At 36.7% G+C, this 67,071-nt stretch overlaps 1 protein-coding gene across 1 annotated transcript; it reads left to right on the plus strand.

The window, feature by feature from the left end:
• Positions 1-11,820: 11,820 nt before the first annotated feature.
• Positions 11,821-46,452, plus strand: GOLGA5 (golgin A5). The gene is made up of 13 exons (XM_001365417.4): positions 11,821-12,051; positions 13,605-14,166; positions 18,964-19,191; positions 23,759-23,978; positions 24,514-24,637; positions 27,577-27,780; positions 28,927-29,097; positions 32,841-32,969; positions 38,950-39,048; positions 41,031-41,253; positions 42,091-42,196; positions 44,513-44,576; positions 45,949-46,452. The coding sequence occupies exons 2-13, from the start codon at positions 13,623-13,625 to the stop codon at positions 46,027-46,029; spliced, it is 2,193 nt and encodes a 730-aa protein (XP_001365454.1). The 5' UTR covers positions 11,821-12,051; positions 13,605-13,622; the 3' UTR covers positions 46,030-46,452.
• Positions 46,453-67,071: the final 20,619 nt, after the last annotated feature.

Genomic DNA, 67,071 nt, shown 5'->3' on the forward strand with positions numbered 1-67,071 from the left:
TTCCCACTCAACTTTAAGTAGGGTGTTCTAAAAATAGGCAGGGGTTACAATTTTAATCTTCACAATCAGGGGAGAATTAATTTGAATCTTCACAAAAGTCATTGTTAAAATATAACATGTAACATAACAATAATGCAATATATTTGACTTGTTACAAATATGTAATAAATCATAATAAATATACTTACCCAGCAACAATTAAAAAAATATCCTTAGGACTGACTCCTTTAAAATACTATATAATGATCATAAAATCAATTCAAACAAGCTTGGATTCTTTGGCAGATTCCTATTTAGCACAGGTAGGATTTGAGAGCAAAATAGCCATTATCCAATGGTATTGGATGCCACCTGCTGTCATATAGGGAGAATTGCATATAGAAATAGGAACCTGGCAACCATAAAACATCTTAGAAAATCATACAATAATACTATACTGAAGTTGGAAAGTAAGCTATCTCTATATTTTTTATATATTCCTTTTAAAATTTAGAACTGAAGCACCAAAAAAGAACTTTTTTTATGCACATACACAAAATGCAAAAAGATGATTCTATGAAACCATTAATCTTTATGTGGGAAGAGAATTCCCCTCCCCATTATGTCACTTTGTGTGATATTAATCAGTGACTTGTCAATCCTTTACCATCGAGATGTGCAACTAAAGACAAACCTTCAGAGAAAGGAAGTTGAAATCAATGAGAGGGGAAACTGGTCTCACAAGCATTGTCTCTCCCTGGGTGGTGCCAGGCAAATTAAGGAACTATGATTGATTCCTGAGATGTGATGTGAGAGAGCTAGTAAGTGGAGAAAACTGCTTATAAGCAGAGACCAAGGTTTGTATATGCTTCTTTCCATATTTCCTTCTGTTCACCATTTAAAAATATTACAAAAGACTTCTTTTTATTTGTATCACTACTGCTACACCAATTTTAAAAATGAGATAAAAGAAGGAAGGAAGGAAGGAGGGAGGGAGGAAGTGAAGGAAGGAAGGGGAAAAAAAACCAAACAAACATTGTAAAGAGAAATGAATCCACATAGTGGCCGTGTCCAAAAATCTATGTCTCATTCTGAACCTTGTGGAAATAAGTAACATGTTTTACCATGGGTTCTCTAGAAGCATCATTAGTGATTGCATTAATTAGATTTTTCTACATCCTAGAAGTAGTTTTTCTTTATAATGTTGCTGTTCTTCTATAAATTATTCTCTTGGTTCTATTCTGTCTCAGTTCATACTACCTAGAATTCTCTGAAATGGTCTTTCATTTTTTTGTGGCAAAATAATATTCCTTACATTCATATAACACAATTTATTGTCATTTTCAAATTGTCTATGGGGCCATTTAAACTACACTCTTCCTCCACCTTAGGTCAAAAGATATCATCAGTGATGTCATCCTGGTCCTCTTCAAGTATGGAGGACAATAACCAGCCATGAATATTGCATTCCATGATCTCCTTTTATTTATTGTAGAAGTTGCCAGGTCTTATATGATCTTAACAATGGTCTCTTGATATTTAAACTGCTTCTTTCTGGATATTTTTAGTAGGATGTTTATAGTATTCCCAAACCCTGGGAGCTCTTGATTTAGGATATGACATTCCTGGCATTTTTCTTTTTGTAGGGCTCTTTCAGGAAGTGATCAGTGAATTCTTTATATCTGCACTTTTCCCTCTGGTTCTAAATAGAAGAAGTTTTGATTTGTGATTCCTTGAAATAAATTATTCAGGCAAAAGTCATAGTTTTCACAATCTAATAACTTTTTGGTCTTTTTTTCTTTACCTATTTTTCAATTCAATTCTTTTTGATATCAGATATCTTGTTTTCTTTTTTTACAATCTTTTCAATTTTATTCTAATATTTCTAGCTGTCTTACGAAGCCATTGATTTTTTACAATGATTTTAGGTTTCAGTGATTATGTTGCTTAGGTAAGGTTTACCACTTTCTGTTCTAAGCTTTTATTTTCTTTCTAATTCTTTCCTCAATTTTAATTTAATTTGATTTTCTATCTTATTTCATTTCTTCAAGTATTCATGTAGTGTTTGTATAGAGTTTTTTTAAAAATTGAGTTTCTTTTTGCAGCTTTAAGGAGTTGCATTCTCATTTTGAATTTGAAAGTATTTGGCTTAACAATAATTTGTGACAGGTGCTTTATTTACTAATCCTTCCCAACTTTAGTTCCTGAATTGGAGTTTTGTGCCATACATAGCTATGGATCAACTCCTACTATTTTTTGGGGGGAATAGTTAGCTCTGAATAGTCCTGACCTGGATCACGTGGGCTCATCAGCTGACCTTTAACACCTAAAATTTGAAGTTCAGAGTCCTCTCAGATGTCTCAGGACACAGTGGTAGAAACATTGGAATCCCTACCTAGTCCTGTTAAGTCCAAGTCTGAATGCTGAAGCACTACACTGGACATTCCTAATGCAAGCTCCCAGTAGTTTTCAAGCTTCCAATCTTGGATTTTCTAAATACTTTGAAGACTTTTCAGGGAAGCCCTCTACTCTTACTGTCTCTGAACATAAAGCCTGGCAGGTTATATGTGTCCCTGTTTCCTCAGTTCCTATTCTAGGAAGCATTGGTACTGGCTTTGCTCGTAATTCCCTTTTCTATTAGCCTCTTGTTTAGTTATTTGTGTAGAAGTTATTACTATATTTTTCACTTGATTTCTTGATCATTATTTAATCTAGTGAAAATTTCAGGGTTTTGTAAGGATAATTTTAGGGTTTTGACCTAATCTAAACTAATTTTGGTTGCCAGGGAATATCCCAAATAAAATACCCAAGTCCATTTTTTAAAATTCATGATGGTTTAATTAATATAGAGGGAAAGAATTAAGGAGAAGGGAGAGGGAAAAGGTGTAGGATTTCTCCTGCCTGGCCTGTGCCAGGGGGAGTTCAAAGTCCTCTGCCATGAGGTCCCTGAAGATTAGTGGCTTTTTAAGAGGATAGTGTTTGGAAGGTAAAGGATAAAAATCAGCCTAAACTCCAATAGAGCTCAGTAAAGATGTCTCACCTGAACTAGGCTACTCAGCTTTCTCCGGAATGATATCAAGGAAAACTCGCCGCTAAACCTGGACAATAGCAGCCACCACCCAAGATGCCAAGACGCTCAGTGTGCTCCGCCAGCCACCTCTCTACCGCCCAAGAGGCCAAAGAGAGGAAGTGATGCGAAATATATAGACGGTTTTTACATCACTTTCCTGCATCTCACATGTACCAATGGTAGCTTAAGCTTGACTTAGGACAGCCCAGGGGTCTATCAATTGTTTCTGATTTGTCATTTGTTAGCACATGTCTGTCATAAGGTCATCCTCCTAAATACTTAATCCTTAAATATGGGTGTAGACATTCCTGTTTTTGTTAGACTAAGAAGGGTGGAGTAATCTAAAGTTCACAGTTTGGCTTGTAGGAATGGGGCATTTTGCTTCTTATTTAGGGAGTCATCTTGGCCAAAAGTCTGAACATGGAGTTAAAGGGACTTTTTGTTGTTCTTTAGGATCTTGGGGAGCATATCCAATTCTTTGTGAACCCATTGAGAAGGGAATTCCTCTCTCCATTGTGTTGCTTTGGTTTGATGTAATCAATCAGGGACCTGGAAATCCTTTACCATTGAGATGTGCAAGTACAGACAAATCCTCAGAGAAAGGAAGTTGAAGCCAAGGAGACAGGAAACTGATCCCACAGGTACTGTCTGATGCCAGGCAAATTAAGGAACTATGATTGGTTCTTGAGATGTGACATGAGAGAGCTACTGGGTGGAGAAAACTACTAATAAGCCAAGACCAAGGCTGCTTTTAGTCTCTTTTATGCTCTTCTGGCTGGAGATTGGAGCCTGAGAGAACTCCCTGTTAATGGATAGCTTGATTCCATCAGAACTGTATGTAGGGAAGTAGGCTAGGCAACTCTCTACCTCTTTCCTACAGTTCCCTCTCTTTACTACCACTACTTTGATTAAATTAAATAGTTAAAGCTACTAACAGTCTCATAATTTTATTTTAACTATCACAACCCATTTGGGGTTTTCTTGGCAAAGATATTGAACCCTACAGTGTGGTTTGCAATTTCCTTTTATAGCTTTTTTATAGATGAGGAAACTGAGGTCAAGAGAGTTAAGTGACTTGCTCAGGGTTATACAGCTAGGACCTGGGGCCAGATTTGAACTCAGGAAAGATGGGCCCTGCTGACTCCAGGCCTGTTACTCTATTCATTGTGCCACCTAGCAGTGAAGAGACTTTGGCAATCATCTAGTTCAATCCTTTTATTTTACAAAGGAGGAAGTGGAGGTCCTGAGAAAGAAAATGTTTTCTCTAAAGTTACATTTAACTCATTAAGCCAAGGATAAAAGACACACTGGAGTACCATTATTCTTCATCTTCATTTCATTTAACTCAGTTTGACAATAATTTCAATCATAATATTTTGGTACATTTTTTTACTCTTCTTGCCCAATAAAGATATCATTTACTAAATGTATGTTGGTAAATATTTAACAATTGACTCTGGGGGAATTTATAATGTCTTTAAACTTTTTTATTTTATTCTCAGAAAGCCCCTTGAAAGTGGTAGATGGGAAAGATATTATTAATCCCTTTTCATAGGCAGGTAAACAAAAACAATTTGAAGTATATAAAGTAATAATTTGTCTAGGGTCTGTTATAATTAAAATTGTTGATGTCTTAAACTGTAGTGAGTAGAATAATGGAAGATACAAATTATGCTAAATATAAGAGTGGGTGAGTAAATTTGTGACCACAGAAAATATGTTTCACTACAGTGTCTTGGTTTTTTAATCAAATATAAGATGGTTGCCAGGGAATATATTCCCAATCATGAATATGCCCAAGTCAACTAGGTTTTATAGAGAATTTAATTAATAATACAATGAGTAATCAAAGAAAGAGAGAGAGAGAGAAAAAAAAGTATAAGTATAAAGGGCCTTAAGCCAACATGGCCTAGACCTGAGTCTTAAGAGAGAGAGATCAGTCAGTCAGTCTTTTATCACTCACCACAAAGTCTGTCTAAGCAAGGATTCTAGTGATACCAGGCCAGCTCCATTTCAGCTGACTTCACCAGAGAGAGTTTCAGCCAGAGTCCTCCTCAAAGAGCCTTCCAGCCAGAGACTGTTTCAAAGGGCCTCTCTTAAGAGCCTCCAGAGGGACAGAGTCTCCTTAGAGATTGTCTTCCAAGAGCTTCCCTTCTCCAGAGCCTCTCTCAAGAGATTCTTCCCAAGCGATCCTCATCAGAGATTTCTCCAAAAGCATTCTTTTTCAAGAGATTCTGCTTTTTCTTATATAGGGGGTTTTCTCCTATGTCACCTCCCTGAAGTCCTTACATCTACCAATCACTGTAGATGTTTTCTAAAGGACTGCCCATTCTAAAAACACTGCTGGGTTGACTAATCCCATTAGTGAGTTTGAACCCGAGAAAACACAGCTGAGTCAACTAATCCCCTCAGTAAGTCTGAACCAGAGAAAACACAGCTGAGTCGACTAATTCCCTCAGAGAAAACCTCTGAATAAGTTTTCACCTCTTTGCTCCTGGCAAGTTTACAAGTTTCCCGACCTTTTTAGATACCTAGCACCCCATTGTATCAATTCTAAAAACAGGCATGGCTCAAAGAACTCCCTGCCTCATCATAAGCATGGGTCTAAGTACTTTCATTGTTTAGCAAGGAGTTTTCTCCCCTAAAGCAGTCTTAAGTACAGGTGGAGTAGAGGTCCTCCCATTTCTGATTCTGGCAAGTTCTCACAGTCAAAATGGGGAATGTTCCTAGTAGGGAATTGTTCCAATTGAGAATTCCCCGATGGGGAAATTTTTAACATTCACAAGTCTGAGAAATTTCAAGATTCACAATTCAAGATTCACAGGTCACAGCTATTTGTTAGCAAAGCCTAGGTACTCAAAAATTCTTTCCAGTATATAATGCTCTTTGAATTCATTCAATATTTATTCAGTGCCTATTATAAAGGGATTTGGGTTCTTGTCTTAGTTCTGCTACTAAATAACTATGATTCTTGTTATATATCTTGGACATGATCTTAGAGAACTCACTTTGAATTTCTTTATCTGTAAAATGATGGATTTGCTCTTAATATTACCTAGATTCCCTAATGAATTTAACAGGGAATAATCAAGGGAGGAGAATAAAGTTTCTAACATTATAAACAATTCTATTCTCCTTCATTTGGGGTTGACAATGATCTTTGTTATTGCTACTATAAGAATTTAAATTTAGGTTTTATGTTAAACATGAGAATTCTAAAGTAATATTGTGGTCACTGATTTAAAAATATTACAGCTTAAGTCAAAATGACTTTTAGCAGCTTTATTTACAAAGTCAAAAGTGGAAAAAAATGTAGATAAAGGGACAGAAAGCACTGCTTAGTTACAAATACCCTGAGTTGAATCCTAATGTCTCTAGACCTCAAATGCAAATACAAAAGTGAATCTCACCAAAATCCAAAGTCCTAATTAGGAAGCCAAAATCTGAAGAGCCAGGAGATGCTGAAGAATCCACATGTACACAAGGCTAAGACTACCAAGAATATCACCAGAACTCATGCTGAAGAGAGTGTCCCACCAAAGTGCTAATGAGCAGAGGAACCTTATTGAAGAACCAAGGAAGGATTCACTCCACTCACCACTGCAAGATCTAAGGGAAGAGTCTCTTCCTCCAGTCTGGCTCACTGACACAGAGTCAGAGACTGAATCCTTGAGCTGGCCTTTTTAAAGCAGTTTTCTTGACATCACTTCCTGTTGCTCCCCCACTTTACAATTGAAATCTTTCAATTTGCCTAGCACTGCCCAAGGGGGCGACATTGGCCTCTGGAGTTGTCCATGTGATCAATCATATGTTTTTCTTTTGTGTTTCTACTCCCACACTGGATGTGGATAGTGTTCTTTTTCATAAGTCCCTCAAAATTGTCCCAGATCATAGCATTGCTGCTAGTAGAGAGAGAAGTCTATTACATTCGATTGTGCCATAATATATCAGTCTCTGTGTATAATGTTCTCCTGGTTCTACTCCTTTTAGAGTACTACATCAGTTTCTGGAGATCTTTCCAATTCACATGGAATTCCTCCAGTTCATTATTCCTTTTAGCACAATGGTATTCCATCAGACACCAAAATTTGTTCAGCCATTTCCCAATTGATGGACACCCCCTCATTTTCCAGTTTTTTAAATTTTATTTTGCCACTCCAAAAAGCACAGCTATAAGTATTTTTGTACAAGTATTTTTCCTTATTATTTCTTTGGGGTACAAACTCAGCAGTGGTATGGCTAGATGAAAGGGTAGGCATTCTTTTAAAGACCTTTGGACATAGTTCCAGATTGCCTTTCAGAATGGTTGGACCAATTCACAACTCAACCTGTGAGGCATTAGTGTCCCAATTTTGTCACATCCTCCCCAACATTTATTACTTTCCTTTGTTGTCATATTGGCCAATCTGGTGTAAAGTGGTACCTCAGTGTTGTTTTGATTTGCAAAAAATAAGCTTTTAACAATTGTTTTCTGACCTTTTGAAATTCAAAGTCTCTCCTTCCTTCCCTCCCCTCCACCTCCTCTTATAGTAAACAATTTTTTATCCCTTATTCTAGTGAGTACTATTATGGGATTTTAGGAAGGGAAAACACATAAGGATTAACATATAAATATTTTGAGTTTATTTGAGATTGGGGAGAGAGTTTTGGGGAAGGAGAGTGAGAGAGAGGGTGATCTTATCTTTAAACCCTTAGTTTTAACTCCTAAATTAATAATTCTATCTAATTACACTAATATCCTAAAGGCAAATCAAACAGGGAAACTGGATCTTCCAGTAGTCTCTGGGAGTCAAATAGGAATCCAAGGTGAAATGTCCACAAATGATAACTCCTCCAAGTTGAAGACAGTTCCTCAATCCCTGACCAGCAGGTGATTGAAGAATAAATCCTCACCACAGCCAAAGGATCTTCAAAGGCTAACGTTTTGGGAATTGATCTGACAGATTCAGCCACACTTCTCTCTCCTTTCCTCTTCAGCTCCAGAGAGTTTCTCCCTACACTGAATCCCAAAGATTCCAACACTCCCAGGCTCATAAGATTCCAGTCACATGCTCCTGCCAATTTTTTTGCAGTCTTTATCTTCCCTTGATACAGTTCATGCAAATTTACATATTCCTCATGTTCTGAAAGAAGACATATCATATGTGACATGGGCACTGTACCCCAGAAACCCAGGCAAACTATTGTCAAGGGAACTCCCTTGTTTTTTTTCTGACTCTGAGACTAAAAACACCCAATGACACCCTTAGGGTCCTAAGATGACTATCTTCCTTTGATCATCCTCTAGATGGTCAGAAAGATGCACCTTCAGACCACACCTCGATCCTATCGGACATCTGTTTGTCCCCTAAAACTAAGGAATCTTTATGTCCCCGGGCAGACCCCAGTATGATCACCCCACCTCATGCCTGGGTGACTAACTGTTGTGAAGAATGCATAAAATCCCCAGAACCGATGTCATGGGGGAAACAGCCTTTCCTTTCATGCTGTCCTCCCAGGGAACTGCTCCCCATCTTGCTGTTCTACCTTGCTATCCTCCTGGCCACTCTCAACTTTACTTTCTTAATTAATAAATCTCTTTTGTTTTTAAGCTAAATTTTGGAGTCATTGCATATGCTTGCAAAAGGCATCCTTCCCGAACCCCAAAGGGTATCCTTCCACGCCCATAACAATAAGTGCAAGAAAAAATTCATGAAGAAAATAATGTGAGAAATAGTATGACTGTGTAGAACATTTTTCATCCTTAGGGTTATCTTGGATCCTTGCATTGCTGATAATAGTTTAATTCTTAACAACTAATTGTTATGGGGTGCAGATGTGTACTCCTGGGGTTCGGGAAGGATACCTTTTGCAAGAATGCAAGACTCCAAAACTTAGCTTAAAAACAAAAAGAGAAATTTATTAATTTAGGAGGTAACGTTGAGAATGGCCAGGAGGAGAGCAAGGTGGAACAGCAAAATGGGGAGCAGTTCCTTGGGAGGACAGCATGAATGGAAAGGCTGTTCCCCCCTCCCCCCCATGACATTGGTTCTGGGAATTTTATACTTTTTACAACAGAGTGTTAATCACCCAGGCATTTGTCAAGGTGGGGTGATCATCTGCCTGGGGACATAAAGATTCCTTAGTTTTAGGGAACAAACAGATTATCGTCTGATAGGATTGAGGTGTAGCCTGAAGGTGCATCTTTCTGTCCATCTTAAATCTAGATGGAGATCAAAGGAAGATAGTCATCTCAGGACCCTAGAGGGGTCATTGGGTGTTTTTAGGCTCAGAGTTACCAGGATGTAAGGGAGCAAGGGAGTTTCCCTGATAATAGTTTGCCTGAGTTTCTGGGGGTACAATGCCCATGTCATAATCACCATTCAATATTTCTGTTACTGTATATACAATGTTCTCCTGGTTCTATTCACTTCACTTTGCATTAGTTCATATGTCTTTCCAAGTTTTTCCCAAGTTATCCCGTTAGTCATTTTTTATGGCTCAATAGTACAACTATATAGCACAATTTGTTTAGTTTTTATTCAGTGCCCCACTGAGGGATATCCCTTTGGTTTTGAGTTTTTGCCACCACAAAAAGAGCTGCTATAAATATTTTTGTACAAGTAGGTTCTTTTCCCTTTTATCTTTGATTTCTTTGGGATAAGGACCTAATAGTGGTGGTACTGGGTCAAAGGGTATGCACAGTTTTATGACCCTTTGGGTGTGCATCCAGATTGCTCTCCAGTATGGTTAGATCAGTTCGCAGATCCCCCAACAGTGTATTAGTATTCGAGTTTTCCCACATCCCCTCCAGCATTTATCATTTTCATTTTTTGTTATATTGTCAATTTGATAGGTCTCACATAGTATTTCAGAGTTGTTTTAATTTGCATTTCTCTAATCAATTGCTATTTGGATCATTTTTTTATAGTACTACAGATAGTTTTGATTTCTTCATCTATGAACTGCCTGTTCATATCCTTTGACCATTTATCAATTGAGGAATGTCCTGTATTCTTAAAAATTTGCCTCTGCTCTCTCTATATCTGAGAAATGGGGACTTTGTCAGAAATGATTTTTATAAAACCTTTTTCTCAGTTGTTTCCCTTCTAATCTTGATTGCATTGATTTTGTTTGTACAATCCCTTTTTAATTTGAAGTAATAAAAATTAGTCATTTAATTTCTTTTAATATTCTGTCTTGTTTAGTCATTAGTCAAATCTTGTCCTTTCTTGCTCAATATCATCTTTCAGATATACCATCTTTTCTCCACCCACAGTCAGCACCCTACTTCATCTTCTCATCATTACTGACCTGAAGTGTTATTTTTTAACTGTCTTGGAATTGTTCTTTCTGCTTCAAAAATCTCCCCAATTCAGCCAGTCTTCTACTAAGCTGCCAAAGTGGTTTTCCTAAAGATCTGGCCTTACCATGTTACTTTTCTGCTTAATAAACTCCAGGAGTTTACACAGGCTCAAATTAAAAAGTGAAAATAAAAAAGTCCCCTGCTTAGCATTTAAAACTCTTTTTACCTTTTCAGTTTACTTTAAACATTACTTCTTTCCAAGTTCTCTATGGTCTACCCTTTTGACTTTGCTGTTCTTTACATGCTCCTTGCTTGTCACTGACAATGCTCTAGAATGCTTTTCCTTCACACCCCTATATCACGAAATTCTTGATTTCCTTGGAGACTTAAGGTCAAAGACCATTTACTTCAGGTAGCTTTTCTTGTTTCCCATGCCGCTAGTTCTGGTCCCCTTCAAAATTGCATTGTATTTGACTCATACATAGAAAATTATCTATGTTTGCATAGATTTCCTCCACTTAGTTGTAAATTCCTTTAGAGCAGAAATTATTTCATTTTTGGCATTATTTTATTTCATTAATCCCCATCACTTTGAATATTTTTTGTTGTCAATTGTTTCTGACTCTTTGTGGCCTCATGGATCATAGCACCCTTGACTTTTCTGTGCTTTAGAAAAGTTCATGTTCCTTGTTTCCATAACACTCATCTATCCATCTCATCCTCTGATGTCCCTTTTTCCTTCTGTCCCCTGGCAAATTAATAGGCTTAAGGAAAGCTTGTTCAGGCAAGTCGGTGGCTCAATGAATTGGGAGCCAGGCCTAGAGATAGAAGACCTTGAGTTCAAATTTGACCTCATATACTTCCTAGTTCTGTGACCCTGGGCAGGTCACTTAACCCTAATTACTTACCTCTTACTGCTCTTCTGCCATGGAACCAATACTTAGAATGGATCCTAAGAAGATAAGGGTTTTTAAATAAATAAAATCTCATTGATTGAATGGCCTCTACTCTTCCAAGAGCAGAGCTCAGACTTTGGTCACTGAAATTGCAAATGGGGAGGTTCCTTCTGGCAGATTACAAAATATAACCCCTTAGACCTCCTCAACTTTTTCAGGTGTCTATTGACTCCCTTCGCAGAGTTAACTCTCTATCCGCCAGAGGTCACTTGACTAGGGTTAACTGAAAGAGGCGGGCTGTAGAATTCTTTCTAACAAGTCCATCTCTGACCCATCAGACCCTTCCTTGCTTAGGCGTGGCCTGATGGTAGGCGTGGCCTGAACTTGTAGCCACTACCTTCACCAGCAGCAGCAAGCAATAGGTTAACAAGGGGCCCTAGTAGGTTGCGCAATTGACGTGCGCTCTTGGTCCCGCCTCTCGACGATTGATTGCTGGACATTCGTCCAGTCAGAGAAACGAGGGCGTGGTTAGTCTAGGACCCTGCTGCTCTAGTCGCCTTCGCCTTTCGGTTGGTTAGAGTCTTGGCTCTGGCAGTGCTATAGACACTCTGTTTTGGGGTCCTCGTACCGCCCTTCCACGTCTCCCGGAAGAGAGAGCAGGGACCTGGGGGCCTGGCTGGTACTGGTAGCTGCGCGAGTACCCCAGTGGCTTCCTCCTTCCTCCAGCTCTGGAGGGAGGAGGAGGAGGAAAAAAAGGAGAAAAGGAGAAGGAAGGAAGGCATTCATTCTTTCGCTTCGGGTCCGGGGACTGACGCAGTCAGGTGAGACGGAGACGCGGCCTGAGGCCTTTGGGTGGGCGGTTAACGGTTGAGATAAGACCCCCTCTTTCCCCAGCCAGGAGCAAAAAGTGGGGCCTGTCACCCCTCCTTTTTCTTTTCCCTTGCCGATCCATTCTTTCTCTCCGCCCACCTGTGGTTTTTTCACCTCCTCTCCCTAGGACCCCTCCCCATTCCGCCTCTCCCTAAGGTCTGGAGGTATAAACTTTTTATGTGTGTTGTGGACCCCTTTGGCAGTCTGGAGATGCTTATGAACCTCTTTCTCAGAATATTAATATAAAATGAGAGTTTGTAGGATTACAAACGATGTCAATTACGTTAATGTCATGATGTAATTTTTTTTTTAACATCCAAGTTTGGCCCCGCTCCCTCCTCCCCAACTATCTACGGACTCCTTGGAGTGTATGTTTCTCAGCTTTTAAAACTCCTATTTAGGGCCTCCTCTTTCTAATATTCTATTCTGTAGTGAGTCTCTTAGGTCAGGAACTTAAAAATAATTGATTTTTTTTAGTTTTAGCCCTGGTTTAGACACGGAGGCTCCAGGTACTACCACCTTTTTTTATCTCATTTCTGGAAGTTCTGATGGAGGAATCACCTCTTCAGTTTGCCGTTCATTGGAGGCTTGACTCTGAAAGAAACAGAACTAGCTTGAGAGCTTTCTCATTTTTCTCTTTTTCGTTTTTATAGGACAAGTGCCTAAAGTTGTGTTGCATTAATTAGTTTGTAGTGTTTATTTAACTGGGCAGTCAGCTTCATGGCAAATGCTGTTAATGTGGAGCAAATTGTTAAATTTATAGTGCAAGGCAGGAGAAAAATAGCATTTTAATTATTATGATAGAGGACTGGCTGGTATTAAGGTAATTTTAGTTTTTCTCCCAATTTCATCATCTTGTATTTTGTCTTAACTAGTTTAATTACTTGAATTAGGGTTTAAATGTTACAAATATTAACTACCCTGTCTCAAATTTAAAGATAACTCTGATGATTATAAGAACAGACATTTATATAGCTCTAAAGTTTGCAAAATGCTTTGATAACAATTCATTGAAGTAGATACTACAGGTTTTATTTCAATTTTATAGATGACAGAACTGAGACAGAAATTAAAATGTGTTAACCTCTGGTCAAACAACTGATGTTAAAAGTGGTATTTCAACCTTTGTACTCCTAACTTCAGTGCCCTTTCTGCAACATTATGTTGCATTTAGGGAGACTTTGTTTTCTTTATTTCATTGTATTTATCAATATCCTTAAAACAAACTCTAAAAAGACTAAACTGAGGGCAGGATTCCTGGTTTCTTCTCTGTACTTTTTATATCATCTACCCACAGTTCCTTGTTCTTAGTGTATATTTAATATTTGTGGAATTATCAGCCCATTTAAAAATTAACTATTATAATTTTGTTATTAGGTATTGCCTAAAATAACTACCATCTACTTTGGCTTACTATCTTTTTTATGTGCATATTTTTGTTATCATGGTAATACTGGTAAAAGTCCAATGCTACATTAATAATTTGTTATTTTCAATTTTATAGAGTTCCTCAACTTTCATCATGTCTTGGTTGGTGGATCTTGCTGGAAAGGCTGAGGACCTTCTGAACAGAGTTGACCAAGGGGCTGCAACAGCTCTTAGTAAAAAAGAAAACATCAGTAACATATTTAACACAGACACTGAATATCCTGAACTACACCAACAAAATACAGACTTGACATACCAGACTGTATCTAAAGCCAATTTCATTTCTTCTGCAGCAGATCACATTAGACATCAGAAGGCTACCATTTTAGCAGGGACTGCAAATGTGAAAGTAGGATCTAGGACATCAGTGGAAGCTTCCCACCTGGGTGAAAATACCTCTCCTCCCAGACCTTCTTCCCAGTTTGTACGAAGAAAAAAGTCTGAACCTGATGATGAACAGCTATTTGATTTTCTCAATAGTTCTGAGAAGGAACCTAATGGAAGGGTTGAAACTAAAAAAGAAAGGGGCAAAGCAGCTATTCAGAATCATTCTCGGACATCAAGCATTAGTTCTGTGTCTACCGGTGCACCCAGCATCAAAACTACTGAAGAAAACTCCACCAGGAGTCAAGGCCATGGTAGCTAATTAGTCCTATATGTCATTTTGAATTACAGTATTGAAAGCAATAGTATAAATTGGATATGAAACCATGGCAAAAAGAAGTTCCAGTGATATTTCTGATCCATCTTCCTCTAGTCTATTTCTAGTCCAAGGGATACCTGGCCAGAGATAACTGGCCCAGAATCGAACAGCAGCCTGTGCTTAGAATAACAACAATGAACACCGATATTTAGAGTTTTCACAGCAAAGGGCCTTGAATGTTACATGTAAGGTAATCATTTATTCAGCCCAGAATCTTAGAACTTAGCCCAAAATTGATATGCCAAATATTTAGTACACCAAAATAATATGAGATTTTAAAATGTTACTGTCTGGAATTTTAAGATTATATTCTTTGAATTTATGCCTCCCCTCCCCCCAACATCTTATTTTTATTTTTGTTACCAATAAAAGCAAAAGGAAACTGAATCTAAGTTAAATGGAAAGATTTGAAGGTAGTTAAACAAGAGCTACTCAAGATTTCTCAGTCTGTGAGATTAGTACTTCTGTGTTTGCATGACTCCATCTGCAAAAATGAAGACTGGAGTGGTTAGTGAATTGGAAGCATCTGTATACTTTTCAACATGATAGGTGCAGTTTGAATTTGCAGTGATTCTTCATAGCAGTTGATGGTGCCCAATTCAGCCATTTTAATAAAATTAGTAGGATTTTGAGCCCTCCCCCCCTTAAATATTACCACTTTTGTTTTCTTGGGCTTGTCACTGAACAAAATCTATGGTCTGGGTGTGACATATTTCAGTGGTCCATAATTTTGTTGGTGTGGTTATTCCTCCCTCCAATAGAGATGATACCTTTCTGACTTTCCTCACATGACAGTCCTTGATAATTTCTGTGGCCAAAGAAATTCATGATCCTATAGCCAACTCAGTGAAAAGCATCTCCGAAACTTTAACTGGGTTAGTCTTTGTATGATATACAGGCTGCCTCCATATCTATATTCAAAACTTTCTTAGCTTCCATGCTGCTGGCATTGCCTTTGAGAATCTAGAGTCACTTCCACTCCACAATGAGGCATCCAATTAGAACTTTAATATTTTATCTATTTGATGATGTAGAAAAGTGATTTTAAAAAAGTAGTACTCTGAAAATGACATCTTCAAATGATGTAAATTTTTAAAAATTTTGAATCCGTGAACACACAGGAATATATATATAGTTAATTGATCAATTATGCAGGTCTATCTACTAAATTCTACCATGTCAGTTTTACTTTGTTCTTGGTATTTAGTTGTGCATGGGAGTTGGGAACAGTGAATTCAAATTTATTTCTTCAAAGAGGGTTAAAACTAGATCAAAAGGCCCATCAACATAAGGAAAGTAATCTATAGTGGCAAGAGCTCTATAGAAGAGATAATTGTGATAACACAAATGATTCAGGGATTGTATGGTAGCCAACTAATGTTGAGTGGAGGTGCTAAGCACTGTATTTGTTACTCTGGAGGAGATAAAAAATGGAAGACATAGCCCCTCCCCTTAGTATTAGTAATAAAACATCTATGTAGTTCATTCAAAGTTGCAATTTGAAGTAAGCAATTTTCTCAGTATAGAATTATAAAGGACATTCAGATATCAGCAAGTTATTTTGGACAACCAACTTGTATTCATAATTTTTATAGCTTGAAAATTTATTCATGGAAGTTTGTTGTAAAATCTGTACGGTGTTTGTGAACATATGATTACTTTTGTCCTTTTCAGTTTTTCCTTTGATAACAACAGTCAGTAATAGAAACTTAAGCACCTTATCTTCTTATGTTTGTATAAATAGATTAATGCAAATGATGGTGAAAATTTTTATTTAGCTCATTTTTATTAGCATTCCTTTTCTAGATCATATAAACATTTCTATATTGTATCACCACTGATTTTTCTCACCAAAATTTCTATTAGATATTGCTCTAAAGGTAGCTCTGAATTGAGACTGCTTACTTTTATTTGAGTGGGAATTTGGTTGCATTGGAAGTTTTTGTACTGAGTTTTGACTTGTGTGACTATTACTATTTAGAAGGCTCTCTTTGGTGTTTTAAATCTTTTTATCTAGAGAAGTGTATGGTGGCTTGGTGTAGTCATGGATAGAGTTTGACTTAGATTCAGGAATCCCTGGATTGTATTCCTGCATCAAATACATACTGAGCAAATTAAATGACCTTAGCCAAGGAATTTACCTTGGAAATGCCTCAGGCAACTCTTTAGAGTCCCAATTGCAGAGCAGTTGCAGATATGCATTGGTAGAAAGGGATTTTATTGAGAGCCCCAATCACAGGTCAGTTGATAAAAAAATGAGTGTTTTCCTGGAATTTTCTGCGAAACAGCCCTGTCCATGGCAATGGCATCAGCCATTCATCAAGACCGCAAAGCTTTTTTCTGGGAGGTGTGGATGATATTTCAGAATGTATATCTTTATTTGAATTGTTGTATAAAGTATTTGTGGAGTTAAATATTGTGTTTATGATAAATACTATTGCAGTATGCCGAGTTTTCATATGAAGCCTTTGGCATCTGTCTTCATTATGGTCTGAAAGTTTTCTCAGACTTTAAAGATTTACACTTAGAGATAGCTAGGTGGTTCAGTAGTTAGAGAGATGGACCTAGAAATATGAGGTCCTGGGTTCAAATGTGGTCTCAGACACTCCCTAGTTATGCAACCCTGTGCAAATCCCTTAAATCCAGTTGTCTAACCATTACCACTCTTCTGCCTTGAAACCAATATTTAGTATTGATTTTAAGATAGAGGGTAAGGTTTAAAAAAATTAAAAAGCTTTATACTTAAGTATATTTTAAAAGACTACAAGGAAATGGAATTAGCATTTATATAGGGATTACTATGTGCGAGGCACTGTGCTATATGCTTTTACAAATATCTCATTTGATTCTCACAACAACCTTGGGAGGTAGGTGCTACTAATAATACCTGTTATACAGTTGAGGAAACTAAGGTAGATAGGTTAAGTGACTTGCCCAAGGTCACACAGTAAATCCCTGATTTGAGCTTAGTACTTCTTGACTACAGCCTCAAATCTCTATTCACTGGGCTACCATCTGTCTACATAATATTCCTCATGTGACAGTTACATGTCACATTTAATGACTAATGTTGAAAAATTCAGTTGTGTGTTCTTATTTGAAGGTCATGTCATCTTAAAGTTAGTGTTTTTGTAAGATAGTATAAAGGCATTAAATATTGGTAACTTTGTCCCCCCCCCCCCCCCGAAATGGTATATTTTTTCAGATGACAAAGATGAAAATCTGTTTTTACATTGAGTTTAAATGGTTGTAGTATAATGACAAGGGCACTATCAACAGAAGACTTAACTTCTGGACCTGGATATGCCTCAGTTTTATCATTTGTAAAACTGAGATTAGGGTAGGTAATGAATAATAACTTATTAGTACCTACCCAACTAGTAACACTAGCATTAAACTAACATTTAGCAATTTAATATTTAGTAACTTTTTTGCAAAGCACTTTTTATACTTCCTTATTTGATCTTAACACTATGAGTAGGTGCTGGTATCATCTCCATTTCACAGTTGAGGAAACTGAGGCAGAAAGGTTAAGTGTCTTGTCCAGGGTAACACATTTAGAACGTATCTGAGGTAGGATTTAGATTTGGGTCTTCCTATTTGTTAGGCTTACTACTCATTTCACTAGCATCCATTCCAGTTTTAATATCATCTTTGAAAAAATGAAAACCAGGTTGTCTGGATCAGTGTGTTTTCTTTTATATTTTCTGAGTAAATTAAATTAACCTTAGTTTCAAGGACACAGTTTTGTTTCTGAATCAGTTTCACCATCCCCATTTCAAATTTGAGCTTTCTATTAGGATTTTTTTTGTTTGATTGTCTTAAGTCAAGGGTGTGGGGAGAGGAAGAATTTCCTTTTCTTGTATTTCTTGGTCATTAAAAAAATCTTAGTGATTCAAGTTCTTGGCCTATTTCCACAAGAAAAGTGCCTCAGGGGGCAGTTGGGTGGCTCAGTGGATTGAGAGCCTGGCCTAGAGATGGGAGGTCCTAGGTTCAAATCTGGCCTCAGACACTTCCCAGCTGTGTGACCCTGGGCAAGTCACTTGACCTAGCCCTTACCACTCTTCTGCCTTCAAGACGGAAGGTAAGGGTTTATTTTTAAAAAAAAGTGCCTCATATATTATGGCATTTTATAGATTACAAAGCTCTTTCTTTCTGGGTATAGTATCTATTTGATCCTCATCATCCTCTGAGGTAAGTAATATAGTCATCCCCCCTGTCAGTAAATTGTAAAACCATAGATGTTAGAATTGAAAGGGACTTTGGCAAGCATATGATCCAACTTGCCCATTTTGTGGTTGGAGGAACTGAGCCCTGGAGACATTAAGTAACTTACCAAGAAAGCAAATAGCAAAGAAGAAGCAAAACTGAGATTCAAATAAAATCAGAAAACAGAAGCACAAAACAAGAGATTTCTAAAGGTTACATGGCCAGCAATTGGCAGAGCCAGGACTCAAAACTGGTCTGACTCCAAAGCTACTCTCTGACTTTATTACTTAAGAAATGCCTTCCAAATTCATGATATTTTTTCTGTTTCCTATCACTGTGTGTTCAGAATATGTTGGTGCTAAAAACATTTAGGGCTCCCTATACCCCATTTGTGGAAATAAAAGTATCCTTGATGAATTTCAAGTTTGTTTTTCATAATAGCTGTAGTAATATGAAAGATAAGAAAACATATTTTTTAATGCATACACTAAAGTAATAGGTTCTTTTCCTTCTCTTTTCACAGATACCTCTGACAGTTCAGATTCTGGAGTAGGACCTCAAGTAGATGCAGCAAAGGAAAATACATCCCTGAATGCCAAACCTAGTGATCAAAGCTTTTGTACTAATGATGATGGCAGGTCACAGGAATTGTCGAATCTTCGACTGGAGAATCAGCTCCTAAGGAATGAAGTTCAATCTTTAAATCAAGAAATGGCTTCATTAATTCAAAGATCCAAGGAAACACAAGAAGGTATAGAATTTCATGTTTAAAAAACTGGTACAATCTAAATCAGAAAATTGCTTTAATTTCCTTCTATGTTACATGAATCAAAAATTATTTTGGAATAGTTTGGTAGCAAGTGGGCAGAGAACCAAGCCTGTAATAAGGGGGACCTAAGTTCAAAAGTAACCTCTGATACTCACAGCTGTGTGATCCTGGGTAAGTCACTTAAACTTGATTGACTAGCCCTTGCTGTTTTTCTGTCTTAGAATTGATGCCAATATAGAAAATAGGGATTTTTAAAAAATGATTTAACAGCTAAAATTTAAATATAATTTGTAAAATGGAGCATATTTCCCTATGATAGTAAATAATCTTGGTCAGAATAAAAATGAAATCTTTTAAGTACTGCCAACTAGTTTATTTGGCAATATCAAAATATAGAAACATGCATTTTATTTTTTAAAAATTAAAAAAAATTTAAATATTTTTCCATGTTTATTTACATGATATATTTTCTTTCCCTCCTTTCTTCCCTCCCCTACTCCCAGATCCAGTAAACACTTCCACTGGATTATACAAATGTTGTATAATATAACTTGATACCTATTTCCATATTATTCATTTTTGCAATAGAACAGTCTTTTGAAACCAAAACCCCAAAATGTGTACCCATATAAACAAGTGAAGTTGACTTATACATTTTTCTTCTGCGTTTCTACTCCCACAGTTCTTTCTCTCAATATGGCTAGCATTCTTTCTCATAAGTCTCTTGGGATTGTCTTGGATCATTGCATTGCTACTAGTAGCAAAGTCCATTACATTTGATCTTTCCACGATGTTTCACTTTCTGTTTCTGGTTCTGCTCCTTTCACTCTGTATCAGTTCATGGGAGGTCTTCCAGTTCATATAGAAATCCTAAAGTTCATCATTCCTTACAGCATAATAGTATTCCATCACCACCATATACCAGAATTTGTTTAGCCATTCCTCAATTGAGAAGGGCATCCCCTGGTTTTCCAATTTTTTGCCACTAAGAGTGTGGGTATGAATATTTTTGTACAACTCTTTTTATTATCTCTTTGGGTGACAAAGCTAGTAGTGGTATTGCTGGATCAAAGAGCATGCATTCTTTTTAAGTCCATTGGGCATAATTCCAAATTGTCTTTCAGAATGGTTGGACCAGTTCACAACTCCACCAGCAGTGTATTAGTGTCCCAATTCTGCCACATCCCCTCCAACATCATTTTCCTTTACTGTCATATTGTCCAATCTGCTAGATATGATGTGGTACCTCAGAATTATTTTGATTTGCATTTCTCTAATCAGGAGGGATTCGGAGCACTTTTTCATATGATTATTGATACTTTTGGCTTCTTCATCTGAAAACTGCCTATTCATATCCCTTTGACCATTTGTCAGTTGGGGAATGACTTGATTTCTAATACATTTGTCTTAGTTCCTTATATATTTGGGAAGTTAGACCTTTGTCAGAGAATTTTATAAAAAAATTTTCCCAATTTGTTGCTTCCCTTCTAATTTTGGTTACATTCATTTTTTTAGAAACATGGATTTTAAAGCTAGAAGAGTTAATTTAAAAATCTTAGCACAAGGAAACTATAGTATAATATAATGTATAATCACACAAAAATGTGATTAAAGGGGTAGCTGGGTGGTTTAGTGGATTGAGAGCTCACATTCTGTGAGAAAATAAATAGACCTGTAAGGATAATTTTAGCATTGTGACTTAAAATCTAAATTAATTATTGGTTGCCATGGGATATCCCAAATAATAAAATACCTAAGTCAGCTGGAAATTATGGTGATTTCAATTAATAGAGAGAGAAGGAATTAAGGAGAAGAGAGAGAGAGAAAAGAGTTAAACTGCTCTGGCTCAGGCTGAGCCAGCCAGACAGGAGTTAAAGGCCTTGGCCAAAGGGGCCTCCCCTGAGCATCAAGGGAAGAAGGAAGTCAGTCTTATCACTCACCACGAGACTGTCTCAAGGAAGCTCTCTGAGGGAGCTCTTCCAAGCTCAAGTTCCAGGATCGAACCAGCGCCAAGGCAGCTCACAGGAAGTGATCAGCCAGATCCACCTCTCCAGGGAAAAGAGAGTGAAGGAAGGAAGTGATGTTCCCTATATAGACGGTTTTACATCATTTTCCTATGTCTCATCTGTACCAATGGTAGCTTAACTTGACTTAGACCAACCATGGGGTCTGTGAGCTATTTCTGCACATGTCTGTTGAAGGCCATCCTTCTAGATACTTAATTTTTGAGTATGGGTGAAGATATTCTTGACCTTTTTAGACTAAGTAGGGTGGAGTAATGTAGAGTTTCCAAGACATTCCTGATTCTGTTAGACCAAGTATCTCCATTGTTACAATAAGAAAATAGCTAAATCAAATCTTCCAAAGTAAGGTCCGAGTAGGGTGGAATAGTTTTTGAAGTTCACAGGCCCCAGCGTAAAACCTAAAATTATATCAGATGAGGCCCTTGGAAGTGATAAGAATGATCATAAATATTATGGGGCTCTCTGAGGCCTCGAGACAGGAGGTCTTAGGTTCAAATCTGGTTTCAGACATTTTCTAGCTGTGTGACCCTGGGCAAATCACTTCACCCCCATTGCCTAGCCCTTACCACTCGTCTACCTTGGAATCAGTACCCAGAATTGATTCTAAGGCGGAAGGTAAGGGTTTTAAAAAACAAAAATAAATAAAAATAAAGATAGAAGAGCAGTAAGGGCTAGGCAGTGGGAATTAAGTGACTTGCCCAAGGTTACACAGCTAGAAAGTGTCTGAGGCCGAGCTCTCAATCCACAGAGCCTCCCAGCTGCTTCCTGGTAAGGATTTTTTTTTTTAAATGTGAAAAAATAGAAAACATTGGAAGATCAGCTTTACCACACAATATCTCAAGATTAATATTATTGATTACCTTATTCCTCCTTAGCCCTGGTTGTCATCCTTTGCTACCTTGTCTTTTGTAATTTTGTGCATGTTCTTCCATAAATTCTTCATAGAAAATATGTTTAATTTATTAGAGGCCTTTCTCTTTTAAGATTTCTGAGGTGCCAATGCTATATTCAAGCTGCTAATCAAATCTGTCATCCCTTGCTCTTAATACCATACCTGCCACTCCAGGTATGACTGGAAAATAAAATAGGCTTCAGTATAAAACCTAATGTTATATCAGATGAGGGCCTTGGAAGTGGTTGGAATGATCATAAATATGATTGGGTCATCTGAGGAGAAAGAAGAAAAGAGAAAGTCCATGTCTGTCTGGAGATTATTAAAGGGATAGATAGGTAGCAAGTGTCATTGTGGGTGATATAGGTAAAAACCAAGAAGAATGAGGTAAAAAGATGTGTTAATGTAATACCAGTATATTTAAAAATTTTACCAACCAAGATTACTTTTTATGGAAAAGTTGTACTTCTTTGAATCTTTTGTGACAAGGAAATCACTTTAAAAGATGATATATATTAATTTAAGGTCACCAAGGAATTCAACTATGTAATTTCTAAATGAAAACTCAAGTCAGCAGTCAACCTTTTATGGAGTTTTTAATTACAAATAGGAGGAAGAAAGGTATGAGAGAGAGAGAGAGAGAGAGAGAGAGAGAGAGAGGGAGAGAGAGAGAGAGAGGGAGAGGGAGAGAGAGAGGGAAAGAGAGAGATAGAGGGTAATAGGAAGGAATGTCCAGTGTGGTTTTAAGAGCTACATTTTATGTTACATCTAGTAGCATTCCTTTCTCCCTTCCTCCTTTCCTCTCTTCCTCCCTTCCTCTCCACCCCCTTACCTTCTGTCTTAGAATTGATACTGTGTATTGGTTCCAAAGAACAGTAAGGGCTGGGCAATGGGATTAAGTGATTTTCCCAGTCACACAGATAGGAAGTGCCCTAGGCTATATTTGAACCTAGGACTTCCAGTTTCTAGGCCTAACTCAATCCACAGAGCCACCTCTGTGCTCCAACTAACATCATTTTTTAAAAAGGTATTCTGAAGTAGACCCATTCTGTTATCCTTTTTTTTTTAATGAGTAATTTTTGCCTGAGCCTAGGATTTCTTTTCTCCTGGCTTCCATTGGGAATGAAAAATCCTTGGTTTTTTGGTGCCTAGCTCTCTGCCATGTACTAGCTTTGACTTCTAGAGTATTTGGAGATAGATCCTTAAAATAGAGCATGTCCTTTCTTTTTCAATAGTTTTATTTATGTATATGCATGGTAGTGCTAAGGAAATGAGTCTGATGAGATAAAAGGATTAGGGCAACTAATTTTAAAATACTTTTTTAATAGGTGGTTTTGGTACTGAATATATGTTAGTTTAACATTAGAAAAGCTAAAAGATTCCTTTTCTCTATATTTGTAGTTTAGAAGAAAAAAGGTCATACTAGAAAAGGGTTCTGGACTTAGAATGATAAGATCTGAGCTAAAATTCAGGAGAACCTCTGAGCCTCAATTTCTCCATTTGTAAAACGGGAATAAAATTTTACTGCTTGTCTCACAGAACTCAAATTGCTGGAAATGCTAAATTATTCAGTTAATAATGTGTACACACTATAGGAATGTGATCTATCATGATTAAATATTTTCTCTCATAGAATTAAACAAGGCACGAGCAAGGGTGGAGAAATGGAATGTAGACCATTCAAAGAATGATCAGGTAGTTCGAGAACTTCGAGCTCAAGTTGATGATCTGACTGAAGCAATAGGTGCAAAGGATTCCCAGTTGGCTGTGCTGAAAGTGAGATTACAGGAAGCTGATCACCTGTTGAATACTCGAACTGAAGCCTTAGAAACACTACAGAGTGAAAAATCACGGTAGTTTTCAAATTGCTTGAGATGAGAGATCATTCAAAGGATATTGTAAAAATGTTTCAGAAATCTACCATTTTAGTTAAATACAACTTATGAATGTTCCAAGAGGGAAATTTTGTTTCTTAATGTTGAAAATGTGTGTTTACTTCAAGGGGCAGGTTTTGAACCTCAGAATACTTAATAAAAAACTTAAAACCCAATAATAACCCTTAGCTAAGAATAAAAGCAGTATCCTAACTAAAACATATCATTCAGTATGAGAATATTGCTGTAATATAATTATAAACTTGATGAGTACTTATATTCTGATGCATTATAGTGTTGGCATTAGCTTCTAACTAAAGGAAAATATTTCAACATAAAATCTAACTAAATCATCTTTTTGTCAGTGGGTTGAGGTGTAAGGAGATACTTCTAAAATTGGTCTACATAATCACTTATAGTTAGGTATTTTGATAACCAATCATAAAGGAAAAAGCTTTTCACAGAGATGCTTAATAAATGTTTGCTGAATGAATAAATGTATACTTTCTTTTAGACTACTGCAAGATCACAGTGAAGGGAACAGTATGCAAAATAAAGCTTTGCAAACTCTACAAGAAAGATTACATGATGCTGAATCTGCCTTGAAGCGGGAGCAGGATAATTACAAGCAGATGCAGGTTAGATGGCAAACACTATAAGGGGAATGATTTTTCTGGTATCATTTCATTCTATACATCTATATCTTTTCCTTTTTTTTTAAAGACACTTGCCTTCTTAGAATCAATACTGTGTACTGGTTCTAATGCAGAAGAGTAGTAAGGACTAGGAAATGAAGGTTAAGTGTCCAGGGTCACAGCTAGGGAATGTCTGAGACCAGTTTTGAATCCAGGACCTCCTGTCACTAGGCCTGTCTCTCTATCCAGTGAGCCACTTAGCTGCCCTGATATGTATGTTTTCTAACAGAACTACACAGTGCATTGTTTCAAGAAATGCCCTGTTTCTTTAGACAAATAAACTGAACTTAAACATTTTTAGTCTACCAAATGGGATGTTTTAATTTTTTATCTTGTGAAAGATATTATAAAGTAAGTGGCATATATGTGTATAACATATACTTGTGTGTATTATATATGTATTTACAGTGAAAGTTCACAGTTTCATAGACATTCACTCATTCTGTTGATTCTTAAAATTATTGTTGGTAACTTTAGAATTACAAAAATTAGCTCAATTCTGAGTTCAGAATTCATGTTTTGAGACAATGTAATATTTTTTCAGATTTGAAAAATTATTTTTTTCTTGATGGGCTAATGTTCTTAAATTTATTATTTTTTTTTTCAGTTAATAAACATTCTCTTCCTACCTACCTCTCCTCCCTTGAATAAGAAAGAAAAAAAGAAACAAAACCTCTTGTAACAAATGTGTAGTCAAGCAAAATGAATCCCCTCATTAACCATATCCTAAAAATTATGTCTTAATCTATCTTCTTGAGTCTATCACCTCTCAGGTGATGGGTGGGGGAGTATGTTTGATGGTGAGGCCTTGGGAATTGTGATTGGTCCAGGTTCTTAAGTCTTTCAAAGTTGTTGTCTTTATGATGTTATTATTGTATAAATTGTTACCTTGATTCTGTTCACTTCATTTTTCATCAGCAAATCTTCCCAGATTTCTTTGAAACTGCCTCCTTCCTTTTTTTTATTAATTTTTTTCCAGATTACATGTCAGTACAATTTTCAGTAATCATTTTCTGACATTTTGCAATCCATGTTCTCTCCCTCCCTCCCACCCCCTCTTCCCTTCCAAAGACAACAGGTAATATGATGTGGGTAGCACATGTGTTATTATATAAAACATTGCCATATTCATCATGAAACTGTTCCTCTCATCTTCTTCTCATAGCATAATATTAGGGCACATTCATATGCCGTAATTTGTTCCCCTTTCCCTAACTAACCAATAAGCATCTCCTTAATTTCTAGTTTTTTTGTCACCACAGAAAGAGCCACTGTAAATAATTTTGTACACATCAGTTGTTTTCCTTTTTGTTTTATCTTTTGGGAGTATACATTTAGAAGTGGTATTGCTGGATTAAAGGATATGCCCAACTTAATAATTTGGGGGGGGGGGGGCATAGTCCATAATGGCTGGGCAGTTCACAGTTATAAGAAACCGTGTCTGTTTTCTTACAGTGTTTCCAGAATTTTATATATTCCTTTTTTAAAAAAAAATTTGCCCACTAGTATCAAGCCTAAGTAGAAATAGGTCCTTTTGTTAAACATTTCCTAATTATAATCTGCATCTGCCAGCTAGAGAGTTTTGCTCCTAGGATGCAAGTCTGGTTTTTCAGTCTAATGGATTTGAAGTAGAATATCAAAATTGCTTTAGTTTATTTACATTTCTCTAATTACTAGTGATGTGAAGAATTTTTTTCATGTGACTATTGAACAGACTAGTTTCTCACTCTGAAAACTGCCTCTTCATATTTTTTTTTTCAATTGAGATATGACTTTTATTCTTAGAAATTTGGATTGGTTCCCTGTATATCTTATAAATGAGACTTTTATGAGAGAGCCCTATATTCTCTTTAAATGTTAACTGAGGGGACAGCTAAGGGTAGCTCAGTGGATTAAGAGCCAGGCCTAGAGATGGGAGGTCCTAGGATCAAATGTGGCCTCAGACACTTCCCAGCTTTGTGACCCTGGTCAAGTCACTTGACCCCCATTGCCTAGCCCTTACCACTCTTCTGCCTTGGAACCAATACACAGTATTGATTCCAAGACAGAAGGTAAGGATTTAAATAAAATTTTAAAAAATGTTAACTGAATTGGTTTTGTTTGTGTAAAAACTTAAATTAAAAAAAATTTATCTTTATTCCAATTAACAAATTTACACATAAGAAAAACTTAAAATTTTTATGTTATCATTTTACTTTCTTAATCCCTTTTATGGGATCCCATTCAGAATTATGGACTCCCAGTCAAAGATCTGAAAGTTAATTTTTTTGGTATCTCATTTCGTAATGAATTAATGCAGTTAAGATATTTATAAAACATTCCTTTTCCCCTTTAATGAAATGCTTAGTTTTGGTGTCAGGTTTGGCATATCTAAATTTTCCATATGGTCTGACAAAGCAATTTTTTTCTCAAGTTTTGTGTTCCAAAGTCCTGTTTGCTATGGTGTGTGTGGTGAATGACTTTGCATTCATAGCTGCTAACTTTTTTTAAAAAGGTGATTGGACCCAAAAATGTTACAGCATCCTGCTAGGTAATTTAAAGTGTGATTTTAAAAAAAAGTTTCCTTATATTTAAAGAATATTTTAAAATATCTTACTAAAAATAGGAATATAATTTTAAAAGTTATCCAAGGTCATCCATCATATAAGGAAGAGACTTTTTCCTTTATAAATATTACATTATTCTTATATTAGATATTCTAGAATTCCATAGACTACATATTCTCCATAATTATTCTATTCAGGAACTCCTTTTTACCCATTTTTATGCTTTGTTGGCCTAAGTACTAAACTGGTAAACATGTGTAGTTTCTTAAATGTGTAACTTCAAAATCCATGCCCACAAAAATGAGAATAATATAATTGTATTAACTTTTCTTTCAGAGTGAATTTGCTGCTCGCCTCAGTAAAGTAGAAATGGAACATCAGAATTTGGCAGAAGCAGTCACCACAGCAGAAAGAAAATACATGGATGAAAAGAGGAGAGCAGAAGAATTGCAGCAGCAAGTCAAAACATCCAAGACCAATGTTGAATCCCTTAAACAAGAACTGACTGACTACAAACAAAAAGCTTCTCGCATACTTCAGGTGAGCATAAGGTTTATACTTTTTGCTGTCAAGGTGTATCAGAAAATTAACTCTGAGACAATTTGTGTAACATTACTTACTGAGGCAGTGGTGGATTTTACTTTGAAGTTTAATAGATGAAGTTCTAGAATTGGTGTCTGGAAGCTTTTAGTTCAAATCCTGCCTTGACATCAACTATACAGTTCCTTAATAAAGTTCTTTGATGGGGGCAGCTGGGTGGGTAGCTCAGTGGATTGAGAGCCAGACCTAGAGATGGGAGGTCCTAGGTTCAAATGTGGCCTCAGACACTTCCCAGCTGTGTGACCCTGGGCAAGTCACTTGACCCCCCCATTGCCTAGCTCTTACCACTCTTCTGCCTTGGAAACAATACACAGTATTGACTCCAAGGCGGAAGGTAAGGGTTTAAAAAAAAAAAGTTCTTTGAGTCTGTTTCATCCTCTGTAAAACAGGTGATATATCTGGAGTGCTTACTTCAGAGAATTTTTAAGAGCATCAGGTAAAATATTAGGCACAGAGCAAGCATTTTGCCAGTCTTAAAGAGTTATATAAATGCTAGTTTATTATACTACATCATAATGTTCAATTTATACATAGTTTATATTTATGTGGTCTTCTAGAACCCTGCTGTACTACATGATTCATTTTATTTGTGAAAATTAATTAGAAAATCATTTCAGGAGTTTTACTAGAGACATCAACAATTAGAATCCTATTTTCCTTTAGTTATAATATGTTTCTTTGGCATGAACTTCCAAGGATTGTGCCAAGTGTCCGTTGTTTTTATTCCTTTTTTTTAACCACTTACCTTCCACTTTAGAATCAATACCATTCATTGGTTCTAAGGCAGAAGAGTGGTAAGGGGTAGGCAATGGGAGTTAAGTGACTTGCTCAAGGTCACACAGCTAGGAAGTGTCTGAGGGCAGATTTGAACCTAGGACCTATTTCTTTAGGGGCCTGGATCTCAATCCACTGAGTCTCCCAGCTGCCCTGCATTGTTTTTATTTCTATAAATGAGGCATATATAAATTTCCATAGTAAAGGACTTTGCATATGATTCATTATGTAAAATATGAATCTTTCATTTTCATCACTTTGATTTTGTTCATCTTTTTTGCACACTTAATAATTTTTTTCTCCCCTTTTTAGTCTAAGGAAAAATTGATTAGCAGTTTGAAAGAAGGCTCTGGTTTTGAAGGTCTGGATAGCCATACTGCAAGTAGCATGGAGTTAGAAGACCTTCGGCATGAGAAAGAGATGCAAAGAGAAGAGATGCAAAAATTGATGGGCCAGATACAGCAGCTTAGAACTGAATTACAGGTAAACCTTATAGCCACTTTCCCTCATGGTTAAACTCTTAAGAGTTTGTAAGATCAGTGGTGAATATTAATGACATACAGTCTGGGACAAGAATATTTGTAAACTAATCTCTGAAGTTCATGATGATGTATAAATTTCTATGCAGAAATTAGTCTAAAGTAACATGTTTTATGTTTACCAACTGATTAGAGGAATACAACACAATAAAACTCTGTGTTTTAAGAATACGTGTATTTTTAGCTAGAGCTTCTTTGGAGAGGGAAAATGCCTATAAAACTGGTACATCTTTACACTGTTTATTTTAGACCCTTACCTTCCATCTTGGAATCAATACTCTGTATTGGTTCCAAGGCAGAAGAGTGGTAAGGACTAGACAATGGGACTTAAGTGACTTGCCCAAGATCACATTGCTGGGAAGTGCCTGAGGCCAGATTTGAACCTAAGACCTCCCAGCTCTAGGCCTAACTCTCAGTCCACTGAGCTACCCAGCTGCCCCCATCTTTACACTATTTAGTAATCTTCGAGATGGTTTTGGGACATGAATGATTATATTTTTCATTTGCATAGAAATGTTCTTGTTTACTAAATTCTGATTTTTATTCAGTGCCTTTACATATTGGTAATATGGCTTTGGCGTGTCAGAAGCTCAATTTTTTTTTTTTTAAGAAATTACATTTGGAATTACCATTCTAGAACTTCCGAAATTTATGACTTTTATAAAAGTGAGCAGAATCACATTAAGTTACTATGGTATCTTTGGTGACTTCTGATGCCAAACATGCAAGATTACTATGAATAATATTTGCCATCCGTTATATGCTACATATTTTTTAATAGTCGGGACTATAGGTATTTCTGAGGATAATATTGTATCTCCTAATCATCCTGAATATGCATTTTCAGTAGGTTTTTGAAAATGCTGTAGCTTATCTTAAAAAGTAAGTAAGGAGTACATGTAATCAACAGGGGGATGGACAATATACATTCAGCAGTTATTTTGATTTAAAATTTGGTGCTTGAAAGCTACTGTATATTACTACATAAGAATAAAACATAATCCTTTACCTCACTGTATCTCATAATTTAGTAGAGGAGATGAAATATCTTACGACCAGTTTTGAGATTTAATATAAAGTGAGATAAAAGTATAAAATTCAGAGGAAGAGGAAATCATCACCAGGGATTACAAAAGGCTTCTTGGATCAAGTAACATTTGAACCATGACTTGAAAGAGAAAGCGCAGGAGTTTGGACAGCTTTAGCTGAAGAAGGAATGGTGGTGTAGGTAGAGATAGCTAAAATGAAGAGAGACATCAAAGTGAGAAATATATATATCCAGAAAAATAATAATCCCATTTGGCTGGAGTATGGCATGTATGTTAAGGAGAGAGTGGTCTTAAGAGGCAGATTTTGAAATACCTGGCTGTTACCTACTGGGTAACTTTGAGCAAGTTACTTCCCCTCTCTGGTTCTGTTACCTCTTTTGTAAAATGATAGGGTTGAGTAGTCCTACTTCTATGATTTTGTGAAATAATAGTTAAGAGTTTTATTGGGGCCTAACTTGTGGAGGTATCTGAATGACATTCACTTGTACTTTTATTAGTAGGTCACTGAAGAGTTGCAAAAGGTTTCTCGAGGGTAGCATTTGGTTCATTAATTGTATGTGCTTACTATATGCAAAGTAGTAGTCTAGGCATTGTATGTGTGATAAAAACAAATGTCTGACCTCAAGGAGCTTACATTCTACCTCTTGAGAGCTAAGCCCTGGCAGCATTATGAAGTAAAATTAGGGAAGAAACAGATTGGAGTCAAAAAGAGAAAAACACAAGATAAAAGAAAAGAAATTGAGATCCTAAATTAGGTTCTTGGTTGTGAAAAAAGAGAAGGGAACAAACACGAGAGATTTCTGTGCCTTCATTGGTATAGGGAACCTCCAGGTAAGGAGATATCTTCTAATGAGGGCTGCTCCCTTCTCTGCAGCTTATTGAAGAGTTGCCTAAAGTACTGAGAAATTAAGTGACCTTCTAGGGTCACACAGCCAGTGTCAGAAACAGGATTTTTCCAATCTTGTGGCTGCAAATCCTACTCTATGGCACCACAGACCAGTAGGGCCTTGTATCCATGAGAGATACAGACCTACCACACAGGTGGCTGAAACCCTGGATTTAAGTAAGCACCTGCTGACCCCTTAGACATGTGCTCTCTTTCCTCACTCCTTCCAATCTGTAGGGCACTTGGCAGCCTTCCCCTCACCCCCCTTCCCGAAATAAAACACATACTTTAAAAAGTGAAAGTGGTAACCTAAGTGGCTGCTGCATGGGGACCTCTAGCCCTTTGTAGTTGAGCAGATAATTGAAACTGGAAAATGAAACCACGAATACTTACATGACCCTACTGTACCACATATGAAGAAAGCATTTTGTAAAACTAAAACATTGTATATGTAGGAACTATTGCTATAAAATATAGTAATCAACCTTCCTATACCTTTCACCTTTGGATTATAGATATAATATTTTTTCTGTATATTTAAAAATTAATTTGTGCATTTGCTTGCTGTGAAGGCTGTTTGTTTTTACATCTGGCACTTTTACCAAGTTCTTTCCAAACATTACCTTCTAGGAGGCAGTGTAGTAGAGCAAAAATAGCATAGGACTTAGAAGGCCCACGGTTGAATATTGTCTTTTCCACCTAAAAAGATAAACATTTTTTAATTAAAATCACTATGAGTAGGCAAATATGTATTCACTCCTAATCTATAAAATGAAAATAATATGTACCCTGTAGCTTCATAGGTTTACCATAATAGCACATCAATCCACAAAGTTTTATCAAGCACCTGCTTTGGTAGGTGCCAGGCACCATGTTAGGTTTGGGGATCTAGAAACAAAACAAAATGAATCTTGCCTACAGTGTGGAGTTTACATTCTCCTTCTTGTGTACAAAATAAATACAAAGTAATTTAGTCAGAGGTTGGTTTGGCTCTATCAGCTGGACAGGGCAAGCAGGGCATCATTTAGAAGGTAGTCCTTGAACTGAGCTTTGAAAGAAACCAGAGATTTTTGGAGGTGGAGGTGAGGAGAAGATGAGGTGCAGTTTATGCAAAGCCACAGAAAAGGGACAGTGGAGTGTTAGATGCTAGGGAACAGCACAAAGGTTGGGTTTTTGTGGAGTTAAGAGTAATGGATAGGAAGTATGGGAAGGTAGATTGAAGTAGGTTATGAAAGGCTTAACTGCTTAACAGACACATTTGTATTTGGTTCTAGACATATTCCTGATTCCATTAACATGGGTACTCTCTTTATTGACCCAAATATAATTTAGTAGATGATATATAAGGATTTCTATTGTCATTAAAAAAAAACCCTACAGTCAACTTGGTGATATTTCCACAGTGTTCAGATAACAGAAGTCCTCTGCCAGGCTGAAGTCTCCTTGCCAGGATTTGTGCTCTTTTGGCAGACCCTCTGAGAACTTCAGACACTAGGCAACTATGCAGGGAAGTCCTCAAGACATGAGGACTTCAGACACTAAGCAGGGCAGGATGTAAAGTTGGTCTAAATAGAAACCTTTCCCCTAAAATTGTGTCAGAATAGCACAAAGAAACACACAAATGCACTCATTATAAATCATCCTCAGAGTTATAAAAGCTCCATGGGGGCAGGCCTCTATGGCCTATAATTTGATTAATTTGGTATATGTTGGCGATTGTTACTAACTTAATATGGTCACTTTTTTTTTTAGGACATGGAAAGTCAGCAGGTAAGTGAAGCTGAATCTTCACGTGAACGACTGCAAGACCTTCAAGAGCAAATGGCTGAACAGAAAGTGGCCAAACAGGAAGTAGAAGCTGAGCTAGATCGCCAGAAGCAGGTGAGCATTGTCTTGTCAGTACCATAGAAGGAAGTCTGTCATTAGTGGGTATGGGAAACCACCACACCTTGAACTTTATTTTATTTTATTTTATTTTTTATTAAAACCCTTGCCTTCCATCTTAGAAGCAATACTGTGTATTGGCTCCAAGGCAGAAGAGTGGTAAGGGCTAGGCAATGGGGGTTAAGTGTCTTGACCAGGGTCACACAGCTGGGAAGTGTCTGAGGCCAGATTTGAACCTAGGACCTCCCATCTCTAGGCCTGGCTCTTAATCCATTGAAGCACCCAGCTGCCCCCTCATTGCACTTTATTTTAAATTATGTTCATTTCACTCTGAGACAACATTGATTTTAAAGTATTGGTGGTGACTGAGTCTGTAGGTGTAGGAAACTATCAAACAAATTGCACTTCACTGAGTCATTGATTTAGCTGACCATATTTTAAAAAAATTTTTTTATTGTTCATGTAAAGCACATTTCCATATTAGTCATTTTTGCCCCCACATCATTTATTTATTTATTTATTTATTTATTTTTAGGGTATTTTTCCATGGATACATGATTCATGTTCTCTCCCTCCCCTCTTCCAACCTCCCTCCCAGAGCTGACAAACAATTCCACTGGGTTATACATGTCTTAACACTCAAAACCTATTTCCATATTATTCATATTTGTAATAGAGTAATCTTTTTAAAACATATCGGTCATTGTTGTAAGAGCAAACTCATATAACCAAAACCCCAAAATAAAACCATAAGCACATTGTTATGAAATACGACTCCAACAGTTTTTTCTGGAGGTGGATAGCATTCCCCATCATAAGTCTTTCAGGATTGTCCCAGATCATTGCATTGTTGAGAGTAGCCAAGTTTTCACAGATAATTGTCTTCCAATGTTGCTGTTATTGTGCACATAGTGTTCTCCCAGTTCTAATTATTTCACTCTGCATCAGTTCCCGAAGATCTTTCTAGCTTTTTCTGAAATCATCTTGCTTATCATTTCTTATACCATCATAGTATTCCATTACTAACATTCCCTAATTGATGGACATTCCTTCAATTTCCAATTCTTTGCCACCACAAAAAGAATAGCTATGAATATTTTTGTACAAGTAGGTCCTTTTCCCCTTCTTATCTCTGTGGGATACAGACTCAGTAGTTGGCCATATTTTCTTTTTTTTTTTTTAAGTTTAATTTTTAATTTAATTAATTTAGGATATTTTTCCATGGTTACATGATTCATGTTCTTTCCCATCCCTCCTTCCTCCCCCCTCCTGGAGCCCACAAGCAGTTCCATTGGGTTTTATATGCATCATTATTCAAAACCTATTTCTATATTGTTAATATTTGCAAAATAGAGTGATCATTAAAGGTCATCCTCCCTAATCATATCCCTATGTGATCGATCATATGTTTTCCTTCTGCGTTTCTCCTCCCACAGTTCTTTCTCTAGATATGGATAGTGTTCCTTCTCATAAGTCCCTCAGAAATGTCTTGGATCACTGCATTGTTGCTAGTAGAGAAGTCCGTTATGTTTGATTATGCCACAGTATATCAGTCTCTGTGTACAATGTTCTCCTGGTTCTGCTCCTTTCACTCTGCATCAATTCCTGGAGGTCGTTTCAGTTCACATGGAATTCCTCCAGTTCATTATTCCTTTCAGTACAATAATATTCCATCACCATCAGATACCACGGTTTGTTCAGCCATTCCCCAATCGATTAGCCATATTTTCTATGAATGTTTAGCAGTTGTTTATGAAAAGTACTGGATTTGAAGTAAGAGGCCTCCTGGGTTCAAATCCTGACTACTGTGTGCTAGCTTTGTGATGATGGGCAAATTGCTTAACCACTTGGGCTTTAGTTTTCTTATCTGTAAAGTGAAGGGGGTTGGATTAGATGATCTCTAATGTCTTTTTTAGTTTTAGACCTATGATCCTAAGAAATAGGACTAGAGAGTCACTCTCTCTCTCTCTTTCTCTCTCGTTTCAGTATTGAGTTCTGCATTCTTTACTCAGTCTCCTCATCTCTAAGTTATAGAAACAATAATGTCTACATGGTCTACTTGAAAGAAAGTATGATTTATTAATGTAAAATGTTAGCTTAGTGATCAAAAGCCCCTATTAACTTGAAACTTTGCTTTATGTAGAATACTGTTGTAAGCATAAAACCACAGAGCAATACATAGAATTTTGGCTAGGTGGTTGGCAATATATCTGTTTTTAATTAATCATATCTCTCTATTTATATAATGTAATAAAATACATATTTCTTTCCTCTTAAACATGACACAGTTATGAAATAAAGCAAAGACTATAATAATAAAAACATTCATCAGAAGGCAAAAGGAAGAATGAGTATAACATTCACTAATCACAGTATCCTACTAGGTGTAATCATAAAATAACAAACAGTATACATATATATCTTGTTCACACTATCATGCAGTTTCCAGGAGAGATATAATAAGTACACATTTGTAGAAACCTGACAAGGAAGTAGATGAATTGGGAAACCTACATGCCAATGGCAACTTACGACTGAACTTGGAAGACCTTAATGTCATTCGACTCTTCAGGAACAATCTGTACAACATGAAGTTGTTTCTCTGTTGATAGTTTCCCTTCTGGAACTAACCACTTTCTGATCCTCTTCATATCTCAGGCTAATAAGCAATGGTAAACTTGTTCACAATGTTTCCTCAGCAGGACACTTAGAAAAAATGTTAAGTTCTTTCAATGACAAGCAGGCTCCATAAATTGGAGAACTGCTAAACCTCTGCTTAGGTCTGCAGGTAGCAGGGGGATTATATTTAGAATATGGTTAGAATAGAATGCTTAATTTATAGTTATTTTTACATAGTGATTTTTTATCATGTTGCACAGCTTTCCTTAGACAGGACTTTTTAAAATAGAGTGACAGTATCAGAGAGAGAAAAATTTGATTGTTGGAATTGTTCAAAGCCAAAAAATAACAAATCTTAGTATTTTACTAATCTGGCATGTTGTTATATAAAAAACTACTAAATAGAATCATAAAGGAACAAAAAACTTCATTTAATAATTTTTTGGGACCAAAAGAATGTTTTTAGGGGGCAGCTGGGTGGCTCAGTGGATTGAGAGCCAGGCCTACAGATGGGAGGTCCTAGGTTCAAATCTTCCCTCAGATACTTCCCAACTGTGTGACCCTGGGCAAGTCACTTAACCCCCATTGCTTAGCCCTTACTGCTCTTCTGCCTTGAAGCTAATATACAGTATTGACTCCAAAACAGAAGGTATGGGTTTAAAAAATGTTTTTAGGCAAAACAATTACTGTCAACAGAAAGATTTTGATTTTTCTAGTTGCTTTAATGATTTGAATCATTTGTTCTGCAAAAATAGATATTTCATTGTGAAATGATAAACTCACATTTATAGAACACTTCAAAATTTACAGAATTCTTCCTACAAAACCACTCTTAGAAGGTGGGTAGTATTAAGAGTTGCCTTCATTTTACAAATGAGGAATATGGGGCCCTAAGAGAGTGACTTGTCCCAGAGAACAGAGATGGTGAGTATTGGAGTCAGGAAGTTTGAATTTCTCACTTTTCTATATTTAGACATATAGTTTCAAAATAAAATACCCGACTATGCTTCTTGTCATGTTAAATATATGTACATATATATGATAGATATATATATAGCATGGGTAGCTTTTTCAGCTTGGTATTGAGTTGGTATAGTTTTATGTATTTTTTGCATTTCCTAGAAATTGGTGTTCCACATGTCTTAGTTAGCTTGACATAGTCTTTCAAATATTCCTTTAGGAGTTACCACTTTTGAAACAGAAGTTTCTATTGTCAGACAATCTATTTGCTCTTCAGAAAATAGGTAAAAAAGTCTTGTATTTCATAAGTGGCAAAAGAGAACCACAAAAAAACAAGCAATCTACAGAGTACATCATAAACTCTAGCAGGTAATTCCGCTTATGGGATTATCTGTCCTTTCAGAAATGACATTTTAATTGACTTTGTCAACTAGCATGTAATTAAAAGACGCAAATCCAATTTTCTTGATGATTAGGGATTGTCTTTATTTTTTAACCACAGCAGCTGGTATATTATTTCCTGTTACCAGTGCCCTTTAAAGTAAAGGTGGCAATAGGAGAAGAGATGAATGTACCCTTAGTCCATTTATTCATTTGGCACTTAGTGTATTGGGATCAAATAGCCTTCTAGGATTTCTGTATTCCTTTGAGTTAAACTTATAATTATAAAATGTCTATTTCCCTACAGGCCTACAAAAAAAATCAGGTAGATGACTAATGAGCATTTACACAGAGTTATCCTTCCTATTTTAGTCTTCCATGTTCTTCCTCTGTTTCTTTTTTATTTCTTTACTTAATTCCACCCCTTTCCAAACCCTTCTCCCACCATAGAAGGCATTTTCTGGCCAAGTATAAATTATGTCTTTCATGTTTCCACTTCTTAGTTCATTCTTTGGAGATGAACATTCACAAGTAATTCTTCCAACATTAAATCTATAAGTGTATATAATTCCTTGGTCCTACTCATTTCATTGTTCTTTATCTCATGCAATTATTTCCAAGTTTTTAAAGAATTAATTTGCTCATCATTTCTTATGCCATAGTAGTAGTCCATCACAATCATACATCACAATTTGTTTAGCCATTCCCAAGTTGAAGGACATCTCCTCAATTCCCAGTTCTTGGCCACCACAAAGTGAGCTGCTGTAAATATTTTTGAACATAAAGGTTCTTTTCCTTTTTCCCTGAACTCCTTGGGAAAGACCCAGCAATAGGTCTAAGGATATACACAGTTTTATAGCTCTCTCGGTATAGTTTCAAATTGCTCTCCAAAATGATTAGATCAGTTTACAGTGTGACCAACAGTATATATTAGTGCCCCTACTTTTCAACAGCTCCTCCAACATTTGCCAATTTTGCCGTTTTAGGCAATTTGATGAGTGTGAGATGATGCCTCAGTATTGATTTAGAACATTTTTTCATATATCTATATTAGGCTTTGCTGTTTTCATCTGAAAACTGTCCATATCTTTTGTCCATTTAACAATTGGGGGATGGCTGTTGTTCCCATAAATTTGACAAAGTTTTCTATATTTTTAGATATAGAAAGCAATTGTCTATGAAATTTCCCCCCAATTTTATGCATTCCTTCTAATATTGGCATTTTGTTTTGTTTGTGCAAAATATTTTCAACTTAATGCATTCAAAATTATCCACTTTACATCTTACAATATTTTCCCTTTATTTTGACATTCCTTGATTCTTCTGTAAAATAAAGGTATTAAATTCTGAGTTGCCTTCCAGTTCTAAGTGTCTTTTGTTATATGATTCTCTGATTTACCCCACTCAAACCTTCAGCAATAGTCTCCCTCTTATGCTGTCTCTACAGTTGAAGTATATAACTTTTGAAACACTTTCTGGTATTTAAGTAAATTTAGTATTTTAGGCTAAAAGAACATAAAATAGTTCCATAGTCAAATTAAAGTCCTTGGTTATACTAGCAGTTATGGAAAATAATGAGGTTTTGAAACTTAATTAAGTGAGACAAGGAGGTTTTGGTTATTGGTGTTTTCTTTTTCTTTTTCTTTTTGGTGGTGGTGGGGGGTTCTTTTCTCAGTAGAGATAAAGCCAAAAAGAATACAAATGATTTTTGATAGGTAGTCCTAGAAGGAATAATCAAAGAGCCTAGCCTGAAATAATATTTTAATTGGTTTTAACATAATAGTTCTTTCTAGCAGCTTAGCTGGTTTCTTGATATGATAGAAGAGAGTATTTTCTTTTTTCACTGATAACTTCTTTTATAGTATAGTCATTGAGTCAGCTTGATTATTCATTTGTCTATGTTTGGAGCAAGATATTAGTCATTCATGTGTTATTTCTTTCTCTTACACTGAGTTTCAGTAAAATTTTTTATTCCAGTTCTTGAAAAACCTGTTAATATTTATTATTCATTTTTCAGGAATTCAGTTATATAGAAGAAGAACTCTATCGAACCAAAAATACACTACAAAGCAGAATTAAAGATCGAGAAGATGAAATCCAGAAACTCAGAAATCAGGTGCTCTTCTTCATGCAGTGTTCAAAATATTTGGAAAAGATGACATTTTAGATTATGCCTATTTGGGAAATAGTAACACTATCACAATGCTTTGTTTTAATTTGAGTGCTTTCTTCAAGAGAGAAAGGATAAACCAAAAGCTATTTCAAACCTTGTAGAGATCTGCCTATAGATTCACAGAATTGAAAGGGAAGTCTAGATTACTCCCTTCATTTTACTGGTGGGGAAATAAGCCCATAGAGGTTGAGTGTCTTTCTTGAGGTTACATAAAGACAGAACCCAAATCTTCATGTTCTGCATTTTCTGTCCTGCTTTGATTGGAATATCTTGTCACAGCATCTTGTCTGAAGTAGACAATCATGTTTTCATTTCATTGAAAGTAAATTTGGTTAAGTATGCTCAGGGTACATATACATTATTCCAGTTTCCAAAATATAGTTTTCAGTGGTGGTGATTGCTATTGACAATTTATGGTCTCTAAGCCTGTAGTTAAATTAAACTGTAAACCTTTAAGCTAAAGACTCCTGGGTCTATCCTAATGTCACTAAGGATCAGTAGACTTATTTATTCCATCATCTTCTAGCTCCTCTTAAGTATTAACTTTAATTAAAACAGATGTTACTTAAAGATACTTATATTTGTGACTCTTAATTTTTCTTAAAGACCTATATTAAGTTCTTTGGTAGTCCAGTTAGGCATGGAGCATGTTATTTTGATGAACCATAGAAAATCAAATGGTCTTAGGTTTTGATTGAAGTAGCTATCCTTAAAGGGTAATTTTAGATATAATTCATGTTAAGATGTAACAGTAGCTTACAGTAGATGGCTATAAAATTTTGGTAAATATATAACATTTAATTGATTTGTTTCACCATTTTCCTTGTTGATTCACTAAAGGTTCTAAATAGACAGGCAGAAAGAAGGGAGAATCATAGGTCATGGATGAACCAAAAATAGGGTCAATCCTGCATGATTCATTTCTTCATTCAAAACATGTATTTAAAGTCTCTTTATAGTAGAATTTCTGGTAAAAGTTATAAATTTTAAATAAGATGGAGTTTTTCCTTATAGAAGATAGTCTGTTGAAACCTTGCAAATAACTACCCACCTAAAGTGATTAATGATATATATTTTATGAAAAATAAAGATTGCTGATTCTCTTTATTTGACTACCTCTCAGCCTCTTAGGAGAAAATATTGTTTGAGGAGGAAAAAAAAACCTTAATTGGGCTGACTCATTTAATATTTGAAAGACTGGCTTAAAATATGTTATGTTATTGTAATCATTGTATTGTAAAATATATTACTGAAAATTATTGTAAAAATATTAAAACTAGACTTCTTATGAGCAGTTATTAATATGTCTAGTCCTATCCTAGGACTAGCTATAGGAAACAACAAAAATAATATAAGGTACCTTTGCCCTTGAGGGGAACCAACCTTCAGGTTGGGGAGGCAAGATTCACTTACATAAAACAGATATGTTCATTAGTATATGTTAAGTACAGGATTTGTGGTATAGGTGAAAGAAATGTATAGAAACAAGAAAAATGTGGGCTGGGAAGGACTTCATCAAGATTTAGGAGTTGATCCTGCCCCTAAAAAGTGGGTAGGATTTGGATAGATGAAGAAGGTAAGAGTAGATAGAGCATTCTGAGTTAAAGGGAAAATATAAACTCTTACATTTAAGAAAAAGAAGACCAGTCTGATGAAAGGCACATGGTAGGGAATTGTGGGAAATATGATTAAGTAGATAAAGTTGGTCTATACTATGGAAAACTTTAAGTGACAACATGAGTTTCGTTTTTATTTTGTAAGCAATGAATAATCGTGATAGACTTTTAAAATTAAGAATGTTAGAATTCAGTTAGTTAAATTTAATTTGACCTATAGTCTTTTAGTTATATGATTTGTATAGTATGAAATAGTGATTCATTTTATAAACCTGGCTAAAATATTCAAACATCTCTTTTGACTTTCAGCTCACAAACAAAACCATAAGCAATAGCAGTCAATCGGAGCTAGAAAATAGACTTCATCAGCTGACTGAGACTCTGATTCAGAAACAGACCATGCTGGAGAATCTTAGCACGGAAAAGAACTCTCTTGTCTATCAGCTAGAGCGCCTTGAGCAACAAATAAAATCTGTCCCTGGACATAGTAATGGGCCTTCTATTAATATGTCTGGAATTGACAGTGTTGAAGGTAACTGGAAAAACATCCCGAAAGGTGGTACATTTTAGGATATCTCACTTTTATATTGCTGTGCCATATACCTTACTGACCTTAAGTCTGCATGTTAGTGAGCATATTTTATTTTGCCTAACAATAATAATCACAGAATTAGAGTTATTAATGACTAGTTTGCATTTTTATTTAATCAAATGGAAAATTTGTTAATGATTATATCATATTTTACTTAATCATAAGCAGTAAAATTTTATAAAATTGGCACTTAAAACTTTAACAAATGCTGGAATTTTCTAGGCTAAGCCTTGGGCCAAGTTCTACTGATACTTTTACGGTAATTGGATAATGAATTAAGTAATACTTAATTTCAGGAGGAGAAATAAAAAGAGTTAGTATCACATCTGGGGGAAAGGCGACTAAAAGTTAACAATTGTTTTACAGTATGAAGAATACTTCATAGAAGTCTGTGTACCAGATAGAGTTAAAATCAGTAGGTAACTAACATTAAAGCTTCAAAGCAAGAGATGCTTTAATAAGCTACCTATGAATAATGGATAGCATTTGAACTAAATTCTTACAGGTAGATCTATACTCTTAAATTCTGATATATCTTTAGATTCAAAAATAAAAGCCAAAGATAATTCATGTTTAAATATTAACCAATACAAACATGTTTTTCAAAACATCCCATTTAAATGCTTTCAAGTAGTAATTCAGTAATGCCATCAAGACCTCTGGCTTAGACCTTGAAAATCTCCATGTAGATGAATATTAATAAAGGTACAAACTGTTCTGTTTAGTTAAAAAGTCAGCAGATTGAACTGTTTGATAATTGGCTGTTCTTTTGTTTAGGAACACGTGTTCGAAATGTTCCTGTTCTTTTCAGTGACTCAGAAGCTAACATGGCAGGAATGTATGGTAGAGTACGGAAAGCTGCCAGTACTATCGACCAGTTTAGGTAAGAGTCGATGCCAAAGAACTAATGCTTATAATTTAGTGTTGAGTTCCACAAATTATTCTAAAAAATCTTTCCATTCATGAAGAGTAAAGCATATCATTTTGTAAAACCGAGTTTTTAAGAGTGACATTTATCTTACTTGTTTTAAGAGTGAGCATGAACTTATTTTACATATTCCAAGACTAGTCTTACTGAAACATGCATGATTTTAATCGCACTTGATTAACTCTGGCTGCCCTTTTTCCTGCCTTTCTTTAAGTTATGTTACTTGTCCTTTATAATTGAGAAAAAGACCCTATTTGTCCTGTATTTACTAGATCAGTGGAACATATGAAACTTTTTTTAATACCCATTTTTAGTACAAATTATAATTTTTTATAAAAGCAAAGCTATATTTCAAAGGAAATGTTTTCACATAATCTTCATAGAACATTAAAGACTTGAACACTGGGGACTGTTAACTTGATTTTGCTAGGAAGGAACTGACTGTTAGTACTCCATAATTTAAATATGAAAGTCTAATGTAATGCATTGACATTTCCTGTGTTCAAGGCCCAGTTTAGACACCTCCCCTCTGTGATGATAGTGGCAAGGGAAGGTTAGCTGCTTACAGTAAAACAGTACAGAGAAGGGGGGTGGGAGGGAGATTTTCTTGATATATGCCATTTTTCTTCCTCCCTTCCTTCTTTCTTCCCTTTCTCCCCATCCCTCCTCCACCCTCCCTTCCTACCCTTCCTCCCTCCCCCTCCTTTTTTCTCTCCCCCCCTCCCCCCCTTCCTTCTGCCCTTCCTCTTATTGAAGCAACTAGGTGGCTGAGTAGATTGAAAGCCAGACCTGGAGTTAGGAGGTCCTGGGTTCAAATCTCACCTCAGACACTTCCTAGCTGTGCAACCCCAGGCAAGTAAGTCACTTAACTCCATTGCTTAGTCCTTACTGCTCTTCTGTCTGGGCACCAATATACAGTATTGATTTTAAGATGGAAGGTAAAGGTTTAAAAAATGTACCTTCTGTCTTAAAATCAATACTAAGTCAATTCTAAAACAGAAGAAACAGTAAGAGCAAAGCAGATGGGGTTAATTGACTTGCCCAGGCTCATACAGCTAGGAAGTATCCAAGTTCACTTCTGAACCCAGGACTTCCTGACCTCAGGCCTGGAGTCTGTCGAACTCTTTCCACTGAGCCACCTAGCTGCCCCTGTACTCTTTTTTTCCTTAGTTTCTCTAGAGGTGATGGGATGATTCTAATCAAGTCTCCAAGAAACAGCAGAGTGTTGTGAAAAGTCACTTGAATAACTGGGTTCGAGTTAGGTTTGGCCACTTAATAACTATTTGACTGAAGAAGCTACTGAACCTCATTGCTCCCGTTTCTTCTATTGTCTGTAAAGTGGGGAAAGGGTTACTTGCGCTTCTTTCCTCCTGAGGCTGGTGAGAATCAAAGTTGATGATGTCTGGAAGGCTCTTTGTTAGTGTAAAATTCCATGTCACTGTTGCCATGATGACTTCTCATCAGGGTCACAGATAGGTCTTGGGTGAGGTTCAGTTGTACCCCATCCACCCTTGTCTCTTTTTTGATGTCTAGAAGAGAAATTGAATGGTAAGAACTTTTATTGAGTCTTGCCAGCCTCATATTGATATAACTGTAGGGATATGAATCACAGAATGTCAGTGCTGGAGAGATCTTAGAAATCATCTGGTTCCGTGCCCTCGTTTTTCAAATGAGGGTACTGAGGCCTAGAGAGGTAAAGTGGCCTAGTTGGTGTCATACAGCCTCCACGTGGAAGAACTGAACTGGGCCTCGAGCCCAAATCCAACTCATTTGTTTCCCATCTGCCCGCGGCCTCCTTCAGGAGGGTCTCATCTTTGTAGCAGGGGACAACTTTAAGTGTAACAACTAAGCCCTAGTAATTCCCTTTAAAGTTGGTCATTCTAAGTGACTTACATTTGTGTGCTGCTTTGCAGTTTCTTTATTGTAGTACTATTCCCATTGTCTCATTTGATCTTCCTAGTAGCCCTTCGACACAGTGAATTTTTCTGTTGAGGAAACAGACTCAGAAGTAAGAGGATTTGCCCAGGGTCATACAGCTAGTAAGTGGCAGGACTACAGGTCAGTGTTCTTTCCAGCACTTGTAACTATGAATTATTGCTGGAATAGTGACTGGGTAAACTTTTTACTTTGAATTAGAAAAGAAATTGTCTTTTGGTGGTAGGGTGTCTCATGTGCCATGTTAGTGATAAATAGAGCTGGAGTAAGATATGACTGTGTTACTGATCAAAGGAAAGTTTCTTCTGAGTTTTAATTCTCTTTATGTCTGCACAGCATCCGTCTGGGAATTTTTCTCCGAAGATATCCCATAGCAAGAGTATTTGTAATTATATATATGGTGAGTAAGCTTCCTCCCATTAAAGAGCTGTAATTAATCTCTTGGCCAGTTTTTTTCTAGCTCCAAGTGTTAACTGACAGACTGATGACCTATGGTGAAAGAATTAAGTTTGTTAAAAAAAAGCCATGGCTTACATTTTAAAAAATATACCATAAGCTGACATGAAGCTTTTATCTGGATCTCAGATAACTTAAGTTTCTTTGCATCTTAATATGCCCTTTAATTTTTAAGCTTTCTCTTAAAAACGATCACTCTACATTAAAAGTGATCTTTCTCTTCAAACTTAATGAATTTGTAGGAGTTTGGAATATTCTTTTATCTGTGGTGTGTTAACTAAATAGTCTAGTTAATTACATAGATGAGAATAAAAGTAATTGTGTTAAAATTATGTGTATTGTAAGTTTGTTCCCAAGGCAATAAGACTAATAATTTCCATAGTAAACTTGTGTAATCACTAAATTGAAATTTCTCAGTGATCCACTAGAGGGAAGAGCTCTATTAAAATTAGAAAATGAAATTGAATATGTTCAAAGAATTGGGAAAAATTTTAAATGGAATTTGTATTACTGATCATCAGTCAATAATTGGAATTTAACAGGAAAATGATATATATCTATATCTGTGTATACATACATATAACTACATGTTGTGCATATATACACATGCCTGTTAACACATCCATACTTAATGTGCAATGGCAGGGTATATAATTGGATCTACACTATCACTGAAGCCCTGGTTATCAATATGCTTTATAATTTTCCCTGGATTCCTTTGGGGAAGGAATTAGTAAATATTTACATCTTTAGAATTTTAATAATCCAACTCTTTATCTTGCTGTTAGTCATGAAATTTGATATATACGTGTCACAGAATCCTAAGAGCAATAGAACCTTTAAATTGGAAGGGACATTGAGATCAACTTTGCTCCTACTCCCACCTAAAGCATGAAACCCTTCTATGATATCCCCAGCGAGTGGTCATTTAACTCTGCTAAAACACCTCTACTGAGTGGAATCTACTCCTTCCCAAAGAGCCCGTTCTAGTTTTTGGCCAGCTCTGCTAGGGAGTCTTTCTTCCTACATCTTGGCACTACCACCTCATGTTATTGTTTTATTTTTCATGATTGATGGCCTCTGTTTACTCTTAATTATTCCAGCAATTAATTACGTTAGCATTGTATTCATTTGATCACTTATTATATAGCTGTGTTACAACACATGGATGTTGATACCAGACATGCCACCACTAGGTTTCTAAGTTCCTCAAGCACCACAGTCATATTTGGTGGAGCACTTGGTAGGTACAATGCGGTGCACACAGCAGGTCCTCATTAAATGACTTTCTGACTAATCTTTCTTTCTTTCTTTAGGCTTTGCTTCACTTCTGGGTCATGATTGTTCTACTTACTTATACACCAGAAATGCACCATGACCATCCAACTGGCAAATGAGCTGAACCAGATTGCTGGAATGATCAGTCTTTTTTTCCCCCTGGACTTTGGTTCTGCAAGAAGGCTGTTGCCCGAAATGTTTAAGAAGGGCATATGTCATTACTTATTTTAGTACCACTTCCAATTTTTAAATTATTGAACCAGTACTATGCCCTACAATTTCTCTGATTTTTCAAAAATGGTAATAGTTTCATAGAGAAAGACATTAAGCTCAGCTTAACCTTTGCTTTCAGAAAGTTAATGGTCTAGTATCACACACACACACACACACACACACACAGTGGATTTTCATTAAAACACCAGGCTAGTCCCAGTTTGGTATAGCACATACTGTATTTTAGGTCATTACTGATTATGGGCTATAATCAGGGAAACTAATTGTATTTAGATATATAAATAAAAGTTTTAGTTACTCAGTCTGCATTTGCATTTCCATGTTTTTTACTTTGTAAATATATCCCCCTCCTCTTCATGGTAAAGGCCTGATTGGTTGGTGCAATATCTTTTCGTAAATACAGGAATAAAACTTAATGCGTATCTTTCTCTTTCTTTTTTAAAAGAGTTTTGTGCCCTCGGGCTAATATACCTTTCCAAAAGATGATAATCAATATAACAAGAGTTGGCAAACTGTGGTATTGCTGAATGGTGTCGGAGCACTCCCAAACGCTATATATATTCATCTCTTGTCTCTCCCATCCTATTTCCCCCTTTCCTCTGTTTCCCTTTGTTTTCTCATTTTCTTTTTAGTGTCTGTTCCCCTCTCCCTTATCTGTGCCTTGGGCCCTTGCTTGACTTCAGTGAGCCTAGCTTAACTCCATTAATGACAAGCTTGTTTTAGCTATTTTTGTGCCTTTGCATTTCCAACATTCAGTCAAAGGGCTTATCCAATTATTATTTGAAAAGCAACATTTTAGTTTAGTGTAGTGTGCTTTGCAACTTACCTGCATACATGTTTTCATGAGGTCTTATGGACACCGATCAAAGTGATATACTTGGATATCTTATAGCTGCTACGTTTTTTGTGTTCAAGTTTGCCTATTTTAATCAAATTCCTCCTTAGGGTTTAATGTAAACATATAAAGCACATACTTTGAACAGAGCTTTCCACTTCAGTGTTACTATAGATCAGTAGGAATGCTAATGTCTTGGGCTTTTCTTAGTTTTGTATGAAGTTGCACAAAAAGATCATAAGGAAAAGTGATGTTCCCAGTATAGGATTTGGAGGTAGTTAGCCCCCGAAGCAGTCAGGTGGTTCTTCCTCAGGCCCGATTTGATCATAGCATGCTGAGTTGTGATGCCAGATTTGATGTATGGATGGAATAAAGTAAGAGTTGAGAAGCATTTAAGAAGATTTTGGTGGTGGTGGTGGTGGTGGTGGTGGGATGTTACGGGTTTTCTGGTTGGAAATAAAATAATTCCAAGTAGAAATGATTTCTTTAACATGATGAGAAACAGCTTGTGTACTTAAAAGTAAAATTACCATGTGTCTCCTCTCTGAATATTGCCAAACTCTCCTTCCTCATGGTCACCTGCTTTTGTTGGGAAGTTTCTAAATCTCTTGCTCAGTCTTTACACATTCTTGGCTTTGGAAGTGTTTGACAGAGCATTTCCTGAATCATACTTAAACTTACTTAAACTTTTCAATGTGTCTCCATTTCCAAGTTCTTGACTCCTAATTCCAAAGCTATTTGTTTGGGTTTATTTAATTCCTACCCATCCACTTAACCTTTAATAACTTGTGACTCTTCCAGTATAACTTAAAATAGGATCTTGCCAAAATAGAACTAGTTAGACAGTCGGTCCTTTATTAAAATAATTGACTTTTCTGTGTGATAGCAAATACATTCTACAGTGTATATGGTATTTTGTGATTGTGCCTATCCAAAAATGGTTTCCATAGCCTTCCCTCCCCCCAAACTGCATTGCTTTTTTAAATGAAAACTCTGGTGGATTGAAATGCCCAGGCATCTTTCCACAGAATGTAAGGAACGCAAGTTCCTCGAAGGGCTCAGACTTTTTTTGATTCTAGATACCCAACGCTAAACATCATACCTAGCACATAACAGACATTTAATAAATACTAACCAAGTTGAATCTCAGTACGCTCAGACTGTGATACGTAGCTGTTCTTCTGAGACTTTTACACAGATTTTCAGCCAGGTCTGGAATTTTGGCAGGGGATAATTTTAGAATATCTGATGGCAGCAGCCTCTTGTCAGTTGAATAATACCTCCTATATTTAAAACTTTTGTGCTAGAAAGTTTACAAGGTACTTTCCTCTCAAACTTGTGTGATTTTACAAATGAGAAAGCATTCAGAAGTGATGATTTCCACAGCTAAGTGGCAGAGCTAGGATTTGAACCCAAATTACACTGACCCAAATTAAAGGCTTCAATTTTTTTTTTTGATTCTTAAATCATAAAACATAAGTACCTTTAAAAGCATAGTACAATAGTATACTAAAAGCAAAAAGTAGCCCTTAGTGATCATTTAGTTCAACTTCCTAATTTTATGTATCAGAAACAAAAACCCTAAGAGATTAAGTCTCTTGCTCAAGGTTGTAGAGTTAATCGCAGAGTAAGTAGTAAGAAAATAGCAGAGAAACACTGAAACTCATGTATCTGGGCTCCATTAAAGGATTTGATTTTTATTGCAACTCATAATATCCTTCTAAAACCCTTCTTTTGTATTTTGGAAATAGAGGCAAAACTATGAAACAATAAAATAATTTATATGTCATATAATTTATATAAAATAGTGAATTTTAAAAGTGAAAAGCTTTCTAAAATATCAAAATTATGAAAAAATCAAAATGTTTACTGTGTGTTTTTTTTCTAAGTGCTATGCCTAGTATCTGGTATTTAGGCCTTTCAAACACTTGACATGTTTCTATCCTGAGTAATTCATGGTAAAAGAAGACAGTGGTATGCCTAAAATGGCCAGGATAGGGATACAGGCCAGATAAGGGATACACCCTTAAAAGAAGTGTAGTATGTTCAGCTTTAGCTGATCTATGCAGTCACAATTTGAAAGGCAATGAGCTTTCTTACCAAGGTGTCAGATTGTGAGTAGTGCCCTATGTTTATATGATGAAATTGGAGGAAGGATTCTGAGTTCATTCATGCTGTGACAAAGTATGTAAAAACTAGGATGTTGTATGAAAAAGGACCCAGGAAGTGTGAAAAAAATTCTGATTGAAAACCACAGGAAGTACACAAATTAGCTTCATTTAAAAGTGTTTCTCTTGCAGGATGCAAAATGAATCCACATAAATAATCAGCATTTCTATAAACTTCCAACAAAACTCAGCAGCCAGAGTTAGCAAATATTTAAAATCATCTTAGACAATATAAAATATTTGGGAAATAAATTATTTGCCTGGACAAATATAAGTATTACATGAACACAACCACAAAACACTCCACACAATTAAGACAATCTTAAGCAATCGGAAAAACAATTGCTCATGGGTAGGATGAGCTAATATAATAAAAATGACAATCCTACCTAAATTAATCATTCAGTGCCATATATATCGAACTACCCAAAACTTTTTTTTTTTTTTTGGAATTAGAAGAAATAATAAAATTCATCTGGAAGAACAAAAAAAAATATCAAGAGAACTAATGAAAAAAATATGAAAGATGGTGGCCTAGCAGTATTGTACTATAAGGCAGTGATCATCCAAACAATATGGTGGGGAGCAATGGGGGGATCAGTGGATTAAGAGCCAGGCCTAGAGATAGGAGGTCCTGGGTTCAAATATGGCCTCAGACACTTCCTCACTGTATGACTCTGTGCAAGTCACTTAACCCCCATTGCCTAGCCCTTACTGCTTTACTACCTTGGAAACAATACACACAGTATTGATTCTAAGGAGGAAGGTAAGGATTTTAAATTAAAAAAAAAAAATCTGGTACTGGCTAAGAGATAGAAGGGTGGATCAATGGAATAGACTAATGATGGCAAACCTTTTAGAGAGTGCCAGACACCCACCCCCATCCCACATTCCAGGTCTAGTGCTCTGCTGCACCCCCCCCCAAGATGGCATGCCATGCCCCTCCCCCCATAGAGTTTTGGGTGTGCCCTACCTGCCCCACCTTACCCCACACATGGGAGGGAGGAAGAGTTCTATTGGATTACTGGGTGGAGGGGTGGGTGAAGTAAGGAATGTCCTCAAGGAGGGTAGAGAGGGTAAGGGGAGTGGCCCAAGTGCTCTGCTCCCCTCCAGCTAGTTGCCTGTGAGCCACCCACCTTAATCCTTGTGCATTCCCATTGGCTGCTGAGCAGAGGGTCAGGGGATGTGAAAAAAAAATGTTATCAGGCCTGGTGGAGAGGGGGAGGGAAGCAGAGAGTCCCTCTGCCTTTCTAGGAATGAACTCTTGGTGGGTGGGGCAGGGTGGCCGTGTGCCCATAGAGAGTGCTCTGTGTGCCATCTTTGGCGTGTGCCATAGGTTTGCCATCACTGGAATAGACCAAGGGTAAAGGACCTCAGCAATCTAGTGTTTGATAAACCCAAAGATCCCAGCTTTTGAGAGAACTCACTATTTGACAAAAACTGCTGGGAAAATTAGGTTTAGATCAACATTTCACACCTTATACCAAGATAAGTTCAAAATGTGTATATGACTTAAATATAAAGAGTGGATGAATAAATTAGGGGGAGTAGAACACTATACCTGTTAGAAGTATTTCTCTTCTCTATATCTAAATAGGAAAAAAAAAAACCCAAACCCTTGTATTGTACTGGCATTCTTTTCCTTGTCCCTATAACCCCTAATCATAACAAACCCCATTTATTTAGGATGTATTGAAGACACCCAGATTCTCATCACTTCATTCTGTATAGTTTGTAATAACATAAGAATGGACATGATATATATGTAAAAATATACAAGAAAAATATCCTCTTTGTAAGTATATCTAGAATAAATACAAGGCAATCAATTTAAGAACAGTAAAAAATAAAAGAACGAACATGATAAAAACTTCAACCTGCCTACAAAGTCAGAGCCTACCTGAAGAAGAAAGATTCTGAAATAAATTCTGATATAAATTCCCCAAATTCGTAGGGTTCCTCAATATTCTCTTATCTGCTTCTAGTTGGTTTTGACTTTAAAATCAATTAAGCAAAAGTTAAGGCTTAGCAATGAGAAAAAATGATTAATAGCACAATACGAAGTATGTATCTTGTTACTGAAAGTACTCCTCCTTCCATCACCCCTATTAGAATAAAATAAAGAGCTCCTGGGCATACAGAGGCTTTTAATATTGAAGCAGGATTAAGCATTTAGTGGGAAAGTTTTCGTTTTATCTCCTCTTAATAGATACCTTGAAGGCAGGGACTGTTCCATATTTATTTTGTTATCTAGTGCTTGCCACAGTCCCTGGCATGTAGGTGCCAAATGCTTGTGGTTGATATGTAAACTTGGATGAGTCACAACATCTCTGGGCCTCATTTTTCTGCCTTTAAAAATGAGAGGCCTTTTTATTTTATTGTATTTTCTTCAATTACACGTAGAAATAATTTTTGACAATTGTTTTCTGATATTTCTCAATTCAGATTCTCTCCCTCCCTCATTCTAGCCACCCACCGCCAGGCAGTAAATAGTCTGTTAGAGGTTATACTAGTGCTTTCATACAATACGTATTTCCATATTCCCTCTGTGGTAAATATGAAAACATATCACATAATGCAATAAACTCATGAAAGAAATAAAGTGAGAGATAGTATGCTTTACTCTGCAGTCATATTCCAACAGTTCCTTCTTTGGCTTTGGATAGCATTTTTTATCTTAAGTCCCTTACAGTTTTCTTGGGATCCAGTTTTACTTGTGTTTAGTCCTTCATAGTTGATCATTGTACAATATTTCTGTTACTCTGTTTTCCTGGTTCTGCTCACTTCACTTTGCATCAACTCATATAAGTCTTAATGAGATTTTAAGTATTTTTTTACTAATTACATTACATTATATTTAATTTATTTTAATAAAAATTTTCCATATAAATTTCCCTAAGTTATATGATTGCACTTGTCTCCCTCCCTCCCTTCCTATCCCCTTCCCAGACCTGGCAGGTGATTCGATCTGGGTTACTGTTATTTGGGGGGCTTGTTCAGTTGTATGTTGAAGATATAATTGCCTATTACTAGGCTATAAACAGATTTAGTTGTTGGGATTTGATGGTTGGCAGTTTGGTGAAAAGTTGAAAAGACTTGTCTTGAGATAAATCTTCTATAAAACCTATGTATTATATTTACTTCTATAGGAAAAGGAAATTGGAGGTACTGAAATAGGAAGTTTAGAAACTAATTCCCTAACTCTCAAATTTTCTTAACTAAACCAAATCCCAAATTTCTGTCCCGCGAGGGATTTCTTCGTGATCACTAAGAGTGATCCTTCGTATTCTACTCTGTCTAAATATCCAAATATCTCTCTTTCTATCCTATACTAAATATAACCTTGTGATCAGAGAGGAACCAGTCAGATTCCTTTTCCTGCTGCTCAGATGAAAAACGCAGCTTTTAGAATCTTCACAAACTTTCTGCACTCAGCTCTCTCTTTTCTACCATCTATTGGGCTCAGAACCGGTACTGTGCCCAATACAATCCTTCTTGGTCTCTGGTCAGCTACGATGGTTTTGAGAAATGAATTCACCAGAAATTTCTCCCAATTCACAGAGCAGCCTCCTTGAATAACCTCCCTTATTCAGGATCTTTCAAAGAGTGAGTCCATTGGTCCAACTGTCTTTCCCAAAGCTCCTTGAGAAAATTCTCTTCCCCTGAGCCATCTTTGAGATTCCATTCTGGCTTAAAGAAATCTGACCCACTCAACTCTCTTTATCCATCAATCAACAACAATATCCTATTTCCTAATTAATTAACTAACAAATGTTCTCCTACATTATAAATGTATTATCGTGCAAAACATTTCCATATTGTTCATTTGTGTAAGCGATTAATCACATAAAACCAAACCCCAAAACATAAACCCAAATAAACTAAAGTGAAAAATCTTATGCTTTGATTCTGACCCCAAGAGTTCTTTCTTTGGAGGTGAATAGCTTAGTGAGATTTTTAAGGCTTCCTTCAGCTCTAAATCTATGATATTATGGTCCTAAGAAATGTTCTAGTTGGTCTATATCTCTAGGAGCAGTCCAGAAGTTGGGGAAAGGTGATGGTGAGGGTGAAAGCTACAGTTCTGACATCATGACTTCCCATCGTTGGCTCGCAAATCTAGAAACCTTTAGTTTCCTATTAGGTACCTCCCCCTCGGTTAAGGAGCATAACTTTTGTCATGTGGTCCTAATGACAAAAAGTGCCTTAATATGTATTGAAGAATGGAACCATGAGTTTTTCTTTAGTATTTTGAAGATCCAGGCTTTCATCACAGAGTTCAAATTTCAATCCTTCCATGCTTTTTTTTTTTAAAATCCTTACTTCTGACCTAGAATTGACACAATTATCAATTCTAAGAAGAGTGGTTAGGGACAGGCAATTGGGGATAAATGTCTTCCAGGGTCACCCTGCTAAGACATGTCTGAGGTTAGATTTGAACCCAGACCTTCCCAATTCCAGGCCTGGCACTCCACTGAGCCACCTTGCTGCCCCTTCCATGCATTTCTAATTAGAATCCATGAGTTACTATGGCCATTCTTTCCCTGATGAGCCCCTTGAGTTTAGCTAATCTTGGTCCAGAGATGATATTGAGTTTATTAACTAAATTCATTTTTTTTTACTTTTAAATTTTGTTTTCAGTTATATATAGAAACAATTATAAAAAATTTCTGACATTTTGCAGTTTGGATTCCCTCCTTCCCTCTACGTCCCTCCTCAAGGCATGGTAAATTATTAGTTATTGGTTTTACCAGTGCTTTCATGCAATACATATTTCCATATTCCCCATGCCATGACAGGGTGCACATATCATGCATACTATAAAAAACTCAAGAAGGAAAAAAAGGGAAAGGTGTGATGATTTGATCTGTAATCAGATTTCAATAGTTCTTTTGGCTTTTGATATAATTTTTTTTTTTATCACGAGTCCCTTGGGGCCTTGTTTTGATAATATTTTAGCCTTTCCCATCTTACAATAACTAAATACATATTCTAAGTTTTCCCATTCACCAGGACCTTGGAGCCTTGGAGGAGTCAGGGCTACTTCTCTGCCTTCATGAGACATCAGCAGAGCACTTTCACAGAGGCTACATTTTCCACTCAATTAAAATGAAAGTTTTGAGGTTTAAGGGGCAAATCCTGGACTATCTGGACACACCATCCCTCCAGAGTTCCCCACTAGTCCCAGGTAGCTTCAGGTTCATTGTGTAATTGTTTAATAATCTTATCTTGAAACAGGATGATCAGGAACTCTCTAGCTCCTGAGGTCTTTCCACTCTCTCCCACTTTCTCTCTTTACAGCAATGGATATGGATTGCAGCTCCAGGCTGCAATAATCCATTTATCTTCCTTGATTGCAACAATGTGTTTTGATTTGTTTGCTTGGGAGTAAATTCCAGGTGAGTAATATAACAGAGTAGCAGTTTTTCAATGTGGGAGACAGAATGAACAGTGAACATGCTAATCTTCTCAATAATGCTTCTCAAGAGTTTAATAATCACTGCCACATCCCTGGGAAGACTTGGGTTTCCCATTAGCCATTAGTCACCGAAGGAAAAAACCCTGCATATTCCTCCAGATATTCATAAGTCACTAGGAGGCAGGTGGGGGAGAAGTCCAGATGAATTGTCTGAGTAAATGAATGAATGTCCACATGAGGAGAGCAGGTGTTTCTTGACTATAGACATCGAATGTGCTTTTTCTCCAGTGATTTAGGACTCAGACTCAATCACCCAACGAGGAAGCTGGCTTGATTTAGCAGAAGGTAAAAATAAGTTTAGCTTGAACTTCAACCACAAAATGGGATATTTTAAGAAAGATAGCTTTGCAAATGAAGAGAATAGGAGAGCATTCTAAATAGTTAAATTATTTATGGATAACCAGCATCAACATGAAAGTACTAAATACATTTTTGAAAAATTAGGTATGTGATTACATCAGCACAGAGACTTCTCTGGTGAGGAGCCTCCCTCCACCAGGACTGATCTGCACCTCATCTGCAGTTTATAGTGTTTAAAGAGTTGCCTGTGGGCTAAAACCAAGTGACTTGCCCAGGGTCACCCAACTATTATGGGTATTGAATGTAGGATTTTTCAACTCCAAGCCACTATGTCAGCTGTCTTCCATGACCCCTGTAGGAATTAAATTTGTGGTTGGACTAACTATAAGGGAATGTGGTGGCCAATTAAAAAAGTAATTACTACAGCTCAAGTCAAAATGACTCTTTAGCAGTTTTATTTACAAAAAGAGAGGAAGAGTGAAAGTAGAGAAATGTGAAAGAAGGTAGAGTAAAATATCTAACCTAACACACTAAATATTTGCCTCGACCCGTGACTCAAACCAGGCAGAGCTAATTAGCCTACAGCCGGAGGACTCTCAACCAGAGGGTGCTGCAGTGAATACCCAGGTGGCCTCCTCCAAGACGGGGAGGCCTCTCAGGAAACTAATCTCTTCAGAAGCCAGGAAAGGAGCCAGCTTTTCACTCACCCAAGCAAGGGCTGCAAAAGAAGATCCAGAGTCCCTGGTCCTCCACGCTCCAGATTCAGCCCTAAGATCTCCTGATAGGAAGTTTCAACCTCTTTTGAAGTCCTTTCTTAAGGTCACTTCCTGTCCCTTCCTCCAGTTTACAGGGACCAATTGAAGTCTTTAAATTTGCTTAACACTGCCCAAAGGGGCCGTCAGTTGCTTCTGGAGGTGTAAACCCCTTTAGTAAGTGATTTGTGGACTTCCCATACTTAACATTAAGGATGGGTGTCTTCTGCTTTTTGTTGATTAAATTTACAAGTAAAAAGGGGAGAGTTAAACCCATCTTCACACCCCTTACTTCCCCCCTTCCCCAAGTCTTCTGATGCTTCATCAAAGGATGAAAGTGGTCCCTGGTTCTTTTTTTTTTTTCTCCTCAACTCATTACTTTCTGACTTAGAATCGGTACTAAATATTGGTTCCAAGGTAGAAGAGCAGTAAGGAAGAGGCAGTTGGGATTGTGACTTGCCCAGGGTCACACAGCTAGGAAATATCTGAGGCCACATTTGAACCCAGGACCTTTGTCCACTGAGCCACCTAACTGTCCTGCTCCTTAGTTCTCAGGTTATGATGGTGGAGCAAAAGGTCATACAAGTCTTAACTAAGTCAAGTGAAGATATGAGTATGAGCCTGATGATAGAGGGCTGTCTGAGGACTTGTCAGTTAAGTCCATAGAGGCTCACCACCAGAGAAAGTTGACCATCAGGTGAAGAACTATTTTGGCTACAGAAATGTATAAAATTTATCCACTAAGTCAGGGGATGAATAAATTTTTAAAAATTACAAAGTGCTTATTTTGTGTTAGGCACTATTCTAAATATTGGAAATATAAAGACAAACAAACAAACAAAAAAACCCTCTGCCCTCAAGGAGGTTATATTCTTTTTCATTTAGTCAGAAGGCATTTATTTAGTGTCCACTACGGGCACTGAGAGGTTCAACGACAAAATGAAAGGATCCCTGCCATCAAAGAGTTCACATTCTATTGGTGGAAACAGAATGTCTATTTAGAAGTTGTTCATCTTTTGTTTTCAAAGAGGACCAATGACATCATGGACATGATGACTTGCTCTGAATTGCATTTAAGCAAGGCAGAGTTGAACAAATTCATGAACCTCATTCTCTCTTCAAGAATCATCGAATTTCTGTGGCATCCATTGCATCTCGAGTCATCAACAGTTGTCTGGACTTTTGCCTTGCCCCTGGACTTTAATGACTCTGGGGGGAAAAAAAGAGCAAGGTAGATGATTTTGTGCAACTGTCTCATTTATTTATTTTTTATTTCTTTCCAGTTTTTAGAACTTTTTTCAGTTACATATAGAAACAATTAAAAAATATATTTTAGGATTCAATTTTTTCTCCCTCAAGGGAGTTACATTCTAATGGAGGAAGCTAGAAAGGTGGGGTAAGATCTGGAAAATGCCTGAAATTGACTGTGAGAGTCCTCATTCTGGGCAATTCAAGGCAAAGGCTCATTTTATTAGAGCTCAGGCTCCTAAAAGCAATGTTTAGGTGGTTTCAGTGGGAGAGGATAAAGTATGTGGCCAGAGTAGATATGGAAAAAGCTAGAAATCAAGACCTAGTTCTGGCTAAGATAAAGCAAAAGTTCATCTATTAGAACACAGGGATAGAGTACCGATGATTCCAGTGAGGAAGGAGGAGGGGCTACACAGAGAATTTGCAATCTATGTTGGGGGAAAACAACCCATGTGGATAAATTTACAGATCTTTTGAATTATCAAAGTGAGCATGAGATTTAAATGAGACATTTTAATTCTAGGTCAGCATATCAGAACTGGAAGGTGTCATCTATGCTATGTAGTTTCTTTTCTTTTTTTTTCTTTTTAAATTTTATTTAGTCCATTTAGAACATTATTCCTTGGTTACAAGAATCATATTCTTTCCCTCCCTCCCCTCCACCCATCCTTCCCGAAGCTGATGTGCAATTTCATTGGGTATCATAACATGTGTCCTTGATCAGAACCTATTTCCATGTTGTTGTTGTTTACACTAGGATATTCATTTAGAGTCTACATCCCCAGCCATATCCCCTCGACCCATGTAATCAAGCAGTTGTTTTTATTCTATGTTTCTGCTCCCACAGTTTTTCCTTTGAATGTGAATAATGTTCTTTCTCCTAGATCTCTCCAATTGTTCAGGATCACTGCATTGCCACTAATGGAGAAGTCCATTACGTTCAATTGTACCACAATGTATCAGTCTCTGTGTACAATGTTCTCCTGGTTCTGCTCCTCTCGCTCTGCATCACTTCCTGGAGGTTGTTCCAGTCTCCGTGGAATTCCTCCACTTTATTATTCCTTTTTGCACAATAGTACTCCATCACCAACATATACCACAATTTGTTCAGCCATTCCCCCATTGAAGGGCATCCCCTTATTTTCCATTTTTTTGCCACCACAAAGAGTGCAGCTATGAATATTCTTGTACAAGTCTTTTTCCTTATTATCTCATTGGGGTACAAACCCAGCAGTGCTATGGCTGGATCAAAGGGCAGGCAGTCTTTTATCGCCCTTTGGGCATAGTTCCAAATTGCCCTCCAGAATGGTTGGATTAATTCACAACTCCACCAGCAATGAATTAATATCTCGACTTTGCCACATCCCCTCCAGCATTCATTACTTTCTGTTGCTGTCATGTTAGCCAATCTGCTAGGTGTGAGGTGATACCGCAGAGTTGTTTTGATTTGTATCTCTCTGATTATAAGAGATTTAGAACACCTTTTCATGAGCTTATTGATATTCTTTGACTGAAATTTGGCTATTCATGTCCCTTGCCCATTTATCAATTGGAGATTGGCTTGATTTTTTGTACAATTAATTTGGCTCTTTATAAATTTGAGTAATTAGATCTTTGTCAGAGGTTTTTGTTATGAAGATTATTTCCCAATTTGTTGCTTCCCTTCTAATTTTGGATGCATTAGTTTTGTTTGTACAAAACCTTTTTAATTTGATGTAATCAAAATTATTGATTTGACATTTTGTGATTTTTTCTAACCCTTGCTTGGTTTTAAAATCTTTCCTTTCCCAAAGATCTGACAAGTATACTATTCTATATTCACCTAATTTGTTTATAGTTTCCTTCTTTATGTTCAAGTCATTCACCCATTCTGAGTTTATCTTTGTGTAGGGTGTGAGATGTTGATCCAACCCCAATCTCTCCCATATTGTCTTCCAATTTTCCCAGCAGTTTTTGTCAAATGGTGGATTTTTGTCCCAAAAGCTGGGATCTTTGGGCTTATCACTTACCCCAAGTTGATTCTACTGATCCTCCTTTCTGTCTCTTAGCCAGTACCATATTGTTTTGATGACCACTGCTTTATAGTTTGAGATCTGAGACTGCAAGGCCACCTTCCTTCGCATTTTTTTTTCATTATTTCCCTGGATATCGTTGATCTTTTGTTCTTCCAAATGAACTTTGTTATGGTTTTTTGTAATTCAGTAAAAATATTTTTTGATAGTTCAATGGGTATGGCACTAAATAAGTAAATTAATGTAGCTTATTTTCTAAAGGAGATGTTGTGACAACTTGAAATTTCAAAGCTAGTTATGGCAGAGCCAGAATGAGAATCCAGGTCTGATTCTCTAGCTGGAGTTATTTCCAGTTATAACATATATCTGGCAATCTTCTTATCCAGGACTCAGCTAGGAACTAGCTAAGATTAAAAAGAACTTTTAAGTAGTTGTGATATTTGACATAAGGTTCACAGGCTAAAGCTACTGTACTTTGTTCATGAGAACACCTCAAGCCCTCATTCAGAACTTATTTTCAAAAAATAAACTTTTTAAGAAGGAAAACAACAAACTGGGGAAATTTTTATTACAACTTTCTTTGATAAAGGTCTAATTTCTCAAATCTATAGAGAACCAAGTCAAATTTTAAAGAATATAAGCCATTCTTTACAATGTCCCTGAACAACCTGCAGCGATCTACGAGATTAAAAAAAAAAAAACTATCCTCAAGCAGAGGACAAACTGAGGGAGTAAAAACACCGAGGAAAAGCAACTGCTTGACCACAGAGGTTGAGGGGACATGACCGAGGAGAGACGCTAAATGAGCGCCCTAATGCAAATACTAACAACAAGGAAATGGGTTCAGAGCAAGGACACATGTGATACCCAGACGAATCGCCTGTCGGCTAGGGAAGGGGTGGGGGAGGATGGGGGAAGAAAATGATTTGTTTCCAATGCACAATGTATGAAAATGACCAAATAAAATAATGTTTTAAAAACTAAAAAAAAAAAAGAATATAAGCTATTCCCCCACTGACAAATGGTCAAAGGATATAAACAAGCAATTTTCAGATGAAATTAAAGTTATCAATAATCACATGAAAAAATGTTTTAAATCTCCCTTGATTATACAGATGCAAATTAAAACAAGTCTGAGTTACCACCTTACACTTATCTGATCGGCCAATATGACAGTAAAGGAAAGTGATAAATGTTGGAGTGGGTGTGGCAAAATTTGGACTCTAACACATTTTTGGTGGAGTTGTGAACTGATCTAACTATTCTGGAGGGCAATTTGGAAATATGCCCAAAGGGCTATAAAAGAAAGCATACCCTTTCATCCAGTAATACCACCATTAGGTCTATATCCCAAAGAGATTTTTTAAAAAGGTAGAAAGGACCTACTTATAGCAGTTCTTTTTGTAGCGGAAAAGAATTGGAAATTGAGGGGTTGTCCATCAATTGGGCAATGGCTGAACAAAGTGCAGTATATATTGGTGATGGAATATTATAAGAAATAAGAATCATAAGAAATGATAAGCAAAATTATTTCAGAAAAAGCTGGAAGACCTACTTGGACTGAGGCAGAATGAAATAAGCAGAACCAGGAGAACATTGTACCAAGTAACAATAATATTATACGGTGATCAACTGTGAAAACTTGGCTGCTCTCAGCAAAGCAATGATCTGGGTCAATTCTGAAAGACATATTACAGGGAATGCTAGCCACCTCCAGAGAAAGAACTGTTGAAGTCAGATGGATGTGGATCAAAGCATACTATCATTTCAGTGAGATCTAGAATTTTCTCATTTGGCTGAGTTATCTCACTCTCAAAGGGAGAATTTATTCAGTCTGTACATTTTCTGTTATATAGTCTCATACATATAATTCCTCTAGGGTTGTTTTGCTCTCTTTTTGAATAAATAAATAGCTATGTGTTCATTTATGGAACTGGCATCTGGTAGGAAAAAGTTGCCTTAGATATCTACCTTGGGATCCTCTTTTTCCATTAAAGAATAATAATCAGAAGGGTAAATAAACCTGAAAATCACTTCATTTTGAGTAACAATATTTAAGGGATCAGATAGATCTAATTCCAGCCCAGAACCCTCTCTCTCTGAAGATATCAGAGTGGCCAGCCTCTGGCCCCAGCCATGACCAGTACAGAAGAGCACATGAATCTTTTCATTTCTTAAAGAAAAAATTGAAAGAAGAAAAAATATCAACAAAACCAAGAAGTATATTGAGTAGTTTCAACATATGGGCAATGTGCTACACATGTTGAGTAGAGGTAAGGATTGTTTTCTCATATTTCTTCTTTGGGACCAGCTTCTTCTTTGTAATTTTTTTTATTTTTTTTTTTAACCCTTACCTTCCGTCTTGGAGTCAATACTGTGTATTGACTCCAAGGCAGAAGAGTGGTAAGGGCTAGGCAATGGGGGTCAAGTGACTTGCCCAGGGTCACACAGCTAGGAAGTGGCTGAGGTCAGATTTGAACCTAGGACCTCCCGTTCTTCTTTGTAATTTTAAAACATTCACTTGTGATTTGTTTTATGGTGGTTCATATCCTTTATATTGTCATAGTCATAGTGTATATTGTATATACCATTCTTCAGTTTCATGTAAATTATTTCCAAGGTTTTTTATATTCATGATATTCATTTTTCTTATTGCACAAAAATATTCTATTATATTCATGCACCATAACTTCCTTATCAATAAGCATTTAATTTATTTCTAGTTCTTTTAAATATTTTTGGAGTACATGGTACTTTCCTTTTATTAATGACTTCTTTGAGGTTTAAACCTCTGGATCAAAGGGTGAGGACATTTTAATCACACCATCAAAAAGAAAGTTCTTTTCTAAGTAATTTTATTTTCTGGTTTATCAAACCCCGAGTTTTCTGATTCTCTCTTCTCTTGTCTATTCCATTGTTCTACCCTTACATTACTTATCCCAGGCAGTTTTAATGACTGCTGCTTTATAATACAGTTTGAGGTCTTGAGTTCTATTCTTCCTTTCTCCCTACCTCTTTTCATCATTTTCCTTTTATTCTTGGCATTTTATTTTTCCAAATAAATTTTGTTATTTTTTTATTGTTTCTTATAAAGTATCTTTTCCTATCTTCCTATTTGTTTTTCCTTTTAAACTCTTACCTTTTGTTTTAGTATCAATTCTAAGACAGAAAATGGCAAGGGCTATTCAATTGGAATTAAGTGATTTGGCCAGGGTCACATAGTTAGGAAGTGTTTGAGGCCATATTTGAACCCAGATCCTCCCTGACTCCAGGCCTGGCATTCTATCTAGATATTCCTGTGACATACTATTAATGAGGAATTGCAGGATAAAGTTACATGCTATTGTTTCTAAGATGGACGGTCAGGTTTTAAAAAAAGAGAAAGAACATTGGTAACTTTGGAGAGAGCAGTTGCATTGACTACTGACTGATTTCTTTTCCTTTAAAACAATTCCTCTCTTGATCCATTTATTTCAATTAGTTATCATTCCATTTTTCTCATCCCTTTTGTGACTAAACTCCTTGAAAAGGTTGTCTACAATAGGGGCCTCCATTTCTCTCCTCTCACTCTTTTCTTGACTCCCTCCAGTCTAGCTTCTCATCTCATCCTTCAATGAAACTGTTCTCTCCAAAGTTACCAATGCTTTCTGAAGGCTCAGGTGATGGTTGGTAGATTTTTTTAAGCAATAAAGTATTTTTAATTAAGGTTGGTTTTTAGATATATTACTATTACACCATGATAATAAACTACAAGAGTGTAAACATAATTTTTATATGCACTCAGAAACCAAAAAATTTGAGTGACTCATTTTATGAGATATTAATTTTATTTCTCTGGTCATGAACTGAATCCACAATATCTCCAAGGTATGCCAGCACATTTAGGAAGGAAGGAGAGAGAGCCCTGGAGGTTGGTTGATTATTGATTGGGTAGTAAATATGGACTGAGTAACCCTCAAAGGAGAGATTTCTGAGTGATGGGAGGTAAAGGAAGAGAGCAAAGAATATTTCTCTTATCTCTCAGGCACAACCAGTGAGCCCAGAGTAGAAATGAAAGTGCAACCAGTGCTGAGAAGAGCTGGTAATGAAAGCATAGGGGCTTTGTTTGTTTGTTTTTCTCTCTCTTTAAGAAGTGGGAGTATCTGTGATCTTCTTCTTCTTTTTATTTTGGCTCCTGTTGGAAAATTGATTTAGTAGCTTCCCCCCAAAGATAATAATATAAATTGGCCATTACTGCATTGGCCATTTAGCTATATATACAGTAATTGTTTAGCTGATATCATCTGGGGATATATGAAGCCCTTTTCTGCTTGTGAAGAAATGTCATTTTGTCTCTAGGGTAATTTCAAGTTTCTATAAATAATTTGTGTGAGCAGGCAGGGGTGTTTTGTTGACAAGTACCTATTTTTAATCCCATTTTCACTTTAACTTTTTCCCTTAGAGTCACGTATGCTTCTTTTGGATCTTGTGTGGATTAAAAAACAAAAACAAAGCAAAATATATATAGCCCAACAAGTACGTTCAAAGCAGAGAGTGTGGAGGGTAATCTCAAATATCTCTCTGCTTAGACCTGTAGAAGACCCATGGAAACGGAAGGTGATCCAGCAATAGTCTAGGATGGTGCATTTTCTGGCTAACACAATTCCAGGACTATCTAAAACATAACAAAGCACACTCTACCACACATGACCTCTTCGAGTTGAATTGTAACTAGGGTAGAGTGATTGGGCTTTGTCTGGGTGGAAGGTGGGTTGTCGTTCCTTCTGTCACTCTGACCCCCATACCCATGAGTGCAAGAGTATCCCCTAACCAGGGCAGGCTTTCCTCTGTTCATCCTTTTTTCCCTGCTGCCTCCCCCTCCTCCTTGATTACTGCCCAGGGTTGGCAAGCCCACCCAACTCAGGTCAATTGCCCTCTGCAGTTCCTCCCACTTTGGAGGTTATTCAGCATAACCGCCTCACTGGGGCATACCATCTTCTTCAGTTCTCTTCCTTGCCATGTCACTCTCTCTCTAGGATTGCCTGGCAATACTATGCCCACCATCACTACCACACCTCCTTCCTTATAAGCAGCACAGCTCATAACCCCCAAGTTGTCTCTCTCCAATTGAATTTGCCCAGAATTACTAGGTAACGTTCTATTTCTGTCTTAGTCTTTTCTGTTAAATAAAGATTAAATTGAGGTGATCTCTAAGCTCTCTTCCAGCTCTGAAGGTTGGTTCTAAGATCAGATAATCTATGTTTTAAGGCATCTATCAGCCTTAACATTCTGTGCTCCGAAGCTCCTTCTGGCTCTAGAAAAATGATTTTACTTAATCTTTGGTGATGCTCAAAGCACAAATTGTTCTTTGAACATCAACAATTGAATATCAATTATCATGAAGGAATCATAAAACAAAAGTATTGGCAAACAGTGCATCTTGGGTAACTGAATGTGAGCCCCAAATCAGTCTCTCTGGCTTTCTCTGGGAGAGAAGAGGTGTCACTCTATTGGCTTCCAAGGAGAGATGAAGGCTTCACCATGCAAGGATTGCAAAACCTCCAAGTTGTAATCCCAGCATTACTTGCCTCCTGGTAGAAAGAACAAAGGCATCAAAACAGAGAGCAGTTAATGGTGTAGATAAGAAGGGTCTTGGGTTTTGGATCAGGAGATAGATACTGGAATTTGTCCAGCTGGAGAGTGGAGATGGAGGAAGGTAACTGAGTCGGGTTGACTGTGTTCCCTGAGAGAAGGTTGCCATATAACATGATTCCATCCTATAGTTAGATAAACCTACAGTTATATATCCCTTTTCTCCTGCCCTCTTACAGGACCATTGGATCATAGATATAAATGGGACCTCCTAGGACATCTAATCTACTTTCCCCTCCCCACCCTCATATTTTAAAGATGAGGAAACTAAGGCCCAGCAAAGTTAAGTGACTGTCCAAAGTCATACCTTATAACTTTAGAACCATTGCTCTTGACTATATCACACTACTATACCCATACATTCTCTCTCTCTCTCTCTCTCTCTCTCTCTCTCTCTCTCTCTCTCTCTCTCTCTCACACACACACACACACACACACACACACACACATGGATGCACCAAATGGCATAGCATCCAGATTTTTAAAGGAGAAACTATTGGAGCTCAAGGAGTAAATAGATAGTAAAACTATACTAGTGGGAGACCTCAACCTTCCTCTATCAGATCTAGATAAATCAAACCAAAAAAATAAATAAAAGAGAAGTAAGAGGTGTGAATGAAATTTTAGAAAAATGAAGTTAATGTGGAGAAAAGTAAATAAGGATAAAAAGGAATATGCCTTATTTTTAGCAGCAGGTGGTACATTTACAAAGATTGACCATGTACTAGGACATAGAAACATTGCAAACAAATGCAGAAAAGCATGAATAATAAATGCAACTTTTTCAGACCATAATTACTAAAGATACATGGAGAATCAAATTAAAAATTAATTGGAAATTAAATAATCTTATTCTCCAAAACTGGTGGGTTCAAGAACAAATCATAGAAACAATTATTAATTTCATTGAAGAGAATGACAATGAGGAAACTATATATCACACACACAAATAACATTTAAATAAAGTACTAATAAATAATGGCTTGGGGAAAAAACAAAAATTTTCCAATTCTAGTGATGTAAAAGACAAAAGATATTTTTTAGTGACTTGCATGTGACAGGAGCTTAAAAAATATTGTTGAATAGAATTGATCTAATATTGAGCAATCTCTTCATTTGTTTATTTCAAATGAGTCTCAGTGGGGACAACAGATTTTCTGTCAGTGATTGAGGATATATTTGTTAACTTGTAGAATACTGGTTTCTGCCTCAAATTCATTTGAAGGAGTGAATATTGCTTGTCTTTTCAGTTAATGTTTTATTCCTTGGGAAATGCTGAAAGTTATGGGAAGTTATGAAGATGATGGGAAGAAGGATCAATAGTTAATAAACATTTATTGAATTCCTCATATGCTAGGAACTGTACTAAGTGCTGTAGATAGAGACATTTAAAGGCAATTCTTGCCCTCAAGGAGCTCACAATCTAACACTGGAAACATCATGTAAATAATTATTGTAATGGGGGCTTTTGAAGCATCCCCAGATCATCTAACAGAGAGGTACCATGAGAGACCTGCCTGGCCATGATTAGATCTCCTAAGAAGAGATGCATTCTTTATTCCCTACTACATATATGAAACCTCCTTCAATTGACTATGTAACTAGAATAGGCTGTCTTTAAAACTTCTAGAAGGGGGCAGCTGGATAGCTCAGTGGATTGAGAGCCAGGTGTAGAGACAGGGAGGTCCTAGGTTCAAATTTGGCCTCAGCCACTTCCTAACTGTGCGATCCTGGGCAAGTCACTTGACCCCCATTGCCTAGCCCTTACCACTCTTCTGCCTTGGAGCCAAAACACAGTATTGATTCCAAGATGGCAGGTAAGGGTTAAAAAAAAAACCAAACCTGGCAAAAATGAGGTGGCCTCTCTGTTTCTTTTGTCTGGCTTCTCTAGTCTCTTTTTCTTGATCTCTCTACCAGACCCCTCTGGCTTCTCCAGGCTTCCCAGCTGACCATTCTTGCTGCAACCATCCCACCTACAATCCTAGCACCAATGTCACCATGGCTGGAACTCCTGGATCCAGTGGGAATTACCCACAGCATCTGAAACTGAGGACAAATAAAACAAAATAAAAATAAACACAAATGCCCCTAAGTCCATTTTTCAGACATAGGATAAAAGAACCAGAACAGTTCAGTTTCACCAGTTTTAAGGCAGTTTTAGACAGCAATCTGGAATTATGTTCAGAGTTAAAACACTGTGTATATTTTTTGACCCAGTAATACTTCTACTAGGTTTATTTACTAAGGTAATCAAAGAAAATGGAAAAGAAACTATGAAAAGAATGCTAGCATCTCAAGAGATTGGACCTGCCTAGGCTAGTCCCTTGGGGTGCCTCCATGTTAGAGGTCTTAGACATAATCCAAAGACCCCATTACCCAGTGTGCAAACTAACTACATTCAGGGTAAAGTATAATCAACAGAAGAAAGGCATGAGAATTAAGAGGGATGGAAAAAGACTTCCTATAGAAGGTGAGATTTTAGAGATATTAGTTATGTAGATGAAT

The sequence above is a fragment of the Monodelphis domestica genome, chromosome 1, assembly GCF_027887165.1.
Source record: "Monodelphis domestica isolate mMonDom1 chromosome 1, mMonDom1.pri, whole genome shotgun sequence".
Taxonomy (NCBI): domain Eukaryota; kingdom Metazoa; phylum Chordata; class Mammalia; order Didelphimorphia; family Didelphidae; genus Monodelphis; species Monodelphis domestica.

Excerpts from the sequence above, each read along its gene's own strand:
- GOLGA5 (XM_001365417.4), top strand. The coding sequence starts at position 13,623 with ATGTCTTGGTTGGTGGATCTTGCTGGAAAGGCTGAGGACCTTCTGAAC. Across the intron at positions 24,638-27,576 it reads ATAATTACAAGCAGATGCAG|AGTGAATTTGCTGCTCGCCT; the intron begins GTTAGATGGCAA and ends CTTTTCTTTCAG. Across the intron at positions 32,970-38,949 it reads AGCTAGATCGCCAGAAGCAG|GAATTCAGTTATATAGAAGA; the intron begins GTGAGCATTGTC and ends TTCATTTTTCAG.